This window comes from Peromyscus leucopus, unplaced genomic scaffold (genome assembly GCF_004664715.2).
Source record: "Peromyscus leucopus breed LL Stock unplaced genomic scaffold, UCI_PerLeu_2.1 scaffold_91, whole genome shotgun sequence".
Taxonomy (NCBI): domain Eukaryota; kingdom Metazoa; phylum Chordata; class Mammalia; order Rodentia; family Cricetidae; genus Peromyscus; species Peromyscus leucopus.
In genome coordinates this window covers 3240-75328 of record NW_023505849.1, presented here as the reverse complement: position 1 = coordinate 75328, position 72089 = coordinate 3240, and the positions used below count along the sequence as shown (strand labels likewise).

At 43.6% G+C, this 72089-nt stretch overlaps 1 long non-coding RNA gene and 1 pseudogene across 1 annotated transcript; both read right to left on the bottom strand.

Annotated features, from left to right (window-relative positions):
- Positions 1 to 15198: 15198 nt before the first annotated feature.
- LOC119087282 lies at positions 15199 to 21792 on the bottom strand. The gene is made up of 3 exons (XR_005090705.1): positions 21633 to 21792; positions 15492 to 15494; positions 15199 to 15210 (listed from the first exon to the last, which is right to left on the bottom strand). It is a non-coding gene; the product is annotated as an uncharacterized LOC119087282 (long non-coding RNA).
- Positions 21793 to 52433: 30641 nt separating this feature from the next.
- Positions 52434 to 62381, bottom strand: LOC119087283 (annotated as a pseudogene).
- Between the last annotated feature and the right edge of the window lie 9708 nt (positions 62382 to 72089).

Here is a 72089-nt window from a genome sequence, read left to right as displayed (position 1 = left end):
AAGTGCAAATGCTGAACCCTTCTATTTCTGCTTCCATGGGGTTCATTTCAATCAGTAGAGCCAAAGGGGCATGGCCATCCTGATGCTCACTCCAGGTGGTAGCCACAAAGGCCTATCCAAAGCCTGGGGAATTCCAGGGACAGGTTCTCAGAGCCATCTCTCAAACCACCAAGCAGAGAGTCTGAGGCCCAGCCACCAAGCTACTAGAGATGGGAGCGGAGCAAATGTGAGAGGGTGGCCAGCCTCCTAAACAAGAGCACAAGGGGGTCAGAAGAGAGCACTCCTCAAAGAGCAAAGGCTCTGAAGAAAATTAGTAAATGAGTCAGAACCTTTCCCCCGTACCAAGAGCAGTCTGGAGCTGGCAGAAGACGATTGAGTAAAAATGCTCTTATAAGGAAACTCACTTAAGGGAAGTTGTCGGAAACTCTTCACCCAGAAGACGGGTCCAACAGTCCAACCTGGAAGATCCTGAGTGAGGAGCCAGTCTGGGGTTACTGAAGGTCACACCAGAGCTCCATCCTAAGGGGAACCTTATCTCTGGAGCAACAGAAAAAGAAACTTGAAAAGTGCCTTTTGAACTCAAAGACACAGAATTTGCTTCCAGGTCCCCAACCTCCCACAGGACTTGAAAGGACAATAATTAGTCCAGAAAGAAGCAAAATGAGGAAGCGGTACACTTTTACGATTTCTGTTAATTCCTACCAAGTGACATCAGCATTTCTGTCTGAGCCAGCGAGGATGAGAGCAGTGTAAATGCAGAGTCATCTCAGGGGGGGAAGGAACAGGGGGCGACTGGGGAACGCATCAGAAAAACTCGGAAAATTAATTCACTTTGTAGTGAATCACTTCCACAGCTTCCAACAGCAGCAGTGCCAAAAATAACATGAAAAAGTGGGAAAGGAAGCGTAAGCACTCCAGCCCTGATCAAATGAGCCCTAGAAACTTCTAAAAAAGTGCTCACGGAAACAAGTGAACTCAACGCTTCTGAACACAAACAAAAGCAATCCAGCCACTTCTGAGCAATGAGAGAAAAGAGTCAATATGAAATAAAGAACAACGTCCTACACACACACACACACACACACACACACACACACACACACACACAGCACTATAAACGGTAACTGGAATGCACGGGTCAACATCTGCATTATTATTCACTGGTTAACATCTGTATTATTACCTTCTGGAAGAGAGGCATAGAGTCAGTTCCATGGTCTCCGTTTCACTCTTCACCCACAGAGGAAGCAGCTGGTGGGAAAATCACTTACATGTTTCCAAGCTGCCTCGTTTTCGATTCAAGAACAGACTGGAAATAGGTCTGAGTTCCCAAGGTAAAAGCCAACCCTTGGCTCTTACTCAGGTCAGAACCAGAAGGAGAAAACCAAGCAAACCGAACTTGACCAACCAAGCAACCTACAGAAGTAAGATGAAAACACTCACCAGGGCCACCCTGGCCCTGTGGCTGAACATAGAGGCCACACAACCTGCTCGGAAAGGTTATTATGGAGATTCCATTATAGCCGCTCAGCAGAAGGCTTACATGTGCCTTCTCTCAACACGGGGGAAGGCTAAATTAGAGATAGAGTGATAATTAATAGGATCCTTGGCAGCAGAAGCCAGCTTCTTTAGCAAACCTGTAATGTTGCCTGCTTAAAATGACAGGGAACCTAGCCAGGAAGGAGGGAGGTGCTAACGATGATAATCATAAAAGGTAAAGCCACTTTACATCAACAGGTTACTGGGCTCCCATTCAAAAGTGTGTCCTTATCTATGGATTCAGGGAATGGTAAAAAACAAATAAATGTAATGTCTCATACAAGGGGACAACGAGAGATCAATAATACTTTCAAGGAAAAAAAACACAAGGTAAATGATGAGAATAGATAGGTTTCCCCTCCGCAAAGCCTCCAGGCCCGGAAAATATCATCCATTTCCTACTAGATCATGAAAACAGAGATCAATATGTACAAGACACCACACTACAAGAGAAAATGATTGCAAGAAATAATACACTTTGATTCAGACCTCCTTTGAAAATACCAAGTGCTGAAATACCTTAACAGCAGCCACAGACACTGCTCTGACAAAAAAAACAACGCCCTGTGGCGGCAAACTCTCTAGGAAGAAAAAGGTACACAGCTCTGAGGTTGTTTGACAAAACAACTGAAGAACTCTGGCAAGGAAAAGGAGGAGCAGCCCACGATCCCATTGAAACCTTCAACCCAAAGAACAAGAAAGACCGTCATTGTAGCAAACTGATTACCAAAACACTATCTAGACAATATTTCCAGAAGGCCAGTGCCCATGATGTACTCCCCAGAGAAGGCCAAAGCAATGTACCTCAACCATCTTCAGATGCCAGAGACACGGAGAGACAAGTAGTCAACCTTCTGCCGTGGACTGATGTCTGTGGAGATAAACAGGGCAACAGGAACATAGTTTCATAGTGAGTTAATGCTGCCAAAACTCTTCATAAAGCCAACTTGGTCGTGCAGGCGTTTTTCATTCACTCACGAAGATTCTGGCTTGCCACAGGCCTGTCGAGAACTCTCTGACAGCTCTCCAACACTGACTGAACATTATTACAAACTAAGGGCTTTAATGATGCTTAAGACACAGCCCAGGATCTTTATTGATAATGGGCTCCAGCAGGCTTTAACATTTCCTGTGGGAGTGAAAGATCCATGACTGATAAAGACTAGGAGCAAAGCTCTGGAAACCTGAACGGTTGGTGCTTTTCTTCATGTGTGACAATGACGTCCCTTTGAACTGTCCATCTCTCTCCTCTTCACTATGCAGAATAAGAAGGTTTGTGCATCTATGCTAAGTCAGGAGACTTGCTTGGGGAACCCACTAAGTACATGGCTCACATAAACGCATCAACTGGGAGGGTTATAGCTTCTTTCCTCTCTGTTAGATCATTACAACCTTTTATTGGAAATATTTAACTCAATACTTTACAATGACTAATGCTCTTAACACCCACATGTCAAGGCAGAAGTTATGCTCATTACAAACTTATGATGTTTAAGAAGTCTGGCATGTCAAAGATAAACAGTCCAAAAGAGAACAGACTGGCTACACTTTATGAAGCAACAAGAAAAGCAATTAACAAGTTGAGGGGGAGGGGACTAAGAGAAACAGTGAAAACATCCAGATGTTAGGAAGGCATGTTCAGTGGAGGAACACGATGCTGGGGTGTGTCAGTAAGAAGACTGAGCTATCAGGAAGCATCACCAAGGAAGAGCTTTGATGACGAGGGAAACCTACAACTTAGCCACCAGGCCCTTGAGAATGATTAAGGCACACATCCTATCTTCTGTGGGAGCCATCACAACCTATTCCTTCTCCTTCAGAAGCAGCTTGGAAAACAAAAGGCTTTTTATCCAGGTATACGGCGAGCACTTTAATACGCAGATCTTATTTATCTTGGATTCAAACATTCAGCCACACCCTGAGTCCTTGGCCTTTACTTCATCAGAAACCTAGTCCTCTTTCCATTCCAAAAACAATGAGTTGTCACCCTTGCTCACACCTGCCACTCCTCTGAACCACAACATAGCAGCACCCACCAGAGCGTGACGGAGAAAGGTGAGCACCCACGTTGGACAGTCCTACCTTTAAATCTTTGATGTCATCTTTTATTTGAGTGGCCTAACATATCCAAGGAAAAGAAGACAGGCAAACCTCCATTTCTTCATCATGGGAGCCGGTCGATCTCATGGAAGAATTATAGTATAAAAACATTTTAAACATCTCACACCATATCTGTTGGATAGCAAATGACTTGATGTGTTTAAAATTCACCTAGGTACAGATTATTCATTCCTGATAGTTTAATTTCTAACACTGAAAAGTCTAGGAGAAAATTACACAGGTAATCTTCCTTACCCAGGACTAAGGCATGTGTGCATGCACGTGTACACACACACACACACACAAACACACACACACACACACACACACACAAAACACACACACATGTACTTTTTATAGTACTATAGTGCTCAAACACACAGGAAAACAAGCCAAACTACAGCCTAAGACACAGGCCATAATAAGGGTTTTAAAATGCTAGATGTGGCTGCTGTTGCTAATTACTGGTGGCCTTTTGTGTTTTCTTGTTTTAGTAAATTGTGTGTCTGAAACTAGTTCCTCTTTCATTCCTTCTAGAAGAATCCCAAGCACTGATAACAAGTACTCAGGTATTGTTTACAACAGTGACAGCTGATAACTATAATATGCTGGTTTCCAGTACAGGAGGAAATCAAAAACCCTTGCTGTAAGCTCCAGGCCCTGAGTGAGCAGACCTGGGTACTTCAAAACTATCTACAGCAGCATTTCTGCACCATCTGCTCTTACTGGATTCTTCAGGAAAGAACCTCATAGTTTCTCTGTCTTTTTTGCCCAAGACTTGACTCTCATATTCCATCTCCTAAATAACAAAACAAAAGGAACTATAACCCAAGTCAAAAGTACCATGCCTGAACAGTGAGGCCCAGAGAATACCAACAACTTGGGCAGTGATGGGTCATGTTTAAGAACAGATAAAGAGGCAAAATGGAAGACTAAGTTCCTTCATTAGCAATGGCTGATGTGCAACCCACCACATCGACATCCAAGCTGTAGGAGGATAGCTAGAAGACCATTTTCAGCAAAGTCACTTTTCATTATTTATGGGTTCCCCGTTTTCAAATTCAGTTGGTAATTAAAATCTGTAACCCAAATATCAACATTTGTAGCAAGAAATCCAAGTAGCCCAATGCACACACTCCCCACTGAGGTCAAATGAGGTTAGGACCTTTCATCCTACTTCCACACTGCAGACAAGCATCCTTCCACAGCCTGCCAGTGCGCTTTTGTGTTTTGTGTTGGTGACCCCACTACTTAAACAGTTCCTGGCACAGGCTGAGGCTGGGTCACTGCCTTTGTACCACCACATGTTTAAGGGACTGTCAGGAGTGGAGAAAACTCAGAGGTAAAGTGAGCATCCTCAGCCATGAGATACAGTATCACTGGTCAGTTCAGTGTTAACTAATCAGTAATATCCACAAAAACATAGTGCCTTTAAAAGAAACCACACAGAAGACTGTTACACATTGATTGGTTAACAAAAAAACTGTGAGACCAGGGCTGTCAGGAAACTACTCATTATTGCCCTGGGAATAATTCAATATCCACAAATTTGATGGTTTTAGTGATTTTACAGAGCATAACCACCAAAAATATGCATGTTGGCTGTAGTTTATTGCCCCTCTTAGCACCAAGAGCAACAGCAATCCCCTGTCTACTCATTTACTGTACTGAGGGTTGTGGATACCGGGCACTTACATGCCATCACTGCTGTCCCAAGACGGAAATTCTATCAATGGTCTTATTATACAGGAGAGAAAATTTAGGCTCAGGAAACATAACAAGGGGGAATAGCTAAAAGAGTAAAGTCTGAAACCACTTCCTGCCCATTTCCCAGAAGAGCCCTTTGAACACACACAGGAAAGAAAGGAAGGAAGGGAGGGAGGAGGGAGGAAGGAGGAAAGAAAAGAAAAAACAGGAAAGAAACTTCTTCAATTCTTATTTAGGGCTTTCTTGTATTTCTTGTATTTTTAGTTTTTAGTTTCTTGAAACAGATTCTTGTGTATCCCAGCTACACTGAGGATGACCTTGGCCTTCTGATCCTCCAGCCTTGGGAGAACTGGGATTACAGGAGTATGCCACACAGCTGGCTTTAGCTGGTGCTGGGGACAGCACCGTGTTGTGTGTGATATATGCTACGCAAGCACTCTAGATGCCAAGCTACATCCCTGGCACATTGTAGTTATCCTTTCTCCCAAAAAGATTTGGTGGCCACTCAGTGTCCTGGGTGCTTGACATGGCCAACAAATGGACAAATTCCCTGTTCTCCTGGGGATTCCGTGACAGTAAAATAAGTGTTACCACTGGCCTACTTATAAATACAGGAGTTTGATTAGCTTTTAAATAAGGCTTTCAAGTACAATGGCAGCTGAAGGTGCCCTCAGTGAATACCATTTTGTTGCTGGAGGGCTTCTCTCCAGGTTCCCCAAGCCCCGCAGTCCCACAATCCACTTATAAAATAATCACTCAGACGCTATATCACTTATAAACTGTATGGCCGTGGGCAGCTTCTTGCTAACTGTTTCTTTATCTTATATTAACCCATTTTTATAAATCTATACCTTGCCACGTGGCTGGTGGCTTACCGGCGTCTCTACATGCTCTTCTCCTGGCGGTGGCTGCAGTCTCTCTCCTCCTTCTTCCTGTTTCCCCAATTCTCTCTCTCTTTGTCCCGCCTATACTTCCTGCCTGGTCACTGGCCATCAGTTTTTTAACATAGAGTGATATCCACAGCACCATTTAAGTGTAACTATTTCTAGAGTAGCTAATGTAACCACCATTCAGTTCATTTCTTCTGGAAAGACCTCCTCTGACCCTTGATGGAGTCATTACCCAGCAAGCCCACTTCCACTGGCCAAGGGCAACAATGTTCATTCAGTTTGACTCTCTTGCTCATCATTATTTCCTGACTCCATGTGGCTTTAATGCCTGTGAAATATACCCTCACCTGGAAGAGCAAAATAAATATACTAAGGATGCTACAGATAACTCCCAAGCCAAGACTCAGAAAAATCAGACCAAGAGGCAGATCTCTTAATAGATGCCAAATAAATAAATAAATCTACTCTGACAATTTTCCCATCATAGCTGTCTGGCTCTTTGCCTCAAGCTGTGCCCCTAGCTCTTCATGGATTCATCCATTCCTGTCATTAAAGTTCAGGGCTCAGAGAAACCCATCAGGCATGATGGGTCTAAGCAGCACTCTTCAAGCTCCATCCTCTCTGACCCCAATAAACCTGCTCGTACATCTTTGCTTCAACAACATGGAAAGAAGAAAATGTCACGTTGTTTATTTCCTTGTACTCCTCAGGATAGATGCTCTTTCCCTCAGAAACAAAGTAGCGCTAGTTGGAATGACACAGCCAGGCTTCAAGAACCCTGAAAAAACACTGTGTTTGCACAGATGGATTCTGGTAGAAGAAGGTGCGTGCGTGCGTGCGTGCGTGTGTGTGTGTGTGTGTGTGTGTGTGTGCAATTAACTGGTTGGTAAATCTGTTCCCATTCCTATGTACTCACAGCAAATAGCTGAAGGAAGAAGTGTGAAAGACTCTTCAATTCATTCAGGACTAGTCTGGGCTCAAATTTTTGCTGTTATATGCATACACATTTGAAGATCAACCATATATACAGTCCGAGTGTTTAAGCCATAGAAAATCCAGTTGTGACTTAGGTGTGTCAGAGCAATGGGAAAATCAACAGCTCCTTCAGAGGAACATTTCTATGACTTTCCATTTCTTCCATTGCCATGCAAGACCCTCAATTTTCCCTGCAAAGACACCAGTAGGGCACAGACAGCACAGGCTGCCATAGTGGGCAAGGATGACCATTAACCAGCACAGAGTGAGCAACAGTAGCTGTTACATCCGGCACCACAGCTCACATACAACGCCGTCTTTTGTTCTGTTTTAGCTTGATTTGGTTTGGTTTGCTGAGATGGCAGGATCTTGCTATGTTGCCCAAGTGGCTAGAATTCAAGATTTTCCTGCCTCAACCTCCAGAGTTCTGGGTACACAGGTGTGTGCATCATCACGTGTTGAAACCTTTCTCTAGCCATCCCCTCATTCTTTCTCAAAACTAAAGAGGTGAGCACGCTGGTACCCAGGAATGTGGCTGAACACTAACTGATGAAGGCCTTTACATATACCTAGTGTGGAATGCAACTGTTCCCCCAAGAAAGACAGTTACTACTCGGGTTAACTCCTTCCGGTTTTCCAAACACTGGGCTAACCACCACTTTCAGAGAAGAAAAGTTGCAATGGCCAAGAAATGCAATCACAGTGGTGTAGGAGGAGAGCGTTTCAAACGCAGTTTCTAACCTTCTAAGGTACACGGGAAGATAGAAAGTCTCCTCGAGTTTGGGCCTACGGGGTCTTCTGATTGATACTGGAAGAATGTGGCTACATAAAGAGGATGATAGTGCAACATGGATCACCCGAAGCAGGAAGTCACACGGACAAAACTGGATGGGAACAGTTAGCAATCACAGGAGCCCGGACAGACACAGCAGTGGCACTGAGCTGCCACGATATTGCACAACTCCAATTAGTGCCTCTTCTTCTGTGTTCTCTCCACCAGCCATGCTCTGTCATTATGATGAAAGGAAACAGGCTGATAAAGACTGTGCTGGCCACACAGGGTAACGCCTTGCGTGTAAACAGCTCGTGCAGCCTTAAATTCTCCCTCTGAGGCATCACACCATTCCCCACTATTGACCCGGATCAACTCTCAGCAATCCCAATGCTGATTACCAACTGGGCAACTATTTCCAGCCTTTGCTACGGACCGACTTCTCATCCTGCTGTCCTTTAAGTTATTTGCCCCTCACTATGGTATCAAAACCAACTCATTTGGTCATAAAACCCATGGATGACATGTAGTTTGAGGTGTAACTGGGAGGGATCCACAGCAGGATGATTAGCGCAAAATGACTATATCCAGATTTCTTACACGGTTATACTCTATGTTATGTCGAGATCTTTATTTGTGTACGAACAGTGCTGCGTGGGGGGGGTTCTGTCGTATGTATGCAGTAACAGCAACGTACACACTAAGTCAGATCAGAGTTCACAGTGTCATTGGCGCTCGATGCAATTCCACTTATTCTCTGTGGTGTTATAGGAGCTGGGGGGATTCCCATGGCCTGAAGCCTTACTAAGTAGGCTGAGCTCTCTACTCAAGCAAGTGGCCCCCGGCACTCACCTATTTCCATCACCGGAGCCCCTGTTACCTACCTTCTTACATGGGTTCTGGGGACCAACTCAGTCTCCACAAACTGCACATCAACATCTTTACTGACTGATTGTGTATCCCCAGCCCCTCCAAACCTCGTTTCAAATCACATAATGACCCTCTAACTCACCACTTGGGATGTACCCATTTCATGCTTCGCTTTCTGAGATCCCCCACTAAAGCTCGTGGCCCCGGGCAATGCGCTCAGCTCGAGCCGGGGCGCGAGTGCAGTCTCCAGTAATCAATTCCACCTCTCCTTCTAAATTTAGACTTCCTGAGTTGGGGAGAGAACTCTTAACCAGCTTATGGTTGAAGAGATGAGGGGTCTCTTTCTCACTGGAGAGTTCATTGGGCACAACAGGCAAAAACACATAACCCCATAACATTTGGTCTAAGTGGATTAAACAACAGGCAGGGTTGCATTTCTGGTAAACCAGAGTCTGAACTTCTTATGAACCTTAATTGTCTGGCCCTGACCTTCCCTTCTCACAGTCCCCACCCTACCCTCACCACAAGCAGGGTATGAGCCAGTGTGTGTGAGGTATGTACATATACCCATAGAGGAAGAGTCTTGTTATGTCAGGGAGGCCTGTAGTAATTCAGTGTGCCGTGAGTGATATACGTTTGGCGGGGCCCTAGTCAATTCCGCCCCTTCTTGTTTGGTAAGTCTCTACTCTTCTATTTACATCACTGTCATGCCATTATTCACTCTATAATGTCTTAAGTATTCTTAAACTTTCTTACATATTGTGCATGCTCATTTTCATCCGGTGTTTGATTCTCGTCTACACTTGCTGTTTCTGTTCACATACTATATTCCACTACTCTCGAGCTGCCACGGCCAACCACCTTACTGTTTTCAACCTCTAGATCTCTCCAGTCACAGTGAATTCTAGCTCGTTCTTTTCGCTCTATTTCCCTCGATATCTGGAAGCGAACTCTCCTCCAGTGACAGATGGACGCTGTAAGCACTCGACACGTCCTGATATTCGTATAGTGGCAAAACCTGCCAAATCCTATTGATCCCTGCGTCTTTGTAGGTCATTTTAACACGATACTCTTCTTTATTTAAGCCTAAAACAGCCAGTGCTTCCGCTCCTTGATATCTCTCGTCACTACTGACAGCGCGCAACCGTATATTCATATACAGTATATTTCTTATCCCTCATCTTGGACGATTCAAGGTCAATTGAGCACCAAATCATCTACCACCTCTTTCATGGTAAGATTTTCTTAACATATCTCCACCACACACCACATCACAGAACCATCACATGACCACACCCAACAGCACACACACCACAGACACTTCTACCTTCCAGCAACAGTTAACTTACAAACCTGATAGAAATATGACTTCTCAGACCCTATCCTGGGCTACTAGATCAGAAGGAGCCAATGTCCAAAACAGCAATGCACACGCCTGATTCACCTAATCGAGGCCTTAGGCTGGTTCTTAAACTAGTGTCGTCTTGGGAGCCTTCGGTTCGAAGGACTGTGCACAAGCGCCACCAATACCAGCATAGCAATATACTATGGGAGAGCACAGCAAGAACGAGTGATCCAGTGGAAAAAGTGAGAATGCACCATACAGAGGAACAGGAATGAGAGAGGACATGAGGAAAAAAGAACCCTCGTCTAAGGTCAGAACAGCAACCAGAGGGTTACCGTGTGGGGTGGTTGGGGGGCAGGGGGTGGGCGTAGACAGTGGCGAGGGAGCGGCCGCCGAACCACCGGGTACGAGCATTCCAGGAGAGCTGTGCTCAGCGGATGGTACACCCTGAATCGATGAAAGCAATTACTGACCACACCACTGTTCAAATACAGTTCCATAGAGGCTCCCATGCCTCTAACTGTTAAAGTACATTATCTCTCTAGCATTCGCCACTGCTACTGTCAGAGACTGCACAACCACCCCTGACCCGGACATGTCCTCAAGGAAGCAAAATCATGTGATTACTGACTGTATTTTGTCATATCTAGCCATAAATATAATAAGTCATTGATAAAAAAAAAAAAAACAACAACCACCATCCTGTATTATTTGTTGTTTGAGCGAGACGAGCAGTAATCTTCTACTCTACGCACTCTCCTTTTAGCAGACTAACTCCAGTGAATGACTATTAAGCCGTACCAAAGGGAATCTTTCGGTCCTTAGGTGTTCACTTAAGTCAGGCAACATCGCTTGAAGCCCTGCAATTCCTTAATGCACAAGGAACATAAAGGGACGCAGACATTTAGCATCAGACTCATACACACGGGGACAAGCACGATAAGGGACTCTGAACTGGCCGAAGAGATCTGATTCACAAGTGAATAGAAACCACTGGTCAGAGAGAAACGCTGCAAGAGAGCGAATGCTGTTCTGCCACGTGAGAACGTTAGCTAGCAAATGCTGGCAGTTATAGTGGAGCCAAGAGAGACAAAAAGGGGCTACCAAGGCAAAGAGTCTCAAAGGCCATGAGTCGCCCCCACTTACGATTTATCACTGAAACGATCCACCACCACCACACCACACCACCACCACACAAAAAAACTACATACTTACATATCTATGTCAGTTCAGGTATCCGTTTAATTGGTATGTTTCAGAATGACTTTAGCTGTGATGACAAGCAAGCGCCCATCAGCCTCTCATCGATCTTCTACTCAATACAGGATGGAAACAACTTCAACCTTGCCAATGCTGCAATCAGTTTTGGAACCTCCATTCCTTATAACTCCCATCATTCTGCGGCCACTATTACTCACCAGCATTTACCCAGTCACAATATCATTAGTGAAATGCAGCTCACCATGCGAATGAGTGATCGCGTGCAAACCGGGTGTTCCAAAAGTCTCTGCGAGTACTGATTGTCCCAGGACCACTTCCACATAAGGGCACCAGCCTCTCCAAAAGTTACTATCACATGGAATCTCTCGCGCAAGATGACAGAGACCGCTCTTCTATCTGCTCCGGATGCGCCAGACTGACTACAATAAATAATTTTGTAGACCTAGTGCGATCTCACTCTAACGCATAATTGTACAAACCGCTGCATTTGAAAAATCAGCCACTAGAGTCCTTGTTATTACTAGATGCACATCGCTGCAAACAGTTACCCCTAACTTGCATTTTGCAAACAACAGGAGCTCTGCCCTGGTCCTACGTCACTAAACGTACGTTATACTCTCAGCTCATTCTCAGCACCAAAAAAGCGCGATAAGAATTGGCTTGACAAAGGAAGTAGTCTACATAACCAATGCTCAAACTATAATTTGTTACGGTGGCCAACGCTAAGCCAGTGCTCAGACAAATACCACTGGGGAAAACTCACTGCACACTGAAATACTCACTTCACTCTGCAGAACACCCGAACATAAAAATGCACCCGAGTCCTTTTTACTGAAAGTTAGCTGAGGCTTGACCCACAGAGCTATTCACCATCTGATGTGGATTCCAAATTACCTGTCGATTCCATGTTCTCCTCGCTCAGCTTTCAGGGAGAGACCTTCCGTCATACCAATAGAACGCCGGGGCCATATGACTGTCACTAGTCCATCTGGGAAGAACATTTTACACACTGATAACTGATCCCTCTGGCACCTGCAATTGTGACACATAGAGAAGCCATGTTAGCCGATTATCTCAGCATATGGACCAGAGTAAGACAGCACGCACCCTTCACATCCACTGACACTGTCACTTGCTAGAATGTGCCATTAATAGATTTAAGCCCCAGCCCTAATGCCTCAGAAATACAATCTTTTCTGTGCACAACTTGCTCTAGAAACAAGCCAAGCTTGCCTGATGAAATGATAGTCGTGCAAATATAAAGCTCTGTAGCACTTCCACATAGGACGGAAAGAATTTTCCAATGCTGTTCACTCCCGTCAGAATGAAAGTGAAGGAAAACCAATTTGTGGGTGTATTTTTGGGAAAATGACTTCAGCAAATGTTCGAATGCGGTACACTTTGCGAGGGACAGTTGCAGGGTAGGAGGCTAATCCCGACACAGGCACTTTTGCCTGACATTGTCTCAATGAGCCACTAGTTAATCGAATGAAGACCCCGGAGTGCCATTTCAGATGCTCCCCTGACTGCAAACTTCACTGGAGTTAGAGTGGAAAACATTATTGTCTGTCTCGGTCTGATTGCGTGCCTTTCCTGTTGTAAAGTCCATCTCCACAGGGCCCGAGGCATTGAATGAAAGAACACAGCTATCGATCCAAGAATGTGTTTGAAGTGAAAAAAAACAAAACTGTTTTCCAAAGGCCAGGCCGCATCTGTGACAGTCAAGGCTGGCGAGAGGCTGGGCGGAAGCGTGGGAAGTGAGCTATCTTCTTTTCGATCTGCACCAACACCCACTTCACTGCACATCAAGAGGCATGACCCACTGCGGAGACTCATGTCTGGGAGTCAGGAGGATGGGCCATTTGTGAAATTTATGGTCGAATCCTCATTTACTCAGACCTTACTTTACAACCAAAAAAGTAACCCCAAGCCCCACCCAAAGCCCACTCCTAGGCCAGCCAGGGTCCCGATGGGACATCAGCAGAGTCACACAGGGGACAACCACACAAAGCCGGACAATTCTGAAGGAAATCAAAGATAACAAAAAGCAGCAAGACCATCTCCACTCTTAGTCCAGGGTTAATTTTACAAAGATGAGCGTGAAACGTGACTCATCAATACTAATTAAAAACTCAAAACCAGCTATGAATACTCACAACAAAGATGCTGCGTCTATTCTTTCTCCACTTTTCACATCTTACCTTCAGTAAGTCTTACCATCAAAACTGATGTTAGCTGCTTTTTATACATTACGCCTTTTATTTTTGCAGAAATTTGCAAAGCAGTTGTTTTCCTCGAGAGGGAACTCAAGTTCAGAGAGGTTGGGTAACCTGTTTAAAGTCACAGAGCCGGTGAGTGGTAGCACCAAGACGTGTACCTTTATGCCAGGCATTCTTTGTAGCGTCAGGTCTTCCATCAGAAACACTTACTTCACCATCCCTCCCTGGCCTTCCGACCTCACACAGCCTGCTTCTCTCTCAGTCACACTCCGCTGCAGTTACCAAAATCGCCTTGTTTGTTTCTTGGTTCATTATTAACTTAGAGGTCCCTACTCCAAATGGAAGCACCGTGCTAGTAAAACACTCTGGCTATCTAATTTTCATTTCATTCCTGCAGCCAGCAGGAGCCAGACACAGTAGAAATGCTTAATACAGTAACTGTTGTAAGAAGGAAAAACAAAACATGTCCAGTCCTTCTGACCTCAGAGCTGTGTTCCTTCTGCTTACATGACTGAGTGACTGACATGGGCAGGGATGGGGGAGCTGAGAGAGGGCCCTCATGAAGTTGAGGTGTGACCTTCAGCCCATGACTCTGCTTCTCACCAATTACCCTTATTCCTCCCCAGAGCTCTGCTGTTCAGCCCACCCTGACTCAGCTTCCAGCTGGGATAGAAAAAACACCAATAAGGTCACATCTGTCGTGCCTGTGCATCTGGACCACAGCGCGCAGCACCTGAGAAGCACCAGGAAGTGACCGTGGAAGCGGGGAGGCTCATCACTGGAACCTCAAGATAAGAGTCTCATGTGAACACCTCAAGAGGTCACCCCTTCATCCTCCACAGTATGCTTGACCCAACACAGGAGAAAACAATGGGGCCAAGAGACATGGAACCCCTATTTAAGAAGCAACCCGGAGAAGTGGGTTTAGCAGTAAGAAGCTAAAGCAGGCCTTGGGAAATGCTGGTACCGGAAACCAGGAGGGGACTTTCCAGTGGAAGAGAGCTCGACCCTCCAGTCAACAGAGGTGCAGACTCCGTGTCATGTCATGGTGTAACTCCATTCCTCCAGTCACAGTATTTAGACACAGAAACCCCTCCAGATAAACTGTCAAGTCATCATTCTAAGACCAAAAGCTTGCAATGACCACAGTGACTGTCTCTGCCTGCCTTCTTGATCATTCCCTCCAAATCATCCCCTTGGAGAGTGCTTAAACATATTTTTATGATTTATTTCGATTTAGACAAACCTAACAGGACAGCAATTTTATACTTGCTACTCACACAAGCACACACACAAAAAACAAACCAAACTTCCTTGCTGTCCTTGACAGATGACCAAAAAAGAACAGTAACTCGGGATTTTTTTTCCTGTTATTTATCCTAATACTGCCAGTTCTGAAACAAGCAGTTGAGAGAGAAGTTTAGTAACTTTGAATCGTCCCGAGATACATTTTTTTCTGGTCCTATTCCTGACAGCAAGCGCATGTGACCTGTTCTAAAAAAAGGGTATTTTCCACTTCTTGCACAACTGAGGCAGATCTAAACATCAGCTCGTGCAAACTGCACTGCAGAACTCAAAGGGAATTAAACATTCGCACACTTAAAGAAACTCTATAATAGCGGCACTTGGGAAGAGGAAATCTCCAATAACAGGCAAAACCAACACTTAGAATCCCACTTTAATCAAGTGTTCCGTCTAATCATATCGCAAAGCTCATCTGCATAATGAGGCTGGAACATCTGCCAGGTTGAGGCACCTCAGTCTTTGTCTAGTCTGCTTCTGAGCCTGTAAGAGCTGAGTTATTGTTAAGAGGGAGACAAGGCTACAGTGTAATTCTACCAAAAAAGAAAGACCTGCTATCAGTTACCAAATGTCTATGTTAAGCATATATACATCTTTTTGCCATTGTTTTAAAACGTATACCAGTCTCAAGAAGATAAGGTCTATTGGTCTCATCTTAGAGGTATGTTAATTGGGATTTCATGACATGAGGCATCATGAAGCCAGATGCACTGGGTAAGTGGCCAAGACATGGTCACAGCACTAATGTGGCTCCCTAAACCTTCCAGCTCGAGTTCAGTGTCTGCTATCATTGAGGAGGAAGCCCTCCATGCCATCTCATGCCTTCTCAGCTGTTTGAGTATTGCTTCACTTTGAAGTCAAATTCAAATTCCCATCATTCCCTCACAGAACCACTGCCCCCTACCACACCACTTCTGGTTCCTCTAATAAATAAACCCCATTGCTGATGCCCACAGCAAGACCACACTCTGCTTGTGTGGTCACTGATGGGATGTGTCTGCCCCTCACCACTAGGAGTTTCAGTTGGCAGCTTTGGAGTCTGCATAATCATGTACAGGACAGGGCACACTAGTTGACAGAACCTGGGGGTCCAACTAGACCACCTCTGTTTAAATCTGGGCCCTATCTAGTACTTGATATGCCTCAGTTTCCCTCTCTGCAAAAAAAGTGAAAAATAAAAATAAGATGCCAAGGCTTAAGAGAGAATTAACTGTTGTGCTCAGAAGAGTGCCTGGAAAAGTTAGGACTAGATCATTTCACATCCGAATTAGTACCTTTGTTTCTAGTTAGCACCTCCTTGGGTTTTGCAAAGACCCAATTTCTTTTTTGGTTGTGAGCCTTAGTCTTCAACAGCTGAGCCCATCTCATAAGCCGGAGATTAAGTATATCTTTATTCATGTAAAACACTCTGAACAGGGCACATGGTACATACTAACCGCCTGTTAGCCATCATTACAGCTATTAATTTCGTGTACTCAGACTTGAAAATACATGCTGATTATAGATTTTTATGTGTGTGCTGATTGCCACACTTGCCAGTTTTTATCTGGCAGAAATAAACCATTATCAGATGGTTCAAAAATATAAAATGCAAAAATAAATTTCTGAACACTTTGTTAGAAGGAAAGCAAAAAAGAATTTGCGAGATTGAGGAAGTTTTATTACATAACAAGACTTGTCTTGGAGAAGTGAGCCACAATCTACTAAATACAAACACATTCCAGCATGTCGGAGCTCACTAAGAAAAAGGAAAAACAAGAGCCCCATGTACTCACTTGTGGTGAGTGATGACTGGGTGCCAGCACCATCCCGGAAGTTAGTGTCACCCTTAATTGTCTTAGTCTCTGGGAAGAAGCTCCTATTTGCTAGCTGAGGAAACTAAGTTACAGATCACCAAGCCTGCCAAGATCACCCAGCTAGTGACAGGAAAATACAATGACAAAGCAAGGCTTCCAGGCTTTATGCTAATGGTCCCCTGCAGATCTGAAAGATTAGGGAACACAAAAACAAACAAACAAACAAGAAAATGTCCAGAAACAAACATTCAGGGGCTGGGGGGCAGGGAGATGGAGATGGAGATATTGACTTAGCAGTTTTGTTTTGCCAAGCATGGATTATTATTTCCTAAAATAAAAGGGCATTTTTAGCAAGAAAACCGAAGGGGAACCTCAGCAAAAGCCAGTGGGCTTGTGACGTATGGGGAAGAGAACAGTCTAGGATTCTCATCTCACCACAAGTGTAAGCAAACTCCACGCACCTCTCTTTGAATCCACACTTGGCACCGCTGCAGTGTCCCATCTTGCCATGATTAACTTAACACTGGCTTACATCCCCACTTCTAATCTGCAGGAAATTTAATACTGTCTGAAACAGTACTAAAATTTGCAGGAGCAAACTGGGACCAAATGAAGCCGGTTCTAAGTCTGCTGAAGGAGCAGCAGCAATTACGAAGCTGTAGGCTTCTGCAGAACAAACCCATCAGAAGGCCGTGGGCCGTGCCACTGTGGTCTGCAATGCTGCTTTCCGGACCAAAAGACCTACAGGCTCTGCCCACACTTGTCCCCAGGAGCTCAAGACATTTCTCTGGTGTGACTTGCCAGTGTGTAAATCTGGGTCTACTGTGATTGTTTCTTCTGGGACCCATTGTGGAGAAGTTATTCCAGGAAAGCATCATTCATCATGAGAACCTCTGCTCCTACTGTGTCTCCTCCTACAACACTTCACCAGTCAGTAAAATCAAGCAAGATGAGCTTCATGGAATCTAAGTTCCGCAACCTATTTGATATACTTTAATATCCGGGCTGAGCCCCAGTGAAGAATATGGAAATCATCTTGTGAAGAAAGCCTACTGGGAATTTATTTCAAAAACACAATAGTGAATACAGAAACAAAAATTAAACACTGTATCTTTGTGGCATACTAAAAGGAAAAAGCCACATGTTCAACAAAGATGTACTGCCAGACATTATTCTGTACATTGGACAGCCTTTAGTATAAGAATCATCTGTCTCGAAACATCCAGAGCGCCGAAGCTGAGTGACTGTTCTGGGTTTGGGGGACTCCAGAGTCAACAAGCCATGAAGAGAAATCCTTGCCACATTGGAGCCCTGAGATCTGATATGTGTGTGTGTGTGTGTGTGTGTGTGTGTGTGTGTGTGTGTGTGTGTACATTCATGTAAAGACTGGAGATCAATTTCAGGTGCCTTCCTCAGTCACTCTTCGTCTTATTTTTTGAGAGAGAGTCTCTCACTTTTATCCGTCACTTTTCAATTCAGACAGACTGGCTTGCGAGCAAGCTCATCTCCGCCTCCCTCGTGCTGGGATGGCAACTGCCAACCACCATCCCTGGCCATCTTCATGGGTGTTCTTGAAATAGAACTCAGGTCCACATATGTGTGTGGCAAGCACTTTACTGACTGAATCATGGTCTCGGCCCTAATCGGTGTGGTGGGGGGGGGACAGTTTAACAAGAATACTGTGACTGCTAAGTTACAAATCTAAAAGCGGCCGCCAAGGAGGAACAAGTTAAGAGACTGCTGCAATAACCCAGGCGGGGATTGACATTGGCTTGGTCAAAGTTGCCGCAGAGAAACAGATAAGAAGTAGGTGAATTCAGCCGGCGGTGGTGGCGCACACCTTTAATCCCAGCACTCGGGAGGCAGAGCAGGCGGATCTCTGTGAGGTCGAGGCCAGCCTGGTCTACCAAGTGAGTTCCAGGAAAGGCGCAAAGCTACACAGAGAACCTGTCTCGAAAAAACAAAAAAAACAAAAAACAAAAAAAAAAAAAAAAAAAAAAGAGAAGTAGGTGAATTCTAGAACAATCTAGAGCAAGGGTTCTCAACCTTTCTAGTGCTTCATCCCTTTAAAACTGTTCATCATGTCATGGTGAACCCCACCATAAACTATTTTCATGGTCACTTCATAGCTGTAATTTTGCTGTTGCTATAAACCATAATGTAATTTTGATATGATGGATATCTGATAGGCATGCCCTGTGAAAGGGTCATTCGACCCCAAAGGCATCAAGACCCACAGGTTAAGAACCACTGATCTAAGGCCCTCTGATTAGGTGAGACAGTCGATTGGCTTGATCTGTTTGGGAGGCATCTAGGCAGTGGTACCAGGTCCTGGGCTCGTTGCATAAGTTAGCTGTTTGAAACCTGGGCTTATGCAGGGATGCTTGGCTCAGTCTGGGAGGAGGGACTGGACCTGCCTGGACTGAATCTATCAGGTCAATCCCAGTCCTCAGGGGAGACCTTGATCTGGAGGGGATGGGAATGGGGGGTGGGCTGGGGGGAAGGGGAGGGGGCAGGAAGGGGGAGAACAAGGGAATCTGTGGCTATTATGTAGAACTGAATAGTATTGTAAAATAAAATAAAAATAAATAAATAAATAATAAAAAAGAACCACTGATGTAAACAACACCATGGACATGGCCTTCTTACAAAAGTCTGCAACTTCCATTACCGCTCTTTCCCAACCAGGACTTATGGGTGCCCCAGGGAAGACTTCGCACTAAAAACCACAAGGAGCCCCTGAACCACGTGAGGCCCACTTAGAGTCACACAACATTATGTAAGTGACAATACCATTAGGACGACTGTCAGAAACAGGGTAAGGAAATGTCACCCACTCCAGATACTTACCCACAGATTTCACGTAACTGGTTTATTTCAAAGAGCACATGTCCCTCCGTCCTACCTAGCACCTGCCTCTAGTACCAAGGTGTGAAGCTGTTTATGCCCACATACCCATATTTTTCCTTGCCCTAGCTAGCTACAGAGGACTGTGTGCCATTCTTGCTGACTGTGACAGAGAACAGAACCAAATCCTTCCACGTAAGTGTCAGAGCACTCACTGGTTTTCTCCAGAGGAGAGTCTCCTCGCTCCCTCAAACCCATTTAATGTATCACCACCTTCAAAATATTCTAAACAATCCCGTTCATTCATTTCTTTCAGGAACACCACACACACACACACACACACACACACACACACACACTCCCTCATTCTGGCCATGTAAGCATTTGCTTATAGAAGCAAAAGCAGGGCACTGCTCAGTAAAACACTGGTCCCTTCAGCCACATGCATAAAGCCATAATGAGCACACCCAACAATACCCCTTACACAATATCACCCAGAGAACCCAATACACACAATCTATGTCCACATACAAAATAGCCATTATGAGAAGAAGCCACCAGTGAAGGGCTGAGGTTATGCATCTCAGTGCCTAACACATTTCCTTCCACTCTGCCACAAGCATGTCCAAAAAGCCTGCTTTAGCAAGGGCAGCCAGGGACATCTGCTCTTCCCAGAGTTTATTCCCCTAACTGGATTCAAGGTCCTTCCCCAGCCCTGAAGTAACCTGGCTCCATTTTTCCAGCAGAGTTCAGACTCAGCCTCCTTCTGTCCAAAAGCAAGGATTCCACCCCTCACTCCCTCCCTGGTCCTTCACTCACCTGAAAACGAGAGCCTCTGCCCCTCTGCCAGGGGAATCTCACTCATCTAGGCCCTAGTGACAACTGAGGTACAAGGATGATGTTTCCAATCTCAGCCTTATCTCATCTCACAAGTGAAAGGGTGGAAATAAAGCCTTCTTTGACTATCACAATTCCAGTGACCATCCCCCTCTCTGTAATCATCACAAATAAGAAGTACTACAGATCCAGAGTGACCAAAGACAGTGAAAAGGGAATAACCCATTCTTCCGGGTAAATAGCAATGGACGGTGATGCAAAGGATAAGGGTGCTGCAGATGTACAGAGTTGGGAGGCACCAGACCAGAGGGTATTTTCACTCCAGTCCCAAAGTTTCTGAAGTGCCTGAGGAATTAAACATGTGTAGCAGCCACAAAGAGATCATTCCCAGCCACCACAGACCTCTGAACTAGCTTGCCTGCCTGCCTTCCTTCCTTCCTTCCTCCCTTCCTTCCTTCCTCCCCACTCCTCTGTCCCTCCCTCCTCCCTTCCTTCTTTCTGCATTCACTAGGAGAACTCTATTCCTGAGAGCTTGCCCAACCTGGGGAGACACGCCCACCCACTGCCACCCCCCCCCCGACTCTGGTGTCGTCCCCCCCCCCCCCCCCCCCCGGTGGCAGGTGGCAGATAAAGCCCAGGTGAAGTTCACCTAGGGGCCACCCGGAGCAGTCTCTCCCAGAGAGGCTGAACTCCAAGGAGAGACTCCAGGCCAGTTCATTGCTTCCCTGGAGCATCAGAACTCCAAGGAGAGACTCCAGGCCAGTTCATTGCTTCCCTGGAGCATCAGATCTCCATCCACCCGCGCTCTCCCGCTCTGAGCCCTCAGCCTGCTAGGATCTTCAGAAAAACTCCTCTTGATAGCACCAGGTCACCGTCCCAGTCCGGTGCTCCTCCTACCCCACCTTGGCCGGGTACCGCCCCAGCCCCCATTCAGCTCAGCAGCTGGCATGTGCAGTCAAGGGTCCAAGCGCCTGGATGAGCCATCCCAAGAGACCCATGATGTCCCTGAAGTGTCTCTGTCAGACACCCTGGGATGCGAGAAAGTCATCTGAGAGCAGGACCCCAAATGCCAGGGCCAGGTCGCCCTGTACCCCAAGGCAAGGCACGGGGTCCTTGTCCGAGAGCTAGTCAGACTGGCTATTCTCGCTCCAGGGTAGCAAGCGCGGGGCCCCTAGGCCTCCCACCGCGCCCCCTCCAGCTGTCACCACTCACCTGCTCTTCAGAGGTTGACTTTTGAGTTCGTAATAGGTTTTGGGTTCTTCGTGAAATCCTCCCCGACTTCGAAATCCGCCACGATCCCAGATTCTGACTGCATGGCTCCCGCTTGCCCGCCTTCCTCTGCTTGGAACTTGGAGCAGAATCACGGCACCTGACAAAGATTGAGGGGACTTGGGTCCCCAAGCCGCGTGCCCCGCGCAGTGCCCCGCTAAGCCCGCTAGCCCGCCGGCCGCCCCGGCGCGGTGAGTTTACACTCACATCAGGGCGGGAGGGGCCGAGCCGATGCATCCTGGGATTTGTAGTACCTCGAGGTTCGAGCATACCAGATGTTCAGGAGAGCCGCTTCCGCAAAGACTACAACTCCCAGAAGGCCAAACCGGGGAGCGGCAACGTGGTGGATACCGATAATGCAAGTCCTGTTTGGATTCCTTGTCAATGTCAGCAGCTCCTCTCCGTGTCTCTCCCGTTTGCCTCAAGGGTACAGACCTGACTGTTTAATATTAATAAGAACGGACTCAGCCTGATCTCCTACTGTCCCTCCCAGCTCAGACATCTGTGAGAGCACGCCGAGTGTTCATGTAAAAAATAAAACTAAAGGTTTGGCACTAGAAAGTTTCAGAGTTAAGCCCATTTTAAAATGAAAGGGCTTTCTATTCGCCCCCAAGTTCCCTGGGCCTGCAGCGACCACATCAGCTTGTCCTCGATTGGAACAGAGTGTTGGAAAACTTCACTCTTGTAATGAAAACATTATTGGAGAAAGTTGTTCTTGTGCGTTCCTTTTTCGGGAACTAACTCAGTCTGGGCTCTCACAATGCTCTTCATCAGTTGAAAGTCTCCTTTCCTTTTATCCAATTAGTCACCTCTAATCTAAAGCAGCACTAGAAGGATTCAGTTAATTTTAAAAGGCACCAAGTTACCAAACAGCTTCGCCACCATCTGCTTTCAATTTCTCAGCGGGCTGGAGTTCAAATGAGAATTGTCCTAACATTTCAGACAAGACAGTGCAGCTTCAAGGCACTGAGCTAGGCAATGTATTAAATGACTGCCACTTTTGCTAGTTTGTACTTCCAGACCTGTCTTCTGATTAGTTCCGGTAGGACTGTTCGTTTCCTATAAAACAACAAGTGCTTTTGAGACATCAGTGTTAAGGGTGGGCATTTTAAGATTCTAGAAACCCCTATTTCTTCTAAAAAATCCTGTGCAATCTCAGGCATCTCAGTTTGATTCCTAGAAACCTCAATTTCCTCATCTATAAAAGAAAAGATTAGGAAAACCTGTTTGAGATGGGGTTGCAAGGTCAAAAGTCAGAAAAATTGACTGGCAACCTGATAAACTGCTGGGCAGGCAAGATGGCTCAGTAAGTAAATGTGCTTGTTCACAAGCATGACAACCTGAGACTGATGCCCAGGACCCACGCGTGAAGTGGGGGTAACCATTAACCCCTGAAAGCTGTCTTCTGACAGCCGCATGCAGGTGCCCACGCACATGCACACATGGAAGCACACACAATTAATTAATTAGTTAATTAATTAATTAATTGAAACACTGCTCAAAGATCATTAATTTTGGCTGTTTCTTTGCCCATCTTAAGACATTCTTTTCAAACTAGCATCTCTTTGTGTATTTTCACTCTCAGAAGTAGTAAATTAAATGATTTTCCTAAGAAGGCTACAGTGATGGCTGGGCACCTCCCAGGTGTCATCCACTCTCATCTCTTGCCTCACAACAAAGTATTTTTTTTAAAATTTCATATCAGAAAGACACCAATAGGAGTGGGTATTGAGAACTGAGGATTTGGGACAAGTGCACACTGCATTGAGGTAGCAATTACCAAAAATTTTGTAACTGAATATAGTTTCCAAAACACTTCTTTTGGTCCTTCCCAATAACAATAACATGACAGGATATCTGAAATCACCCTTAAAGGTTTCAAGATGTTCTTTGATATATGAACTACTAGAAATTAGATTTCAGGAATGATGTAATGGATGGGAAAGTAAACCAAGAAGGGAGCATGTGTTTAGACTCCTAATCTCATCCAGGTCCTCCATTATCAGTGCTGGAATTTGGGAGAGGAAACTGATGGGCTTGGAGCAATTCCAGGCATCTGATGGGGTGTGAACCGTAGATGCTAAACATTGTGCATGACAGCAAGCTTTCTGGCCAAATGTCATTGGTGCCCACATTGAGAAACACTGGGCCTCTACATTGTCTGAATCTCTTGCCCACTGGAGTGTCTCTAACCTGAAGAAAGCTATGCACCTCTTTCGTAAGATACACAAATAGAAGCACATTGTGTCTAATTGTGGTCTATTGGTCATTGGAAGGCTGTTGCAGACTTGTATCAGAATTGAGGTTTAGAACTATAATGGGGCCTGGAATATAGTGTAGTTGGTAGAACCTTTGGCTGTCATGTATGAGGTCTTAAGTTCATTCTTCAGCACTGCATAAAAACAGTGTGGTGGTGCACACCTATAGTCTTAGCTCTTGGGAGAGGTGGATTCAAGAAGTTGAAGATCATCATATTGGCTACATCGGCTGAAAAGTTTTAGACCTCCTGAAGGCCTCTCCACTGTCGCAACAACCAAATCAGAGCAAATCAGGCAAAGTCCAGGTTTAATGGGTGAAGCATTCCTGGGCGATTCCCCAGCCTCTCAGAAGGAGACAGGGACACAAAGACTGGAAAAAAACCACAAGTCTTTTTTTCAGGGATGCCAACTTATATATCCCCTGTGGAGTCTATCTGAGCCTCTCTGGGGGAGGAGCTGTGTTTAGCGGGCTCTGAGGAACGGGACAGGTTTGGGGAGGAGCTGTGTGAGGTGGAGCTCCCACCCAAACATTCCAGACTCTTTGGGTATAGGGATGCCAGGGTGCCAGAGTGCCAGGGTGCCAGGGGTTGAGGGGGAGCTCCCATCCAAACAATTGGACGTCTAAAAAACTATAAACAGTCCGTTATGTCATTCATTATATAGTGATAATTTATTTTGAATCCCTGGTACTAGGTTTCTCTGCCGATGCAATAAGCCAGATCAAGCTGAATTAAAAGACTAGGTTTAATCTGAGCAAAGCATTCCTGGGTAATCTCAGGAGAAGGGAGGAGGAGAAATCATGTGGCAGGTCTATGGACTGTAGTCTTAAATGCCCAGTAGGCTCAATCTTGAGCAGCTCCTCTGTTCGGTGGGCTTTCTGAAATGGGCAGCGTTTGGAGTGAGGGTGCTGAGATGGAGCTTCCAATTGGAACATCCCAACCTTCTTGGGTATATGGATGCCAGTTCAAGTCTGACTATTTCCTTTTGGCATAAGATGACTTGGGGAGGGGGAGTCAGGAGTCAGTAGGCTCACCCTCAGTCGAGGTGTGGGTGAAGAAGCATTCCATTAACTGCCATCCTGGAGCCTCAGGGATCTATTTCTTGAGGAAGCAGAGAAGAAAAGTTGCTAGGAGAAAAAAAAAATAGGTTGTTAACACTGGCCCAATGAATGGAACTAGCAATGGGAGAGTGGAGACTGTCAGTAAGAATGGAATGGAGATGTGCCCTGGTTGTACTGACGAAGATGAATGAGCAAGACAAAGAGCAGATAGGCCCTTCATCGGGACAATTTGGAAAAATGGAGGATGGAGAGTTCTAGTTGCTGGACAGACCATCTATCCTGGGTAGGCGTCTTCTTGAGCCTGGAGAGATGGTACCAGCATTGAACATCCCAGGAGCTTAGGTGCAGGTGGCATGCCAAATTGGGGGATGATATGTTCCAGTTCCTGAGACATCACACCTGCTGTTTCCCTGGAGACAAGGAGTGCCTCTGTCCATCCTGTAAAGGTGTCAACAAAAGTTAAGAGATAATGGAGCTTTTTATGAGTGGGCATGTGGATGAACTCAATCTGCCAAGGTGCCTGGCTGCTGTTCATGTCCTTGGAGCTAGTGCAAGGGCTCTGGCATATCTGGAGGGCCCCCTGTGAGTTGGCCTTGGCATAAGTATGACAGGAAGGAGTGAACCTGTAAAATACAGGCTTGAAGATGGGTGGGATAAAGAGGAGATCTAGAGAGTGATATTAGTTTCCACCAGGCCAGATTTCTCATACAGTAGCATAACTCTTTCCCTAAGAACCTGCAAGTGCATGTAAAACAACTAGAACAGATTTATACCTTGGCGTCATAGCAAAGGCTATGTCTTTGGGTTAAAAAGCATGAATATTGTTGTCTAGTGCCTGTTTCAGCCCATGTAACATACCTTTAAGTCTATACCTAGAAGATAACCAGAGGAAATTTACTGAACAAAAGAGGTTGAGCCAGTGAAGGAAATGGAGGGAAGGAGACTGAGGACCAGGGGAGAGGAACAGAGTTGAACATGTCTGCAGGCTTTCCATACCCTCTTTAATGCTAACCTGTTTCAGAGGAGGAGTAGTTGGCATTTCAGCAGAGTTTTGCCATATGTGGCTGGAGACAATATAGTAATGCTGACAAAGCCTCCATGCAGTCCTAAAAGCTGGGGCCAGTAAAATCCACAGAAATATAAGAACTTCTAAAAAACTATTGGTAGTTAGTGCTCTATCGGTTTAACAAAAACTGTATTTATCAACACTAAAATTCTGAAGCCCATTTATCCTTTACTACAAAGCCTATGAACAAGGCAAACTCGTCTGTATTTTTATCAGGAAACTTAACTAATAAACTAATGAGCTACCAGGGTGGTGGTAGCCTTGAGGGGGCAGCTATTAAATGGTAGATCTATTAGTACCCTAGTCATGAAACACCATCAGATAGGAGAAGTATAAATTTCACCTGAATATACAAAACTAAGACAGCTTTATGGCTACCTAGGCAACTCTCACAGTTTTCTCCATGGTTGCTGGGGACAGAGGTCCCAAGCAGTGTCAATCTTCAGCTGCCAATAACATAAATTTGACAGACTTTCCTTGATAAAGTGGGGCAATCAATTCCCCAGTGTCCTGTTTGTCCACAGTCTGGACGGGTTCCCCCCCACCCACTGATGGCTGGCATTGTTACATTTAAAGCAAGCTCCAGGAGGAAGCTCTTCTGTGGCCATCCATCTTCCTTGAAGGAGATGGGATGCTGCCAGGAGCTGGCATGTCTCCATTCATGAGAAGCTTTTTTTTATTAAATGCCATGTTTCAGGTCTCTGAAAGTGTTTGAGGATCAGGTATATCTGTTAGGTATAAGCAGTTTAGTATCTCTAGAAGGCAAAACCTAGTTTCACAGTGTAAACAATTTAGTGTTTCTAAAGTCAATATCAAGGGATTACTCTTATGTTAAAAAAAATCTGGCTGCCAACAAGATACATCTCAGTACAGGAATACATGGAGGTGTAGCTTTGATACCTCAGTAAAACCAGCATTGTTTCAATCCTATCTTTTACAAAACCTTGTTTCTAGGACAGGACAGGATTATCATACAGAAAATCTATCCTAGTCCAAAATGTTTTGGAGACCTGTTGTCTCTTGGTGGACCCACTCCATTTGGTCACCTTTATTTAAGATTGGTAGTGAAAGTCATATGACCTCCTCTTTTCCATCCTAAGTCAAAATGGTAGCTGCCCATGTGTTGTACTTAATTAAGGTGTGGCAGACCGACCATATGTTGTTCCTCAGAGCAGTCCCAATTTGTAGTTACAAGTTTTAAGCTAACCTTTGTTACAGATATTTTAGCCATACCCAATTCCTTAGCTTTCTTTTTTTTAAGGTAGAACAGCATAAAATAACTTTCTCTGTCATCACATCAGAATTCAGCAAATCCCAGAGGCAAATTCTGAGCCCAGGCAGCTAGCTGTTACCAAGACACATGAACGTGTAAACTTAGGCATCCAAGACCAGTCAGAAACAAATATACAGCAGCCACACTTCATCCATACACACAAAAACAGACGGGACTTTTTTAATGGAAAGAGAAACAAAACTTTTTCGAGGGAAACTATGTCAGTGACACACTTCGGCAGGTCCTGCCAGGAAGAGAAAACAGCCAGGAACAGCAGAGTTAGTGCATCGGGAAAAACTTGGACAGTGACATGAGCAAAAGGTCATGTTGGAGGGGAGGCATGAGAAGCAGGTAGCAGGTGAAGGGTCGAGAGGGCAGAGACACAAACAGCCAACAGGGAAGGGGCAGTTAACCCTGGATGAGGGACTCAGACCCAACATATGGTGCAAGATAGCCCCATTTGGATAAATTTAGGTAGGACACACCCCAAGGTTGTCTGGGGATAGAACTTAGACCCGCAAGTACCCATTCACAAGCCAAAGGGTAAAGAATCACATCCGGTTCTACAAACCTAAGACTGGCGAGTGGTATGAGGATTGCCTCTGCCTCTGTGAAGAACATTTCCCACATAGGGGGAACTCCAAGTGACAGGGACTGTCACCGCTCTTGGGAACAGGCTAGAGTTACCTGCACTGCAGTACCCATTACCTGGAAGCCCTTAACCAGAAAGGGTCAAAAGACTCGAAGAGATCCTGGATCCCGGTATAGGCTTTTGGTTTTGAAATGGGTGACTTACCGAGCCAAGAGCTGATCTGGTGTGGCAGAGGTGGGGTGGACAAGATGAGGAATGGCTTCCCATGTTGCCTGGGGACCAGCAGGGAATGCACCCACGTGGCCAGAGGCTGGCAGGGAGGCCCTACTCTACTCAGGCTGACACCAGATGATAAGTATTTTGAATCCCCAATAAAGGTTTTCTGAAGATGCAGTAAGCCAGATCAAGCCAAATTAAAAGTAAAGGACCAGGTTTAATCTGAGCAAAGCTTTCCTGGTGACCTCAGAAGAAGGGAGGGGGAGAAATCATGTGGCAGGTCTATGGACAGGAACTTAAATAACCTGTAGGCACAGTCTTGAGCAGCTCCAGGGGAGGAGCCGCACTTGGCCAGGTTTCTGAAAGGGCAGAGTTTGGGAAGGAGTAGGGGAATGCTGAGGCGAACATACAGGACAGTGAGTGACAACTCAGACCTAAAGGATCATCCTTAAAGTGAAAGAAAAAATGAAAAAAAAAATCCAAGACTTCAGAATTCTTCTTCACTGAAGTACAGTTTTCCTAGAGAGATCTCTGGGATGCAGCCCTGAGCTCCAACTGTCTTAACACTACACATACTAGCTGCTATTGCCCCCTCTTCGCACTGTTTCTTTGGCTCATTCTACTCTCTGTTCAGAAAACCCTCACAGGGGTTCTCTGTTACAGTGCCACCTGCCACCCTGTGGGAGTGGGTATGTAACTTTGTCTTCACTAAAATAACTTTTGATTTATTACTTGACTGATTGCATATGTATATATAATGTATTTTGATTCGGATCAACCCCCATTTCCCTCCCTTACCCCCTCCCTCTGGGAACCCCTCTTCATCCCAACACAGCTCCCATCTACTTTCCACATCTACTTTCTTAAGTAGCTCACAGTGTTTAATTATGGTTGTTTGCATGTGCATGGATGTGAGGTGATTTCCTGGATCTTTAGCAGACTTATCAGTGCCTGCCCCTGATGCTATTCATGTTTTAGCCATAGTGATGCCTTTAGGAATTGACACAGGGACCCTAACATGGACTGTAAACCCTCCTTGGGCATTTTCTGCTAAGGTAATGGTTTTGGTCATTCCGATGTATTAACCACTGAGCCATCTCTCCAGACCCAATAGTTACACCGTCTTAAATAAATAAATATCATGAAACAAATGGGGAAGAAAAACTTGTCATTAGTTTGTGGAGATATAGTAGAACATGTGACTTACACTTCAATTCTTTAAAAAATAGAGAAAAAAAGAATATATCCCCTAAACATACTGTGTGGAATGCATTTGGACGTTCACTAAAAAAAACCTCATGGGCCAAAACTGAATAATGTTATTAGGTCTGATGATGGCAGTATGCTTTTGTTGTTGATTTGTTTGATTCTTGTTGAGGATGGAACCCAGGACTCCCTCGTAATAGGCAAGGGTTCTACCACTAGATCACACCCCCACCACACTCTATTTTTTAACTTCCTTATCTCAGAGATACACATGAACTACTCATAAGTGAGAGTTTTTTTAAAAACTGTTTCCTTCCTTTCTGATCACAAAAGGCCTGGGGAAAGGGACAACGAGAAATGAATGGTGACGTGTTGAAGTTAGGTGATAGGATAGAAGAATTTATCACACACACACACACACACACACACACACACACACAGCACACCACACACAAAACGCCGTACAAGCACACGCACAAGCACATTCCCGTCTTGCCCAGTTCTTTGTTGGTTCTGGGGATTGAACTCAGGGCCCTCTGCTTGCATCGAAAGCACTTTACCAAGTGAGCATTCTGCCAAGTCACCACAACCAAATATTTTAAGGAAGACAGGAGACTCTGTCATAATGATTTTCCAATTTCTTCTGCTTTATTAGTATTGGGGGAAGTACACACCAATACACAAAGGGCACATGCAGAGGTCAGAGGACGTTCCCTGCAGTCACTTATATCCCACTCTTAGTTAAGTGCCAGGATCAAGCTTCATGTGACAAACACTTTTAGGGGCTAAACCATCTCTATAGCCATTCATAATGATTTTTACGTGACTTAAATTTTGATAAAACTAAATTGCAAAGTATATAACTCCAAATGAAAATAACATGGGCACACAAGAAGGCTGTGGAAACAGATTTGTACATGCTGCATTTAAGGAAAAGAGCCAGTGGAAAGCTTCAGCAGAAAGAGGCTTATGGGAAAAATGTAAAGTCTCTCTAGACCTTCAGGAATGTAGCAGAGCCCAATACATCAATCTGCCTGTAGGAGCAACTGGAAAACTTGTGCCATGACAGAACTGGTCTAGGGAGCCACCACCCAGGCCATCATTGGACAGTAAACATCGGTTTTGCACCCCAAACACTAGACATTGTCATACTATGGGATGATCCTTCTGATGCACTGTGAATATGTATTGCTCTCATAGGTTGATAATAAAGCTGTTTGGGCCTATGGCAAGGCAGGATAAGGTTAGGGGTGCAGTTAAACTGAGGACTCCAATGAAGAAGGGTGGAGTCAGAAGAGCGCAAGGGGCCGGAGAAGAAGCAAGATGCCAGGGAACCAGTAAACCATGGACCACATGGCAATACATAGATGAATAGAAATGGGTTAATTTAAATGTAAGAGTTAGGTCATATAAGTGTGAGCCATCGGCCATGCATTCTGTAATTAACATAAGCCTCTGTGTGGTAATTTGCAAAGCAGTTGCTGGGTATTTGGGAGTTGCTGGCAGGCGCAGAAACTTCTGATTACACTGTCACAGTATCACATTTGGTGACAGAAAGTGGCCCAAACCACCAAAATCATTTCAGTTTTATAGCTTCGGAGGAGTAATGAAATCATTTTCCAATTATTGTATGCCAAATCCTTAGTAGCAATAAAACTCAACCATATACACAAACCCCCATAAATCTGACCAAACCCTACTCCTTTTTAAAGAGAATTTAATCTTTTGTTGTTGTTATTGTTTTATTTTTGTTTTTCAAGACAGGTTTTTCTGTGTGGCCCTGGCTATCCTGGAACATGCTCTGTAGACCAGGCTAGCCTCAAACTCACAGAGCTCTGCCTGACTCTGCCTCCCAAGTGCTGGAATTAAAGGCATGTGCCACCACTACCCACCAGAATTTAATCTTATTCTGCCTTTGAAAAAATATGTTCGTAGACACAGGAGGCGTAATCCAGTTGCCTAAGAAGAGTCCACACATAAACAACAATGTAAATAACAGAGCCAAGGGACATGGTTGCCAGGGATGGGGAGGGGTCAGCAGGCACGATTTCCATATCTCCGGCATATGGTATTCCTTCTGTTTGCCAAGGCAGGAGAGTCTGCCAAGATGCGGGTCATGCCCCAGGAAAATGAGCGAAGGTGCACAGTGTTCAGAGATAAGTGGGTGAAAAACATGGAGGTAAGTAAGTTCCAAGATGTTAGGTGTGCTCCATGGCTTGTTAGGATTATTTAATAATACATCCGTTGTATTTCCTTGAGAGTTTATCAAAGGTTTTAGATCTTATTTTTTTTTTAAAAAAAATATTAAGTGCACACTCACATCATCTGCATGTTCAAAGGTACTGAGGACAACCTTGTGATCATCTATCACAAAGAAGTCTGTGGGGATCCCGCTCTCCCAGCTTCCAGATACATTGTTCTCGGCAAATACAGTATGATGCAGTTTCCTGAGCCACTAGAGAGGGAGAGAGATTCTAGGAACAGGGAACAAGAGTTGTACTGTGCAGAGCAAGAGCAGAAAGTGTGACACCTTTCTCAAAGTGCTGTCATGAGTCAAGTCCACCAGCATCAATGGGGGGATATCAATCAAACTGCAGGTTGTCAAGCTGAGAGCCAGGATGGGACTGAGAATGTGTAATTAGAGCAAGCTTCCAGTGAGTTCTCTTGTTTTGTTTTGTGTTGAGACAGGGTCTCACCATGTAGTTCTGCCTGTCCTGGAATTCACTCTGTAGACCAGGCTGGCATCAAACTCACAGAGCTTCACCTGCCTCTGCCTTCTGAGTGCTGGAATCAGGTGCCTGCACCACCATACATGGCCTGATTTTTTTTTAAAACTTTTACATTTATTTATTTATTTGTGTGAGGATGAGGCACATGCTGTGGCTGCTGTGTGGAAGTAGACAACTTGTAGGAGCTGGTTTTTCTCCTTCCACCATGTGGGTTCTGGGGATCGAACTCAAGTCAGGTTGTCAGGCTTGGTGGCAAGCATCCTTGACCACTGAGCTAGCTCCCAATGAGTTCCTTTGTGTGAAACTTTGAGAAGCATTTTTAACACAATCTTTTATTCTTTGAAAATGTCATACAATGTATTTTGATCATAGTCAGCCTAATACCCTGCCAAATTCCTAAATATCTTTTCACCTCTCCACCTCTTCCCAACTTCACATCCTTTTTTTTTTTTTTTTTCAAATAAACTGCCGAAGTCCAATTTGTTCTGCCCATAAACTCATGGGTATGTGACCATCCACTGGAGTGTGGCTGACCTATCAGGTACCACACCATGAACGAAAACTGGCTCCCCTCCCCTAGAAGCATGAACTATCCAAAATTTCTCAGTAAGGGGTGGGAGCACCTGAGCCCCTCCTTTCTCCATGCCAGAATGTTCACTGGCTTAATCTCGGTGTGATAATAGCAACAAGTCAAACCGGAAGAAAAATGTGGTCCAAATGAAGGCACCAACATGAGCCTAGATGAAAGGCTAGTGGAAGATGATTTTTAAAAAGTGCATGTAACGTTATGTAGACTGAGCAGCTTATATTTAAGAATATATATGTGCATATATGTATATATATATATATCTGTGCATGTAACAGCAATTAATGAAAAAAGGTATGAATTGAAAAAGAGCAAGGCGGGGTATATGGGAGGGAGAAAAGGAAAGGAGGAAATGATGTAAATATATTATACTATAAAAGTGAAAGAAAAAAATTAAACCAACCATAACAAAAGAATAAAATGTAAAGTCTGAGTAACTTGGATCTGAACAGAGTCGACACGAGGAAGTTAGGAGAGGCTTTGCTGAGATCTGGGGTGCTTAAATGATTTCAGAACAGAGCCTCGAGGGCCTCAGGAGTTGCTGACTATATACAATCCTTTGGGGAGAGACAACAGGGCAGGGGGCTGAGCATGTTGTTTTGGGGAGGACTTTACCTTCTTTAAGGCAAGGAAGCGCCTTTGATGGCTTAGAAGCCAGAGTCAGGCAGCAACAGGCAGCTGCCCTCCCGGGCTCCCACGAGCAGGACTCAGATGTGGTTACTCCAAACCCAGTGCTCAACAGTCCTGAAAGTCAAGCTTGTCTGAGGTCACAGGACTTGAAGGAAGAAGGAAAACGCAGACATGTCATGAGGTAATACAATGAAAGAAGACAAATCCCAAAGGGAGTCTTTCTACTTCTCACCTCCCCCAAAACTACTAATCACTCCTGGGTAGGGTAGTTTTTGTTTGGTTGCTTGGTTTTCATTCGTTTTTGTGAGACAGGGCCGTATGTATCCCAGGCCCTTATGACCTTGAACGCCTGATCTTCCAGTTTCTATCTCCCAAGTGCTGAGATATAATGTATTTTTTAAGCATAATTTTTCATTGATTCTTTGGGAAATGTATATCATGCACCCCAGTCCCATTCATTTCCCAGGCCCTCCATATTTGCCTTTCACCCTTGCAGAGTCCCCTCCCCAAAATTAAAATAATAAAAAAACTACTAAAAGCAAAACAAAGCACTACTCCTTCATCTTTCCCACCTCCCCATCACCTCTTGATTCATCTTACTGGCATTGGGAGCTGCGGTATGTCACACAGTACACCATTTTGTCCAATCAGCTTTGCCTGTTCATTATAATGAGTTGCTGGTCTGGTTCGAGGCCTCTAGCTTTCAGTACACCATCAATGCTGAACCTTGCCAAAACTCCTCTCGGTATCTTGCTGCTGCCCCAAGTCATGGTGATCCTGTAGCTCTGGTACTCTAGGACCAGTCCTTCATGCAGGTCATACATGTAGATGTTGGGGTGGGCCAACTCAAAGCACTGGATAGGGGCCTGGGTGTTAGCTGAGTCGGTCAGTTCGTGCTTCCACTGGGACTAACACTGCAGGCAAGGGGCAGAGCCAGCTCTCCTGCACCCATGTCATCTGGGGGTCAGCTCTACTGCACTGGTGGTGAGGGTGGGCCAGCTCTTCCAGGGATGGGGTCATGTGAGCCTGCTCACCCATGCAGGGTAGGGAGGTGCCAGCTCTCCCCACTGCATCGGCCAGCAGCCAGCAGAGCCAGATCTCCCAGGACCAGCAAAAGGGAGGGGGTGGCTCAGCACAACCCTCAGATTTCAACAGGCATGGTTCACATGGTCCAATGGTAACATGGGCTGTGGATGTCAACAAAGACCTCAGCTGCAGCAGGACCACGGACCAGACATGGCCCTTGGCAGCAGCTCAGGTCAGGATATCACCATGGTCCCGGGCAGCAGTGTATCCGTATGACCTTTGTAGCAACATGGGCCACAGACATCAACACAGACCCCGGGTTGGGTAGCACCACTGATCCAAATACGGTCCTCAGCAGCAGCCCAGGTCAGATGTCACAATGGCCCCAGGTATTAGCGCAGGCCACTCAGAATGTCATGGCCCTTGGGCACCAACATGGTCTCAAATGAGGCCCAGACCCCAGGCACCTGCATAGCTCTCGGTGGTAACAGGAGCCCTGGACATCAACACAGTCCCTGGATGCTTACAGGGCCACGAACCCAGACATGACCCTCAGCATCAGCCTGGGCCTGGCCATCACCATGGCCCCGGGTGGCAGAATAGGCCATCCACATCAGCCTCTTCCTCACTGTCTTCGATTCTTCAGTAGGCCTCTCTCCACAGCACATGAAAGCTTCTTTATCTCGCCATTTCTCCACCATATAGTTGCTTGTTGTAATAGTGTCCAGTGGGTCTATGGGTATCTTCCGCCTGCCCAGGCCGAGCAGGGCTGGGTGGGCCTGGCCATGTAATATATTTTCATATATTCATTTTCTTGTTGGAAAAGTAATATTACTCAGTACTTAAAATTATAAAATGTAAGTAAAAGAAAAAAAATAATAATCTCATTGTTGAGAGCTGCCCATACTTAAATGTATGTCATCGAGTGTGTTCTTATAGATAGGTGTGAAGAATACTTGAAAGATCACAGAATATACTGCCTTGTCCCTAGCATTTCCCTTTTGTATAGTTATTATGGGTAATTTACATTAGCTACAAATTATTTTCATATTTTTAAAATATCTAATATTCATTATCATACAAATTTACTAAAATTCATTCTTCAAAACTCTGCCTTAATAGACCTTAGATGGCTTCCATGGTTATAGGTAAAGAAAATCTCATAAAGAAAAGAAACAAAACAAAACCAGAAAATCTCATGAATTATCTATCAATAATAATAACTTCCTAGACATTAAATTACTATGCCAAAAAACATCCATGTTTGTTAAACGTTTATCTCACTTCTGATTTTTGCCTGATTTCAGTTCTTTCCAGATTCCCATGAATATTACAGCAAATAGGCCAAGCTCTGAAACGCTGGCAGCCCATCTCCTCCTGTCCTGTCTTCTGGCCCCTCTCAAGCCTACTCAAATCATTCCTAGGGTTGCAATGGCTAAGTTCTTAGACCAGTGGTTCTCACATGACCCTTCACAGGTGTCTCCAAGACCATTGGAAAACCTAGACGCTTACACTACGATTCATAGCAGTAGCAGAGTCACAGTGATGAAGTAACAATGGAAATAATTTTATAGTAGGGGTCACCACAACCCGAGGAACTGTATTGAAGGGTCACAGCAATAGGTAGGGTCGAGAAGCACTGTCTTAGTGCTAACCTGTCTCTGCCCTTTCCTTTCTCTGGCTCTTTTGTTCAATACCATTATTTAGATATTAAAACTCAGCTCAACCATTATAGGAAGCCTTGCCTGCCTCTATCCACACTCAGGACATTCCCCAGATCACTTCAGCAGTCCCATTCCCAAATTCAACAACAATCGACTGTTGATGCACTGTGTTCTCAATTATCTGCTTACCTTTCCACACGTTCCCACCACCCGCAGTACACACGTATCTAAAACACTCCAACCTCTGCCCAGTCTGTGAACTTTTAGAGGGCTGGGACTATGTCTGTGGCTGATTTTGAATAGTGAGTGAATGAACTGACCATGAGTAAAAAGACTATGACACAATGTCTGAGACAGACAACTTAAAAGGAAAGAAGGGAGTTTACTTTGACTTGAGATTTCGGAGGCTCCATCTGTGGTCACGTGACCTCATCAGTCTGAGCCTGTAGAACCACGGTGTGTTATGACAGAGCAAATGGCGGAGTCAGTCTCTCATCTTATGGTGGCTTCAGAGCGAGCTAAAAAAAAAAAGGGAATGGAATCCCCAAACCCCTTCAAGAACACTCCCTCAGTGGTTTAAATTCTAGGCCCATTTGATAATAAAGGCTGGCCACCAGGCCTCTGATACATGGATCTTAAGGGATCCTTATCCAAGCCTCATTGGCTGCATTTGTCCCTTTCTGTCATGATAACAGCACTGCAGAGGAAAGGGTCACGTGTCCCTAGTTGTCCGTCATCATCGTCACGTACACGTCCATCACACAAATATGGATGGGACAAAGAAGTGACTTTTCCATCGTTAGAACTCACTCCCAGTCTGCACTGATTTATCAGGGTAGAAATTAGCCTGTGTCCCCAGGGCACAGCGCAGATGAGGAGGCTGCAGCCTCTTCATTAAAGCAAGAGACGACGTGTTAGCACATGCTGCCGGGTGATTTGAAGAAACGCACTGGAAAATAACTGGATGGAGCCTGTTTAGCACTTATTAAAGGAACTAAAATCAGAAGCAGAAATACACCAAGATGCCCGCACACTTCCTGTCGTGAAGGCCTGCAGAGACAATCCTCAGGAGATATGATGTTCCTGTCTGTGCTAACACAGAAAACTGTCAGGAGGTTTCAAAAGCTAAGGATGCATTTGCTAGGTCACAGATGAAAATCAATTTATTCTTCTTTCCCTCTAGAATCCATCGTAAGAATGGGTGCTCAGTGTCCTGCTGTAATCTTTGAGAATAGGATGCTAAAGTAGCAGGATCCAGGGGCCAAAGGTCAAGAACATTGAAAAATAGAGTGCTTCCTACCTACGGATAAGTGAGGAAGGAAGTTAGCCAGGGGCTTTTACTGCTTAAGAGCTGAAATAGCCTGGATACTGGCCTGTGAATGATATACTAGCTAATACCTGTAAGATACACAGAATACTTCTCAGTACTTCGAATAGCATTGCACAAGATTACTGTAAATGAAATACATTTTTTATTCACTTAACACATATCTGTCCAGTATTTACGTGATGCTAGCCACTTTCTGAGAAAGACTTGTTGATGGATTCGGCTAACAGATCCGGTTTGTTCCATTTGGTCAAATACAAAGAGACTTTTAAACAGACATCAATAGTCTGACCTCTTTTTTTTTTCTGCATCACAAGGGCACATCAGCTGTGCTTGAACCCTGGCTCTGCTTGCATGACCTTGAGCAAGATATAGAAATCACTTTGATCCTGACTTCTCTTCTTCTGTTGTTGTTATTTTAATTTGTGAAACAGGATTGATGGACCTGCATTGATTGTTGAGAAGAACAAATAAGTTATAATATTAAGTGAAGCAACACTTCATCCGATTTTACATATTACCATTGGTGGTGTTTGAATGAGAATGGTTCCCATAGGTTCCTATGTTTGAATGGTTGGTCACCAGTTGGTGGAACTGTTTGGGAAGGGTTAGGAGGTGTGGCCTTGTTGGAAGGTATGCCACTGGGGGTGAGCTTTTTGAGGTTTCAGAAACCTACACCAGGCCACTCTCTCCTCCTGCTATCTGTAGATAAGTTGTAAGTTCTCATCAACTGCTCCAGCACCATGCTAGTCTGCCTGCTGCTGCCATACTCGCTGCCATACTCCCAGCCATGATGATCATGGACTAACTCTCTGATGTGAGAAGCAAGCCTGAAAGAAATGCTTTCTTGGTGTCTCTTCACGCAGTAGAAAAGTACTATATGCCATCCATGATTATAGGGTTGTTATTCTAATTTTTGACATATTTTAAGTTCTACGTGAAGAAAAGACTCTGCCAACGATGCATGTCAACTCTTCTTTCACTTCAGGGAAACTATTGCACATGTGTTAATGGTATATGTAGATTAAGTCACAAACTGCTATGATTGAGGTTGGTGATGGGAAAAAAAAAAGAAATTTCACTTTCAAAGTCTCACGTTTTCATGTTGTTGTTGTTTTGAGAAAGGGCATCATGTTGCACAGGCTGACCCCAAACATCATATGTAGCTGTGACTAGCCTTGAATTCCTGACCCTCTACCAATTAGTGCTGGAATAATGTGATCAAGACCATGCTGGGCTATTTCGAAGTAACATTGGATACAAGCTTTATTTCACTAAAAATCTACATGTACCTTTTAAAATCAGGGAGGAAACAATGATATTTGAGGATCCTCATTAGTCCTTGATATATGACCTTCGTGGTGGAATTGTCTCCTATGCCTCAAAGAGCCATAAAAAACTACATAGAATAAGAAGGCTGGGCATTAGCTGCATATTTATCTCCAAGTTCATCAAAATCTACAGCTTTTTAAAAAATAAAAACATACACACACACACACACACGTATATATATATACGTGTGTGTGTGTGTGTGTGTGTGTGTGTGTGTGTACCACATATGTGCTTGCTGCTCAGGGAAGCCAGAAGACAACATCCAGTTCCCTGAATTGGAGTTACAGATAGTTACAAGTCACCATGCGGACCCTGGGAAACTGAACCTGAGTCCTCTGCAAGCTCAGCAAGTGCTTTTAACTGCTGAGGCATCGCCCTAGCCCCACATTCTACAGCATTTTTGTGTCGACGATATCAAGTGCTGCTTAAAGAAAGAATGAATAATGAAAGAAGGGAATGAGAGAAGAAATACATAAATTTTTAAATATTTTTTAAAAATTAAAAGAGTAAGGAAGGGAGGACGAAGGGATGGAGGGAAAGAAGGAAGGGAAAAAGAAAATCTGGGTAAATTCCTAATAGAAGTTAAAGGTGCGAGAGACACAGAAATGGAAAACAAAACAAAGCAAAAATCGGGACGCTGCCTGGGGTTGGTTCAGCTGCTGTTCTTTCCCCCTTCCCCAATGGCGAACTACTGCCCAGGCCCCTTTCCAGCGTCAGTCAACAGAATCTAACATCCTCTGGTTAGAGAAGCAAGCTGCTGACCCAAGCTGGATCAGTAAACTTCCTATCCCTGTAAGCGGAATCTCCTGTGGAGGAACCCTAGGAGGAAGCCAATGGAGCAGAGTCAGCCCACAGTGCCCCGCTGTAGAACAGACCCAGAGGTTCCTGCTGAGACATCAGTCAAGGACCCTGCTTCCCGCTCTCCCCCACAGGGAGCTATCCAACTGTGCCTTCTGGACTCTGAGCTACACAATATTCTTTCCAATTAATTCCCATTCTTGCTTAACTTCATGAAAGTCAATGTTTGTTGCCTGAACACCAACAACAAAATCTTAGGGCATTTAGAGGTGTATCCATGGATACAGTGGACATCTAAGGCCCACCCCTTGACATCTTGTACAAAGCACAGTTGCACACACACAGGTTCAATAGTTGTCAAACATCTGACTCAGCTCTCAGGGCCTTTGTGAGAGTAGGAAGATCCCACACCCATCTCTCCTCAATACAATACACAATTCCTAACAAGCAGAAGTGCTGTCTTGTGAATCTGAATGCCCCACTCCTAAACCAGGACCACACCATAAGTGTTCAGCAATTGGTACTTGTTAATGTTACATCTCTGTTGTTTCCTTGGTTTAAAAAAAAGTTACCTAAGACATGCAGTTAAATTTTTAAAAGTTGCAAAATATTGTCTACTCTGTGATCCTTCTTCATAATTTAAAACACTTGTAGAGGGGAAATAATAGCCCGATGAGGCATCTACAACTGTTGTTTTGCTAAATGGAGATGTTGTAAAACTGCCTTAACTATGAACGCTTTTGCCCATACATTAGCACTGCTCTCAACTTTGACCAGAGAAACTTCTTGTGGAGTGGGCAACAGTTAGTGCAGTGACTCATAATTGCTCAAAGTGTGAGATGAAGCGACCATAAAGTTCTCATCTATGAGTGGACCATCTATATCAACCCCACTCAGCTCAGAGAACACCTCAGAAGAGGCATGGTAACCGTGTAGGAGCTGGAGGATGGGCAGGAGTGCTGTGGCATGCTGCCTTCTGGATATAATGTGGCCACTGCACTCATGAACACACAGCTCTTAGCATTACCCACACCAAAGACCTGTAAGCAAACAGAACCAGTCAATAGTCTAACAGACAGCATGAACTGGAATGTGGGAGTGGATGGGGTGGAGGCATTTGGAGCTGGGGAGAGAAAGAGGAGAGTTGAGGGTAGATATGATATGATCAGGATACATTATATACATCTATTAAAATTTCAATAAATAAAAAATCAAAAATAAATGGATAATAATTAAAATGCACTATAGTATTTATAATTATATGAAAAATGATCCAGAGCTCAGTGCTCCTGGAGCTACTTTTTTCAAAGTTGCTATCTGATAGACGAGACATTGCAAGATTTTAAGAAATGTTTCAATGTATCTGGAATTTTTCACAGTTTAAATGTGCCATTTACAGGCTGGAGAGATGGCTCAGAGGTTAAGAACACTGACTGTTCTTCCAGAGATCCTAAGTTCAATTCCCAGCAACCACATGGTGGCTCACAACCATTTATAATGAGATCTGGTGCCCTCTTCTGGCCTGCAGGCAACATGCAGGCAGAACACTGTATACATAATAAATTAAATTTATTAAAATAATAAAAAAATAAAATGTGTCATTTATGGCAGATACCAAGTTCTGAAGAGGAGAAAGGTGTACTCAGATTCTGCTGGTAGAAACAGGAAACTCCTCTGTGTTGATGCAGAGCCGGATGACTGTAAGTAACAGCTGGGAAGTAAATGCCTCAAAAAACTAAGAGAAAAGAATTGAATGCTTTTATCATAAAAAGAACAATCAGCGTTTGAGGAAGTAGATACTTTAACCTGACTTAAACAATATACAGTGTAATGTAAATATTTATCAAGATAGCAATGGTACCCATAAACATATAGAAATTTTGTGGTCTTGTGTATCAATTAAAAATAAATTTAATTAATAAAAAATAAAAAGAAAATAATGACCTTTCTTTCTTTCCTTCTTTATTTTTTTCTTTCTTTTTTTATTTTTAGATAGAGTCTCACTACATAACCCTGGATGGCCTGGAACCCTCTATGTAGTCCAGACTAGCCTGAAATTCACAGGACTTTGCCTCTGCCTCCAGAGTGCTGTGTGTGCTACCATACCTAACTAAAATAAATAATTTTTAAATGCTTAATATCTCAGATTACTAGAGAAGTACAAGTTAAAAGCAAATGAGCTAGCTTCTCACCTCAATAAGAAAGATTGTCAGCAAAAAGACTAAAGATAGCAAGTGGTGTGGACATGGAGAAAATTTGACAGTGTCATCAGGAATGTCATCATGACATAGCATGGAGGGTCTTCTAAAAATTTTAAATTAACTACTTTAAAAATTCTCACTTCTGAGCTGGGCGGTGGTGATGCACGCTTTAATACCCGCACCCAGGAGGCAGATCCAGGCGGATCTCTGAGTTTGAGGTCAGCCTGATCTACAGAGCAAGATCCAGGACAGCCAACCAAAACTACACAGAGAAACCCTGTCTTGAAAAACCAAAAAAAAAAAAAACCAAAAAAACTCACTGGGTCGATATATATCCAAAGTAATGGAAAACAGTGTAAGTTAAAAACTTTACTCTCATGTTTATTGTAGCACTATTCATAAGAGTCAAGATTTAGAAGCGATTTGTGTCTATCCCCAGATCAACAGATAAGTAAAAATGTACATTTAAGCTGGGCATGCCTGTAATCCTATCAGTCGGGAATATCATAAGCTCAAGGCTAGCCTGGGCTACATAGTAAGACACTCCTCTAAAAAAAAAAAAGCCAAGTTTGGGAGGTATAGCTCAGTGGTATAGCACTTGCCTAACACACATAGGTTCTGGGTTTGGGCACAATACCACAAAATAATGTGCCATATATACACAATGGGACACCATTGAACCTGAAAAAGAAAATGGAATCCTGTCATTCAGGATTTCATGTCAGCCTAGATAAGCCTGGATGCACTGTGCCAAGTGAAATAAGTCAGGCATGAAAAAAAAATGTTATATGGCCTAAATACTTAAATGAGGAATGATAAAAGTCTGACTTTTATGGAAAAGAGAGTGAATAGTTGGTCATCGGAGTCTGAGGGCTGGAACAAGGGTAGATAAGAGATGTGGATCAAAGGGTTAGCCGTCTTTCTTCGACCCCTCCTTACCACATTTTATTTTCTAGTCCTCTCTTATAAATAATGCCTCTTTTAAATCCACACCCTTACTCAAAATTCTTGCATTTATACCCCCTGGGTTCAAGGATAAGACTACTCTGAAGAGAGACCAGTGTCTTAATTCTAAAATCACGTAGGGAAAAAACCCATGATTAACACTAAGTGCACCATGTCACTGATGATGGTAATGGAAGAAGTCAAGTAGTATTGTTGGACCCCAAAATTTAGGGTCTCAAGTAGGTGCCCAAGAACCCAGACTCCAGTCCAGTTGATGCAACAGCATGAGGAATTTATTATTAAAGCTTCTATATAGAAGGGCAAACTCTGCTCCTAAGAGCAAGAGCCACATCTTACTGCAGCTCCATAAGGACTATAAAGGAAAAACCCAAAACCACAAGATTACAATTCCCATACAATTTCATTTCACAAGATCATGGTCTGGTTACAGAGTGATCACAGAAGGGGGTACAGTTACGTCAACAGGTACTTTCTTCCTGAAACCTCAAGGGGGAAGGGGTATCAGGCTGGAGTGGAGTTTACACACAGGTCACAGTGGTCCTTCCTGGAATACCTGCAACTATCCAGTCACAGTTGAGCATATCTCTTAACAGAAATCTCTTTACATTGTTATATGGTTGCAGGGGAGATTGAACAATGACTAAGTCAGGTTGCCCTTGGAACTAGATTTTTTAGTTTCTCATTTCCTGGTGCTTGAAGTTTCTCTTTCCTGAGGCTTGGGGTGTAAGCCTGAAGGGCTAGGGTCTTTCAGTATAAACATGGTCATTGTGGTCCAGTCCTGTGTGCATTCAGGGAAAAGGAATTAACATGGGTTCAGAAGGCACCGCAGTAGTACCCAAGTCTACACACCAAGAATACCTAACAGAGAAAGATGGACCATGGCCTCCATATTCCAGACCCAGTGAGACAGTAAGTATGGAGAAATGGAAGACATTTTCTGTGTCTTCTAAATCAGGCCCAACCTATGGCTATGTGGCTGGAATGATTCCTCCTAACTATGACAGGAAGGACAACATTTCTACAAAGGGTTACTTCAGCAGACAGATGTGTGAAATGCAGCAAGTTATGTTACAAACAGGAAATTCATTCACAGATGTGTAATGCCAGGCTCCACCAACATCCAGGGATATTTTCAACCTGACATCCAGTCAGCTTTGATTTGTTTATCAGTAAAGTGATAGCTCTTGCAATGACTGGTTTAAAAATAAACACAATGTGGGTGAACTCCTTGAATCAAGACTTAGACAAGGGAACAAGGGTATACAGGCATGAATAGGATCCTGGAAGGAGTTATATCAGGGTTTTTAGATGGCGAAGCCAAGTTCACTTTACTAGCTGGCATCCAGCAATTGCAAAACATTAGACAATGGCCTGTCTTGTTGAAATCTACCTTGGTGCCATGAAGCAAAAACTCTCTGTCAGGAACCAGGAACAACTATAAGTGGGTCATCAATGTGAGAGCTACCTTCTGATTTTTCAATTGCTTTGAGTATTTCCATTGACACACAATGATATACTCACTATGAGTGACTTCTTGCAATGTAATAAAGTCATTATATAAAATGGCCAAAAAAGAAAAAGAAAAGAAAAGAAAAAGAAGGAGAATCCATCACAACAATGGGGCCATTTGCAAACATTCTATTTGAATACTATTTAAAATGTTCTTGAGATACATGGACACAAAAATGAACCCTTGTCAATTCCAGTTAATCTAGATAATTTCACAGTTAGCCACCCCTAATCATTCCCTCCAGGATATGATCACACTGACAATCAAGATTTTCTGAACTATACTCAAAAAAAAATTTTTTTCCGAGTCATCTGGGGTAGCTAGAAAACATAAGCTGTGATACTATAGAGATCTACAAGTTTTAAAAATATTCTTTTTCCTGTTCAAGCCTGCTCTCTTGAATTTCACTGTTCAAGTTCCCAGCTCCAGCTCCTCTTGGAGTTTTCTTATCTTTGGAGAGACCGCAGCACTGCACAGGCAACAATGCCTGTTTACGGCAGGAGTCGGCGGTTATGCTCTTGACCTTCTCCCAGATTACTCACTGCAACAGTCAGTTGCTCTTAGAGTATTGGTGGGTGAGGGCGTTGCTGTCATCATCTGTGTTGTTGCAGCTTCTTAGCTCTTGCAAGAGCTCGTTTCCACTCCCGCTATCAGGTTACTTCGTTTGGCGGCTCATAGGATGCTTTGCCAGGGTTTCAGGCCTGTGGGGGCGTGGGTTCTCGCTTTGTGGGGGGGGGTGGTGCGTCGGGTTGGGTGTTGTTGGTGGTTAGTTTTGGGGCAAGGGACTTTCAGTGGGTGGCAACAGACAGAGGGTTGTCCTAATAAGAAGTCGGAACTGAATGATTATTGAGGCAGAAGGGACATGTCTCGCTGTCTTGTGCGGGAGCGAGCGGTCTTTTAGTGGGTTGGCCGTCCTTTCCGGCTTGGGTGGGCATCCTCCTCGGATAAGTTTCACGTCCTTCTCTCTTTATCGTCTTCGAGTCCTCGGCAACTGTGAGCGTAGTGATATGGTTCAGCTTGGGGAAGAGATGGCTCAGGTGGGCGTAGATGATTCTCGCGGACTCTGGTAACTACTATCCTCTCTTTCCTTTTAGGTTGGTACGTAATTGGGTGGGCTGCTGAGTTTCCCTTGATTTTTCTCATTCTCCCTCTTCTTCAGTTTTTAGTTCTTTTCTCTGTCTGGTGTAGTTGCCAGGTAATCTCCTAGATTGAAGTTCTGTGCTTGGCGACGATTTTGGGTCATTGAGAGAGATGATGCTTGTCGGTGAAGGTTCGATTAGTGGGTAATGAAGACAAACACAGAAATAACTGTGCAGAAGTCAACACAGAAGAGCCGTAGAGACACGATTCTGACTTTGAGTATCGTGGTAGGCAGATTCTATTTGGTGGGGAGAGTTGCAATTAGGAGGTGTTTGGGTAGCAACTCGGTGAGAGGTCAAGAACAGCCTAACTAAGCGCGTTAGGATCACGGAGCTGACCTCGCTCGTGTAGTCATGTCGGCGGGAGAGGCCGTTCTCTGTGGTGCGCGGCGTGGGCGCTCTGACCTGCAAGTGTGGTCTTTCCGAGCAAGACCCACTTCCTAACAACTGATTTGACTGTCAGCATGGCAGGATGATGCTTAAGTGGAGACAAAGATTTTGGAAAATAAGAATAGATTTGTGCCGAGGAGGGAACTTCTTGTAGCGTAAGCTTTTGTGGGTCATCCATATTTTTTGTGTTATTCTTTCTTTTTTTTTTTTTTTTTGTTATTCTGTTGGGGTGGATTCTCGTGGCAGCACGCTACAGCGCGGGTTTATTCTCTGGTGTAGGCTTTTGGAATTAGGTCCTGGAAGTCTATCTTTCTATTGTGGTTTAGCGTTTAGTCACAGGCTGGTCCTCTTATATCTCTCTTACAAGATCTCGTTTCGCTGCTCTTGCTTCTCGCGCAGACGAGCTGGTATTTTTTAAGCGTGGGTGACGCCTAGGACTCGTGACCCGTCAACGCCCTCGGCTGTTCTCCGTTGGCTTTTGTTATCTTATAATGTGAGAGAACATTTCGGTTACTTATCCTATGTTTTGCCACGTTTTCTGTGGTTTTACTGGTCTTCTGGCGTGTTGCGTTTCTCCTTTTCTTGTATGTTGGTTGCATCATATCTATGCTCTCCTCATTGTCTCGTTTGAGAATTTCTCACCTGCGTCTGGTTTTTTCCTTTCTGCATAGGCCACTGCAGTACTTTAATTTCAACAATCAGAGCACCACTATCGTCACCACTCTTACTTTCCTTTAGAAGACACCCAGCGCCCACACCTTTCCCTACTGTGCTCCGGGACACTCTCTCCGTTTTGGGTCAATGTCTCTAATGAAGCTTGAGCGCATAGGCTCCAAATGTGGACACTAAGTTAACAGATGGCGGCCTCATAATATTCTTTTAATGATACATGGACGATTCTAGACGAGTAGAACGCTGCTGGATGGAGGCACTCAGCTACTGAGAGCCTCTTTTGCATCATGCCCGATGTCACGTGGCTGCGAGGAATAAGGGTGGTTCCAGAAGGCTGGAAGGTGGAAATTCTCTCGCTCTATGGTTGGACACGCGCGAGGAGCAGTGAAACTAAGGGCAGTGGAAGCTCAGATGCGAAGCTGGCTGCTTGTGCGGTCCTAAATATACAGGGCGGTCAGTATTAGGCGAGATGTGCGAACGAGATGATCTACGGACGACGCCCGGTCGGACATAGACGGATTTTGCTCAGATTCGAATGGGAAAGGACAACAGCCGGCAAAAGCCAGCACTTTGGCTACGTGCTCATCATGAAACATGAACAACTCTAAAGATTTTACAAGTGTGTTGTGAGAGAGAGAGGTGTAGTGTTGTACGGCTTGCAAAGCACGAGAGGTTATAAAGTTGTGGGGAGGACGCACAGCTTAGACTTACGGAAGAGAATATTGTTGTTTAAAAAAGATTCAAAGTCATTGTTGGATAGAGCAGGTAGGAAGAGTAATATTCTCAGAAGCAATAAGGCTCAGATAACAGGACGTATGGAGAAGTCTCACACACACCAAAGTCTGGAAGATTAGAGTGTGTTTTTGGCGAATCTCGTTTTCACTGTTGGACAAGAAAGACATTTTACTGTTGTAAAGGGCCTGGGTGAACTTCAGAGGGCCTAATGATATCTACATTGCTGCGAGTAGGTACATTTTATCTATTGGTTTATAATTATACTGTAGCTCTAGTGTATGCTAAAATGATTCTACATGTATGGTGAAGTAGCCTAGTACTTTAACAGGTATTGCTGTGAGTTTCAGTCCGGCACCTGGTGGCACCATCCAGTACCTGCTGTTTTATCTTTTGACGAGCCGGTAAGGTGCGGCCTTTTTCCTGGGCCCGCCATCTACACAACCCTGCTGTCTCCCTAAGCAGTGAGCACCCGAGCCCCCGACTTACTTTGAACTGAAACCCCCACTTGGTGAAGCCGGGTGCAGATTTTTTTTTTTCCGTGGGGTGACTCGCCGCGGGTGCTGAAAATGTGTCAAGCGCAAAGCCATCAAAATATAATAGGATAAAAACGGTGAGGAGCAGGAGGTCCAGCGGATTCAGATGATGAGTTGCTCGCGGTGGCTCAGGCTAGCTGCGCTTACCTAAGTGGTAGATTTCCCTAGGAAAGGACGCAAAGCTAGCACCGAGGACGCCGCCAAAAAACACACGACTCGTGGTACTCCTCTTGTAAACAAGACCAGATTAACAGAAACACACAAAGAATACAGCTGATCCTGGAGTTAACAGTCATACTCGATATTCTAAGGAGGGAGTTTCTGTTACGTGGTTGGTAATTAAGTAGGCTCTCTCAGGTTTTGATCTGTCCTTACAAAAACACCTTGGTCTACAGAAATTAAGTCGGTTTACTCTCTGTTGTTCGCTCACTAATCGTCAGTGAGATGTCGTTCTTTTTGTGTTCCTAGTTTGAGTTGGTTAAACTCTTTTCTCACAAGGTACTGAATTTTATACAAATTAGATAAGATATTATATAATAAATATAATATATATATACTGTACCTTATACTACACTATATGTCCCGTATATACAAGGCTATTTTATGTCATGACTATCACATTTTGTGGAGTGACGACTAGCTATGGAGTACTTAGCGCTAATTCTACTATAAACAGGGGCTGTCATCCGTGAGCTGCCTCGTACGGATGTTTTTTGTGGGTGTGTGAAGGAGGTCTCTATCAGTTTTAGGTGAGAGCGTGTTGGATTGTTTAACCAGCTAGTATTGTTTATGATCAGCACACGACTCCCTGGGAATAGTCCCGGGTGTCTGGAGTGGTATCGACATGGCCACGATGATCAACATCCAAGGACAACAGCGTTTGAAGTCAACCCTGTGCTGGGGGAGATGTATTCGTGCACTATTTCTAGGGAGTTGGCACTCTCGTTTGGCTCTCTGGGGGCATGCGGGCAGCGCGGGTCCGCCGGGTTTAATCGTCTGAGCCGTGGGATGGCGCTGTGGATGATTGCTACAAGGGCCAGGAAGTTATGAGATTATGCATGGGATTCCTTTCATTTCTTCTAGCTCCTGCCTCCATAGAGAGTGTAGCCGCAGTCGGCCTGCGACGTTACCCATAGCAGGAAGTAGTATGAGAAACGTATGCCCAAATTCCCAAAATATGTTTATGAATGTTTAATTTTTTATTTAACAGCAGGTTGTTAGTACAGAATAAAATCTCTCCTTGCTCTAAAAAGACAACGAAACAGAGGGGAACTGAGGTTATCCTCCCATGAAATATAGGATAAATACTTTAAATTGATATATGCAGTGTTTTAGTTTAGTGTGCGTGCAAATCGTGGGTGGACGAGTCTAATTTTTTGGCGTTATGCTGTGAGTTTATGACCTTAACGCTAGGCTCGCTTGACGTTTAGGTATTAGGTTTGTGTACATGCTGCATTTTGAAATATGTTCAAATAAAGTGTGAAGCGCTTTCTTTAAGGAACATTATAAAGATTGAGAGTAATATTAATATCTGAATCCATTTATAGAGTGTATATTCTCAGCGCATGATATAGCTCAGCACTTCTTCGTATATAGGTTTTTCATCAGTATACTAGACATGCTTTCTAAGTTACATGTGAAGGTAATTCTCCAAACACTTCAAAGACCAAAGAATTTTTAAAACATTTAAAATGTTTAATAGAAGAACCTGTATCGTGGAGACACAAGGTGAGACTAGTTGTCCACATGCGTTATCTAGGAAGCACTGTCAAATATTACTCTTCAACAGAGGAGTTACTTGGGCCAATATGGGAAAGAAACTCTATATCAGTTTAATATTCCTTGCAAATACTAAGCCATTTCGGGCGAAGCACTGCTCTTCAGCCTGGAGAGATGGTGTTGATGAAATGCTTGATTTTTATAGCACTGGACAGTAAGAACGCACTCATAGAAAATGACGCTGAGAGATTTGTGGCGAGTGGGGTTAGATGGTTCTTTTGTTCAGTCGTTTCTCGGTGCTTTGCGTCAAAAAAGGAGACCGCCAGACTGCTTCATTTATACTGGCAAGGACATAGGGGAGAAGACTCAGACTCGCTACTAAGCCGGGAGAATGGATGACACAGTGCGGCGAATTCGTGGGTTGCAGAGGTAATTTTTGGAGATGCACTGTTCCAGGCCTAGCTCAGATGTCGTCTGTCTTCCTGATTTGCGAAGTTGCTGCAATTCCCTACTCTCCTATATATATCTTTAGGCATAGTATAGTAGGCTTTTTCCTCGTATAAGGCAATCTTTAAATGTATTGGACAGGCTACCAATAGTTTATGAATTATAGTTTTCCTTAGTCATCGATAAAAGATAAATTAGATATGAAACCTTAGACTCAAATATATGGATAGATGATAAAACTATTTTCTCTTAATTTTGGCAAATATCAATAGAATTTACGCATTATTGTTAAATCAACTGTAATTTTGCGGTGCTTGGAACAACTGTTTTGTAAAGTGGATGTAATTTAGTTATGGCGGGTAAGGTGTAAGTTAAACGGTTCGTGTTGTGGTATTTAGATCAAGAAAACACGCGGATAGTTGGCTGTGGGAATACTCTTTCTGTATGTCTGTTCAAGCAGTCGTTGGTTGTTTTCTGGGGCTGCATTGTTGAGTTAAAATAGAAGCCTCTTGCCCTGGCAGTGTCTATTCTTTTATTTATTATTGCAGGGGAATTTAATACTCGTTCAGACGACGAGTATATGTAGTGGCAGGCTTAGAAACGAAAGGGAAAGCTGGGGTGCGACTTGAGCACTTGCTTGACGCTCGCGGCCTCAGGCAGATACTGCCCACAGAATGTCAGAACAAGGTGAGCCTAGAATGAACTCTCGCAGAGAGCCACGAAAGTTCCGACATGGCAAAGTAGATTTATGCGAGAAATTGTTAATGGGAGATGTATGAGTTAGCTAGCAAGAAGACGTGAGGGCACATTATGTGCATACGATAAGTTATATGAAATTATTTTCATCATTAGCGCTGTGTTTTTTATTTGTGAGGGCAGTGTTCAGACAGGGATAGGGTTTTCTGTGGCTGTAGTATCAGGTGGCGCTATTTGACTTTGCATTGCCGATCCAACGGGGCGTTCCCAAGTTCTGTGAGGAGTCCTGAAGGGCGCGGAGGGATTGTAGAATAAGAACAATTTCATTATCTAACCTGCGTACGGTTTTTCACATTTTCATCTGCAATTTATTTCTCAGGTATAGATCTTGACTTCTTACTGGTGACATCACTCACAATACCTATGAATCAGAGTAGTCTTTGATACTTGGCTTGACGACTGGTTAGTAAATTATCTTCTAAGTCACACAGTTTAATAGATGAAGTTACGATATTTAACAGATAATATGGGCTATGGTCCTGTGCTCCAAGGATTACTCCCCGTAGTTAGGACGTTTGGTGAGTTACGTGAATCTCTCTCAGAGTGGCAGGTGTCTAGGTGATACTCGAACACTATGCGCGCTGCACATTGTATGCAGATTATGACAGAGTAACATGTGACAAGCCTTGAGAACTTCTTACTCGTGAGCCCTGTCTCTCCACTAAATCTCACTTGCCAAAGATTACAGAAAAGCATCATATACATATCTCTACTGCTTGAGTATCCTATAAACCAGTCTGCCTAATGAGTGGTCGTGAAATTCGTGTCTAGGGCTACAAGTTATACGACAAAAGCCCGGATACACACCTTGCGCTCATGTACCATACTCATAACATACTGACTCACATGTTATTCTGTCTATTGTGTTTTTCTGTCACTGACAGTTGATGTGAGTGTCTAGCAGAAAGTACTGTAATAAAGCAATGGTCGCGCTAATGTCACTCACAGGATCTCTACTCTGTGCATAAAAGTCTCTAATCCATTAATAGATTTAATTTATAAAACATCCTCATGGCTCGGTGTAGTCTCACTCTCATGAACCGTTTCAATGCTATGTGTGGAACGTGGACCAGCTTAGAAATCGACAATGAAGCAAGCTGTGTGTCTGTCGCAATCCACACCAGTTGGGTTGAGCTGTGCTCTGGGACTGTCTGCTCTATCTCCGGTGGAGATCATATTCTACTCTCAGCGATAAGTCCCCCTGGAAGCGGTGGGGTAGTGAGGTTGGACGGATCTGACGGGCTTAACAGGGTTATGAAACTGAGACTTGTGGGGGGGTTTTCCACCTGCATGTGGGTCAGGCACGACGACGGCTACTGAACGTCAAGTTATCTTTCCATAAAGACACTGGTTCCAGGATAAGAAGCCTCATCTATATGGGAATGGATTGACTTAACATAAGAGTATAGTGCTATTGTGTTTACCACTCGAATGGGATGGACGAGGTCTGCGAATAACTTTTAATAGGAATTGGGCACATGCTTGACTTCTCTGACGTGGAGATGTACTTTCTCTGTTATCCATTGGAGAAGCGGAAGGATGGGGTATGAATTCCGTTTGGAGCGTTTATTTCACCTCTCTATCGTCGACTTTAGCCCCTTGTTTCGCGCATTAAGCCCAAGCATGCCGCATCTGTAAGTTAATAGTCGGCATGTGTCGACTCATTTACTGTAGATAAGAGGGGTCTTTGTGTTTCTAGATGATCGATGTGCCATATATGATGTCACAGTGACTAACGAACACACAGTGTAACTCTGCGTCGGGATACATAAAACGTCACTCTTACACTTGGCTGTTAGTGGAGATGTCGCCTGGCCACACAAGAGCCTATCCGACTGTACGTGATGGTGGCACATGTAATATGTTGAGAAAGAAAATACCATAATTACTACCAACGAGGAGATATGTAATTATCACTCGTCGACGGAGTTAGTCACTCGCTTATTCTTGTAGTACTCGATGTGTATAGCTACATCATTTCCACGTCTGCTGAGGCGTGTTTTGCTTCTATTGGATGGTGAACCATTTTTGGTGGTTCGTGTATTTGACTAAAGCACGGTTTTAGCTAGTTGTCATTTCCTCTGTGCAGAAGTTAGCCTGGGAACGACGTATCTGTTGCTCTAAGCGATGAATGGTGCGTTCAGCGAGATACGGCCACTCTTTCGTCTAGACTTCATCATGGAGACTTGACCGTTTGGCCTTTTATCACAGACGTGTACACAAGATTTCGGCTCTCTGGCTTAGGGCCGCTTCATTCCGTGTTCGGGCAGAGAGCATTCTGGTCTCGAGAGTTTGTTTATTTTCCAAGGACTCTCAGACACTTATGCAAGTGTCAATCTCACTTGGGTACACGCTTGGTCTATGATGTGTTCGTTGTTTGCTCAAAATTATTCTAACATGCTTAATCACCTCATGGCATCTTCGGTGTTCGTCGTGGGTGTGTCCCAGATATTTATAGCTGGCTTTGTGAGAGCTCTCTGGTCTGTAACAACTGGAGTGTGGTTGATCTTCACAGGAAAGACTGATGAGTGTTGTTGAGAGAAAGTCCAGGAGTTCTCAGCGAGGCATCGTCGTCACTCAGCCGCTGCCATATTCAACGTTCTATTCATGAGGTGTCGCATGCTGCATCTTTGGATCTTGACTACGTTGGCATGACAGCCGCATAGGAAGATGATTATTTCAGTCAATCTTTCTATGTACATGCACAAAGATGTATAAGCATTCTACTTCGAATCGATAGCAAGCAGGGGTCAGAACTAGGTGGGAAAGGTGCATAAGAGGGTGACGAGAGAGAGACATTAGCGGTAGACATATAGTTAGTGTTAGGAGGAGGGGCAGTGATGTGACAGGATAATCAAACTTCTATCAGGTGTCTCTTTTTTCTCTGGAGGAGATGAAAGATTATGGAGAATTTATATAATGTAATGAGAGTGCATTAACGCATCGGTGTGTATGATGTTTGTATATGTCTGAGTGCTATGAAGACACCATTAATGATATAGACTTATGCAGGACTTCTTAGTACGGGACATCACCTCTACATCTGACCAGGGGAATGGTGGTGTGAGGCTAGTTTCAGAGGTTTATTTTATTATCATCATGGTGGGGAACATTAACAGCATGCAGTGCATATTTTGTTGTGCTGTGGGAGTGCTTAGTGGGATCTGAGCAATGCTTCCATCTTCGAGGGTGGAGGAGGGAAGTTTTATCTGAAACACGTGTGCTTCTGACTAGCGGGTGTGGGAGCATAGGTAACTCTTGGAAAGTTCCCCTGCATCGCCCCTCTACGGGCGACACGACGTCAGGAACCAATCTCACGTGTGCTGCAGAGCAAGCCGCCTAGTGTGAGTTCTCACTTGTATAACATGCCCTATCATCTGCTAAAGTTGCGCACTGTTCTGCCATCTTGAAAATTATATGGGGCAAATTACATTTATACTACCATATTTTTTCGAATTCACTGATTTGTCACCAGCTTGTCCCACATACCACATAGTGTTCTAGAGCGTTGCTCAGGACGGGCATGGGACACGGAATGAGGGTAGGAGGAAAGCTATGGACCTACCAAGTGGCATCCCCGACCTGATTGGCATTAACTTGAAGCATGGTTTTTCTGCAGGATGATGTCCTACTGATGGGAAAAAAAAGGGTATTTTCATATCACATGTACATTTAAATATTCACAGCAAAAATGTCTTTCCTTCTCCATAAGCATACATAGCTTGTACATGTGTGTGTGCATGTGTCACTGCATGTGTATGTTATGCTGTGCATACATACATACATGTATCAGAAGAAATTACAGAACACCTATATTTACAAATAAGACTGTCTTAGAAAAAGGCTGGTGCTCAATGGGCGGGTGTGGTGCCATGCCCTTTAATATCCAGCATGAGAGGCAGAGGCAGGCATTGAGTTCAAGGCCAGCCTGGTCTACAAAGTGAGTTCCAGGACATCAAAGACTAAACAGAGAAACCCTATCTTGAAAAAAAGAAAAAGAAAAAAAGAGAAAAGAAAAAGGCTGCTCATTGTGCAAACTCACACACAGGGTACAGTCTGGACTTTTAGCTTCCAGCCCAATGACATCTATAGATAAGGCATTTTCTATTCTGCAAAGTCAAAGCAAACATTGTCCTTGGAGCCTGAATTCATTCTGAAAAGAATCTAGAGGGGAGACATGAGCCAAGCTGAAACAATCCCAGTGGCCAAGATGGAATCCTTTGGACAGCAGAACGAATAACCACAGCATCAGATTATAACCCAAAGAACACAGAGCTATTTATTCATCAGTACTGACGAGCATCATTTATGTGATAGAATGCATAAACAGATGGGAGTGAGGCGGTACATTTCCTCACTTGAATCATCACAAGTAATACTTACAGAAAATCTCTGTTTCTTACCTAACACCTCTCAAGTATTTTTTTTTTTTTACTTTGGAGGCTATTTTATTGAAGGCTTGGTAGAGCCAGCCTCTAAAACTATCACTCAGAAGGCTGATGAAAGAGTACTGTAAGCTCCAGGCTAGCCTGAGCTACATAGTTTTCTGGTCAGGTTGTGCTACATCCTAAATTTCATGTCAGACTGAACTACATAGCAAGAGAGTATGTCTTGAAAAAACAACAAAAATACTCAGGATGTGTGATGTTTGAGGGCTTTTGTGACTATGTAAATGTGAGGACATAGGCGAAAGCTCTCAAGTGTGAGGGCCTGCATGGGAGATGGGTAAGTTATATTAAGGTGTGTGCATGTGTGTGCACATGTGGGCACATGTGTGCTGGATATTATAAATATATTTTATAGAAAAACTGACATGTTGAGTCTTCTCACAGTAATCCCTAAGGCAAAATGTTACTTGATTTGTCGATTTCTTCCTGAAAATCACTTGTCAGATGAATGCTTTAATTTTTAAATATTATTATATATAGAGAGGTACACACATACATATATATGGTTCTGTATAGTCTCATAAATAGGGTCAAATTAATACAGCTAAGGCTAACAGTAGACAATATTAGGGATTAGCCATTTAAAAAAAAGAATAAGAGGCATGTATTAAATTTCCTTGTGTTTCATGGTTAGATGGTATCTTTGGGAGCTGGGTTTCTGCCAGTTTCCCTCTTATTTTTAGTATTTAGACGAAGGGCCCAGTGTGCCACCACTTTTCCCACAAATTTCTGAATCATCCCCTCAAGGCAACACATTATTAACACAACCAACTTTTTGTTGCAATGGAGTTAGAAATCTACTCCAAATATTCTGAAGTGGCTCCGATAGGAGGGAAGTATTTGAACTTCCAGTGTGGTTTGAATGTGCACATGATGGGATGTGGTCCAACAAGCCCCTGAGATGTTCATTAGTGCTAATGAAGGATGTGGCCAAGGGACCTAATGCACAACAACTTTTCAAGTGGTTGGAGCATTTGGAGGTGGGGCCAGTCAGCATCTCAGTAATGAGTACTCAGCATTTGTCATTTGGAGAGTTCTTTTCATTTTGAGTTTCACCCAGCTACCTGTGAAAGCAGAATTAATTTCTATCGATAAATGGACACAATGAACATTACGTGTGTTGATGTGATTGACCAGCTAGGGGAAAGATTTTTTTTCTTTTTCAGTTTTTAAAATCAGTCTTAGTGTGTGGGTATGGGTGTGATGGGGTGTGACTGCATGAGCATGTGTCACAGTGTGTTCTGTGGAGGTCACAGGGCAATTTTTTGGAGTGATCATCTCCTCCCTTGTTGAGGTAGAGCCTCTTTGTTTCTGCCTATGCATGCTCCAGGCTAGCTAGCCCATGAGCCTTCAGAAGATTCTCCTGTCCCACCTCCAAGTTGTATCACAGAAATGTTGGGATTACAGATGTGTGCTACCACATCTGGCTTTTAGTGTAGATTCTGAGCACCAAACTTAGCTTACAGCAAGTTCTTAATTCAATGAACCATGTGACTGACCTTCAGGGTTTTGGTTGCTGTTATTTATTAGGGTTTTTTTTCTCCTCCCCGATTCCTTCCACCCCCTCCTCCCCCTCCCTCCCCTTCTTCTCCTCCTCCTCCTCCTCTTCTTCTTCTTCAACTTCTCCTTCTTGTCCTCTGTCTTTGCCTTTGTCTTTCGTCTTCCTCTTCCTCTTCTCCTTCTCTCCTCTCCTCCTTCTTCTTCTTCTTTTTCTCTTCTTCAACTTCTCCTTCTTGTCCTCCATCGTTGTCTTTGTCTTTATCTCCCTCCTCCTCCTCCTCCTCCTCCTCCTCCTCCTCCTCCTCCTTCTCCTCTTCTTCTTCTTCTTCTTCTTCTTTTCTTCTCTCTTTGACAGTCTTACTATGTAGCACAGACTAGCATTAAATCCAAGATCTTTTTGTACCATCTTCTCATGTGGCTGGGATTACAGTGTGTGCCACCCTGCTCACCAGGGAGACATTAAATCCTTTCCTTGTTTTTATATTCAAAAGGTAGTCTTGTTCTAAAAAAGAATCAACATGTGGTGCCATTTAATAATCAATTGCAGAGTCATTTCTACTTTGATTTAGAAAGCTGATGACAAGCATGGCCCTTCTGCCAAGTTTTTGGATCACCAGAGCTGGGATTTGGTGAGACCACTCCTGGAAACATGAAACTGGACCAGCTGCAATGATGATCAGACACAAAAGCACAGATGAAGCCAAGTGTCCATGTTCTGATACGGCCCCATGACTCATGGTGCATCCTCAGATAACTTCTCTGGGATAATTTCCTTATCAGTTCAGCTGGTAACAAATTTTTACTATGGCATAGCTTTAGAAAGGGACTTTAAATCATCTTTGTGCTATTAATGACTCAGATATTCAGATATGGAAGTAGGGAAGCATACAGCTTACAATGTATTGAGTGAGAGGACGGAAAGCCTTCAGTATTTTATAAGTTTTCAGGTGGAGTTGCCATTCACTCTCCTGTGTTTTGACAGCCCTCTTGATGGCACTAACCTTTAACAGGAATCAACTTAACAGATGTATTCTTAAGGCTGATGCTTATCCCAGTTGGAATCAATGATGTTTTTCTTTAACTATTACATGGCCAGAGTTACCACAGAGCAAGGGATTGCTGTGGTTATCTAGAACATAACTTGACCCAGCAGTCATGACAATGCAATTAACAGAACGGCACAATACCAGGTAGGTCTATGGTGATGTAATGAGGTTAATAACACTCTATAGAAGAAGGAGTCAGGATAGAGTCATTCCACACACTTTTTCCTGCTCCCAAGCTCTCCAGAGGTACAAGAACATGCACGCAGTAGAAGGTTAACTAAAGATCGGACTCCAGTAGTGTAGTTTGCACTATGTGGCCACTATGCTGGGGTGGGACTCTCAGTGATGCAGCTGTTTTAATGTCACCCACACTCCTATAAGAAAGCCCACTAAACTTGTTGTTTCGCCAAGCTGGACTTGGCTACCCTTTCTTTGGCTTGTCACTGGTGCCCTATGTGGGAAGAATACATGGTTGCTCACATCTCCCTTACAAAGGAACACAACAAATGACTTTTATTAATCTAAGTAATCATGCAGTGGGGGCAGGGAGGAGAGTCTAGACGTGGTGTCACAAATAAATTTACACCCTGATTTGTGGGAAAATATTAACTAGAGCCCGAAACTGTACTCTCCAACCTAGGAAGCATGCCTGTTTCTCTCAAAGGATACTAGGTGAAGTGACTGATCTTTAATGACCATTTGGTACAAATGCCTTAAGTGAATGAGATGGTTTATCTGGAGGATAAGGAAGGGATTATGTCACATACATCAGCTGAGTTGGTAAGGCTAAATAAAACTCTCCCATAATCACCTAAAGGTCAAGAATTATATTCATATATATATACAACACACATATATATTCACATATATACATATATATGTATATATATTCATATATGTATATATATATGTAGTTTTCTTGGTGTTCACTGCATGAGAACAAATACTTAGTTGGCTAATGTTTTTGTCAATTCAGCAGCTAATTGTAGCTCTTAACATAATTAAATCACTGATTAAAACAGGTTTATCTGAGCCATGGAAGAAAAAAAAAGTATATTGCATCATCACTCTAACACCTCAAGGGCCGTGTGTGAATTAGGTCTCTTGGCCACATCTTTCTCAATAGCACTAGAGTCTTGTGTATGTGCATACTCTTATGTGTGCAATTGCATGAATGTGAACATGTATATGGAGGTCAGAGGACAGCATTGAGCATTGTTCTTCAGGAGTTGTCCACCTTGTTGAGGGTCTTTTTAATTAAAAAATTTTAAATTGTTTGTTTATGTATGTGGGTATTTTGCCTGCAAGCATGTCTGTCTATCATGTGTATTCCTAGTACTTACGAAAGCCAGAAGAGGGCATCAGATCCTCTGGACTGGAGTTGAAGATGGTTTTGAGCCTCCATGTATACTAAGCATTGAACCAGGAGTCCTCTGAAAAAGCAGCCAGTGCATTTAACCATTGAGCCATCTCTCTGACCTCCACCTTGTGTTTTGCAACAGTCTCTCACTGGTCTGAAGTTCACTGTGTACTCTAGAATGGCTGGCCATCGAGCTCCAAGAATCCTCCTGTCTCCACCTTCCTACCTTCCTAGAGCTGGGATTTGAAGATGTATCCTCTCCCTACACTGAGTTTTGAAACCCTGATGCCTTCATTCTGATTCTTTCCATTAATCTCACTGCTCAGTTCAGGTTAACAGTATCTTCACCCTCTCCTTCTGATCTATATTTGCCCATAGGCCACATGAGACTGTTAGGAGCAGATGACCAACTGCACCAGCCTGTCTGCTACTGCCTGAGGTCTGGCCTAGGCACTCTCTGGGTCTTCTGTAATACTATGGTCATACCTTCCCCACCATAGGCCAGTCTGAAACCTTCTTCAACTCTTTCCATCTCCCTACGTGGAATGTGTCTGTCCTGGAAAACAGAGCCATAGACCTCCAACAGCAGGGAGCATGATTGACAAAGATCCCCAGTTGCAGGGTTCCGCAATGTGCCACTGTGCTTGGGACAAAGCCAGGCTTCCCAGTGAGCATTGTCACAACTGAGGCAGGCTCGCTCCTGGAAGCACAGGGCTCAAAGTGGCCTTGCTCATCTTTTATCTGGATTTCACTCAGACCTTCTCCCTGCTCACTGGCGATGAGCTTGTAATGAGGTCTGATGGCTCTTGAAACCTCTTCATTTCTCCTCACAGCATTTCTCCTAATAAACATATGCTCATTAACTCATATCTAAGCTTTTCAAAGGACTCAAACAACATGGGGAACATGGGCCTCCAAGCTAAGTAAGGTGAGTTGCATGAAGAGAGGCCAACCCATCAGGGCTCTAGGAACTGGAGGAAGTCACTGTCTAGTTATCTGACCCTCAGAGACTTCCTTGGAGAATTTTAATATGCTGTCATTCCTTGCCTTTGTATCCTTGATGGACATTATGAATTGTAGGAAGCATGGCTGTGCTGAATTAGCAGTATCTTCCACAGCAGAGGCCATTAGGGTAGAGCAGATGATTTGCCATCCTTCTTCAAACCTGTCAGCAGGAACTAAGTGTGAAAGTGTTGTGATGAAGCTGAGGATGCAGCTCAGTTTCTAGAGTGCTTGCCTAGACACACAAGGCCTTGTGCTCCATCCTCAGCACTGCATACACAAACAAGCAAACCAACAAAAGACAAAAACAGCCATAGAGGAGCATACCTGTAGTCCCAGTTCTGGGAGATGAAAGCAGGAGGATCAGACATTCAAGATCTTCTTCAGTCTTACCGTGAGTCTATCACCGCCTGACCACCAGCCTGGGCTATATGAGACCCTGCCTCAACAAAACAAAGCAAATCTAGGAGAAAGGATCATGATGGTGTTAGGAAATTCACTGATTCCTAGGACTCCTCTGTCCCAAGGCAAGCTGTATGTTCTGTGGAACAATGTTGCTTGCTCTCCTGACTAGTCAACCAGTCCAGCATCTTCTCTCCTGCCACATGTCACCCTCACTACTAATCAGATGTGTTTATCACTTCTAACTTTTTACTAGATAAAAATTTTAATGACTTGTTAAGGAGATACAGGTACATGACTTCCCAAGTCTATCAGGCAGTTCACGAAGGATTCTCAAGACTACCTCATTCTTCATCTACCCCTCTGAAGTAGCCTGCCTTCAACTCTCCATTTCCCTCCTCTAGGTATCGTATCTTATGCAGGTGGATGAGCCTTGGCTCAGTTGTTTCAGAGGTGCCCCCTGACTCCACTGCCAACTGCGTACGGCTTCATCTCACCATCATATTCCCACCATTTTCCTTTTTCTCAGCATCCCAGCATAGATTTGACTTCACTGAGTCCGTGTTGGCATTACTATAGGGATGAAAACATGGCTCTGCTCAACAGAATCATGCCTCCTTTGGTTTATAAACACACAGCTCTGATGAAGTTACTAGACAATTTATATATTACTATTACATTATAAGTATACTGATTTTCTTGGTTTCTGGAGCCTCGATGTTTAGCCCATCCACCCTTCTGATGCTGTCTAGGCTAACTATTCCCGAGCGGTTTGAGCTGCATTCTTAGGCTCGTCACTCTGCTACCAGTTTTGAGATAACGCTTTCTATCTTCCAACATCCCATATCCCCTGCCCTCTTAGTCTTCTCTTTCAGCCTGATGACCCTTGCTTGGGACACTCTCTGGCCACTACCATTATTCCTTGCTTCACTTCCAGTTGCTTCTAAAGATAGACTAGGGGAGGCATGGACTCAATGAGTACTAGCCTACGAGAAAATGCGTTTGGTCCATCTTTCCATTTATTGAGGTAGTGTGTCAGTCAGCTTCCCACCACTGTAAATAAAGCCCGGGATAATGCAGTTATAAAGAGAAACTCTCTGCTTTGGAGAGTTTAGTCCATGATTACCTGGTCCCACTACTTCTGGGCCTGTGATGAGGCAAACAGCACCTCAGGCAGCATGTGGTGGAGCCAAGCCACTCATTTTAGGACCAAGAAACAAGTGAAAAAGAAAGAAAAGTCTGGGGTTTTGTTATGCTAATCATATACACAATCCCAATGGCCTAAAAATGCCCCATTAAATGCTACTCCTGTAACGATTCACATGCATGGTCCCAATGGCCTAAAGATTCCCCATGAAGTGCTACCTGTCTAAATCCTCTGCTGTGTCCCAGAAATAACACAAGGGCCTTAGGACCATTCCAGACTCAGACCTCAGATGGAAGCTACATAGTTCTATGGAGAAAATAGATTCTCCTCATTATTTACAATTTTTTTTCTAGATTCTAAAGTTACTGTTGAGAAATCTAATGTTATTTTCTTTCCTGTTCTTTGTTTTTCCTTTATGAAAGCTTTTAGGAGCCTTTTCTTGTTGCTTGAGCTTGAAATTCACCACACTCCACCTCAGTATGGTCTGGACTTGATTCTGAGACAGACACAGACAATTGTACAAGAAGTTTGGTGGAAAACAGTTCTTACTTATTGTTTATTTATTCCTTGGTAATCTCATACATGAACACAATGTATTTAGGTAGTATTCACCTCATTCACAGCATGCTGGTTAAGTCACTTCCTAAACAGTTTTCTGCTGCCCCTTCTTGATTTGTGGATGTACAGGATCTCACTGACCCTGGCTATGTTAGCCCTGATAAGTGACTCCAACTCCTCATCCATCTGGATTACAAGCTACAAGTGGTGTGGAGTGATGTGCTTTACTTTGAGATCTTGGGAAGCATTACCCGCCAACTCCAGCACCTCAGCTGGGAGGTACTCAGTAATTGTGGCCCCTGTTCACAGCAGCAGTGGTACCCATCTGTCCATGGCTTGTGGTGTGAGTCTTCAAGTATCTATGGATGTAGCCCATAGGAAAACTGTAGCCCAGCTTTCTGTGAGTGAGACACCACCAGTAGCCTTTGGCCTTCCCACCGTCCTGCCCAGTTTTGCTCCAGCCATGGGCTTGGCCATGTGACACCTCACCCAAAGGTTACAATTCTTAAACATTAACACTTGTAACAGGTTTTAAAAAACCATGCGGCACCCCACTACAACTAACGTCTGATACAGGTCTTACTTTAACCTCTGTACTTATGCTTCCTTCGTTCTGAGTAGCTATGTCCTTTAATTGGAGATTGTGTGGTGTGTGTTGTGTGTGTGTGTGTGTGTGTGTGTGTGTGTTTCTTTATTTCCTCTCCTTCTTCTCCTTGTTTTGTACAGATTAGGTCTTGCTTCCCCCAGGATTGAGCTACTCTTACTTCTTCTATAGGCTATCTTCATTTTGGCTTACATTTTGAGCTATTTCCTCAACTTCGTTTTCCAATATGCCTGCCACGGTTACCCAGTGACACGGTAAGCCCTAAAGACACTAGTGGGGTGCCAACCACATCTACTTTTCTGATCAATCATATTGCTCATCCTGTGCTGTCGTTCTGCAAGATATTGGAGGAAGACTATACAATAAAAATGTTATGGTCTATCTGACATGTGATCCCCAAGAACCATCAGGGACAGATGTCAGCTCATTAGTGCTTCTCTTAAAATCACTCACTTTAAGTATAGTTAGATGACCCAGTTAACTCAAACTGAAAGCAGGCAAGGTCATAAGTTTAACAAGACTCTCAAGACCTCGGGCTAATGGAATGCATTATAAGTAGAGAAATCTAGAAACAGATGATAAAAGTTGAATGCTCTCAGAGACCATAAGATCTGGCTCATTACAAGATGCATCAGCTGAGTATTTAATCGATCCTGACTTAGTCATTGTGTTTCAGGGAAGTGCTAACTTCTCCCATTTTAGGAACCCCTGGAGTACATCTCTGCTCGTGCCTACAAGAACATGAGTCCACCAGCAGCAGAAAGTCTCTTTTCCTCTCCAGTGTTTGGTCTTACCCTCTTTTCCTTCTTCCTCTCTTTTTTCCAGATCACACAGTGTAGCCTAGACTGGCCTTGTACTTACTATGTAGTCCAGTGCTGGGATTATAAGTGTACCATACCATCCGAGCCAAGTCTTATTTTTTAACCCAGCACTAGACTCTTCCCAGATGAATGAGGTAGGAATTTCTATTCTCTCCATAGCACCAAGTCCTTTCAATACATCTATGTATTTCCAAGGTTGATCTTCAAGTGTATTCAAGAGAGGACCCCCACAACTCTGCAGCTTTGGTTCTCCTCTCTTCCTGACCCCAAGGACAGCTTCAGAATGCTGGGACAATTGGTGGCTTGACCAATTTGCAACTGACAATCGCTTCCCAGTTTGTACCGTTCAAAAGATGAGTGATAATGAGGAGCCTCCTAATTACTGGTGCTTCAGCCTTGTCACATTACGACTTTTCCACGAGACATAGCTAATTGCTTCTGTCAAGGAGAGAAATTTAGAAAGACCCAGAAAAGAAGAAGACACTTAATTCAGTTAAGAATATATTTTTTAATTATTTCTGTTCATGGAGACTCTTACATTTAAACCTTCTGCCTCTCTATTCATGTGTTGGAAGGAGAGGTCTTTGTCCTTCCTTGTCTTGACTACTATTCCATCTCTCTCCAGACCCAATATTCACCATTAATCTAGGGAGAGCCCCATGACCTAATTACCTTCCTCTAGGCCCTACTGCTTAAGATTTCCTCCATGGTGACACCAGTCTAGGGCCAAGCTTCCAAGACATAAACCTTTGGGAACACACTCAAGTCATAGCAACCCGTGGCATATGCTGATGTTACAGTTAAGTGTAAAGCCCAGATCTCTGAATTTTAGGAACCTGTCACTGAGGACCACTGTAGATTGTGTTTCTATACCGATTCACTGCCAGCAAAAGTGTCCAAAGCATGTTAGCTTAAAGCAACGATGATTCCTTACTCCTCGTCAACTCTTGAATTGACCAAGCTTAACTGATACCATCCAAGGTGGCCCCTCCTGCTCTGCCTTTTTGCCACCAGCCAGCAATCAGTCTAACTGAGCTGCCTCCCAGCACACCACCTCTATCAAGCCTCTATCTGCATAGTATTAATGTCTCATTGGTTAAGCAAGTCACATAATTAAGCATACTCAATGTGTGTGGGAGAACCTTGTAACAGAAGGAGTACCAGAGCCATGGATGGAGTTAGCACTTAACTCCAAGTCTGACTAAAGTCATCATGTTGCCTCATAGCCACTTCATGTTGCTATTTTTTTAATGATTTGTTCATTTTTATTTTCTGTGCATTGGTGTTTTGCCTGCATGTATGTCTGTGTGAGGGTGTCAGATCCCCTAGAACTGGAGTTACAGACAGTTGTGAGCTGCCACATGGGTCTGGGAATTGAACCCGGGTCCTCTGGAAGAGAAGCTAGTGCTCTTAAACTGCTGAGCCATCTCTCTAGCCCCTCGTGTTGCTATTTTTATTTTGGGCATCACGATTCTCAAAATTAGAAATAAAATTTTACCACAGCTGTCTCTAATCATTTTCTAATTCCTTACCCAAGATATTTCACCCTGTGCCCCTCTTTTTTCATATACATTCCCAGCTAGTTCATACAGGACAGTCTGCTAGCTTAGAAGGTCTGGACTGTGAGCTAGCACCCAGGACTAAGTGTTTGACAGGCTGGAGACCTTCATTTGGGGATCTAGAGGGGAACACCCAGGGCATCAGAAGTCTCTGGGCCATGCCTACTGACCAGGAGCCTTGTTCCCCTGCCCAAGGAGCTACACGGATCTTTGTTTCATGAGTGCCGCACCATGAACAATCTTATCGAAGCTAAGGTCCTTGCCTTCTCCCTACCTCGCCCCTCCATTATGGGTCAGTCCTTTCCTGACTATCCTTTCATAGTTCACTCCTTTCTCAACTCTTCAAGTTGCCAGTTGTCCAAGCTGATATTAAAAAAAGCCTACTTCCTGACTTATACCCATTTTTCACTCTTTGCTCATTCTTCCACAAAAACCCCACTTCTGCAAGCCTGAGCTAAATAGCTCCCCCTAAATAAGAATGCCTACATTCCCCCCTTTGATTTCCTTTCCTTTCCTGTCTTTAAATTTTATTTTAGCTTAACGTTTCAGATGGGTCTCTCTTGCTATGTAGTACATGCTGGTCTTGAAGTTATGATCCTCTTGCCTCAACCTCCCAAGTGAGGGTTAAACAGTATGTCACTGTCCCAGTTCCCTGACTTAGGGTAAGCCCACTCTCCTTTGGATCTATTTCAAGTTCCTTGCTCTCCTGAAGGCCCTGTGCCCACAGGCTCTAGTTCTCCATTCTGTCTCTGACCTCCGGGAAGACATTACTAAGAAGATATTATCGTGCTTCACACTGCCCAGTGGCAGTCAAATCCTCATCTGCCTATTTATATTTAAATTAAATTAAACCAATTAAATTTAAATAGAAATGAGAAGTTCAGTTTCTCAGTCATATGGACACAAGTGGCCAAAGGCCACAGAGTGTGACTTAGTGACAATAACAAGCATTTCTTTTCCCCAAAAACTCTTCCTAAAATCTAGGTGGCTATTCTTTGGTAGCTAATTATTGCTTCTGATATTTGATTGACTTTTCAGTCACCAATTCTTAGTCCCCTTATTTCTTAAGCCTGATCCCAAGCCATACACTTTTTGTTGTAGAATCCTCTGAAGCTGGTCTTATCCTTGTGGCCTAGAGTTGATCAAAAGAATCCCAGGGTAGGTTTATTGGGAGGGTTTCTTGTATATGGTACATCCAAGTGATAATCAAGATCCGCTCTTGCACCACATACCTCTTTGCCTGGGCTAACAAGGAAATGAGGAAGTCTTTTCTAAATCAACAGCAGCCATCTTGTTTAAATCTATAGCAGCCATCTTGTACCATGAAGGAAGTGGGGTGACTGTCTTACAAGGCTACTCAGAATACTTAAATGTCTGAAAGAACCTACCTATTCCCAAAAAGCTTGATATGTCATTAAAATAAAATGACATTGTTTTATTGTTTAACAGTCTGCTGTTCAACTTTATTTATTATATAGCCTTTAAGCATTACTGACAATAAAAATCATATTGTTCATGTGGGGAGGACAAACTCACTTCTGAAGAGTCCTTTCTGGACACAGTCTGACTTTGTCTGGCACGTATGGTTACAGAGAATGTTCCCCTGGTGGTGATCTTGGCTGGTACAGTATGATCTTGGCATGTTAGCTAGAGCTGGATGCGTCAATCAAACTGGGTAAGAAGCCCTAAGTTTAGAATTCAGATTCATTCAGAAAGGACAGCACATGCTCATCCTGGCTTCTGAGCAGAGGAGAGTCACTTCATAGCTCTAGATGGCAAGTCCAGGGCATGTGACCTAGGAATTGGAGAAATCTAAAGTTAAGAGATTAGAATGCAGAAGAAAAGTGAGTTGTTCTAGAGTTGGATCCTTGCTCTGAGATAGAGCTTTGAAGTGTTGGGTTTGATTCTTCTGTATCTTACAGTTCTAGTGCATTCTTTCATTGTAGCCCAGTGGAGTTATAACTCTCCCAGTTCAGATTCTGGGGCACTAGCTGCCTGGTTGGTAAAATTTCCTCTATAGATGCCATTCATCTTTGAATGTTGAAAATACGTTAAGCAGGGATGTCTCCATGATATCCCCCTGACTCACTTCTAGCACATAGTAGGAAATGAGTAAACTTAGGTGTCTTAGTCGATTTTATTTCGGTGCATGGAAAAGCAGAGCGAGGGCTCCCAGGCTGGACCACAGCCTCGCGAGTTCCTCTCCTGAAACAGTCTAATCTTAGCCTCTGTGAAAGTGTGTCATCTTAGCAACAGCAGCACTTCCATCTATATTTGTACCTGAAAGTTACACTAGAAAGGTGAGAAGGGAAGAGATGCCGCTCTCTGTGTTTCAGCTCCAAGATACACCCGAGACCAATCAATTCAAAAATGAATCTGCTAGTGCGATGTCAGTGACAATTTGAAAGGAAGTCTTGAGTCTCATTGAAAGCTCTGCCCAGTCCTCTACTCACGCTTAGATCTGAGAATCATTCATCGTGCCTGGTGTGTGTGGTGTGATGAGTCTATATGTAGGTGAACGTGCATTTCCCTGAATGACTTATTATCAAAGATGTTAAAACTGAAGTAAGAGAATACTGAGGTCAATTGATTGGTTTCCATTTGCTTTGTTTTATAGCATCTGCCAATATTCTGGATCTTGACCCAATATGAATTCCCATTATATTCATCTATTGAATATTCATCATTAAATAACCAGTAGACAGCAAAGATCCAAAATAATGATGGGTATGTTATGTATATAGATGATATACACATTAACAATTTATAGTGTACCATTCGATAATTATCTCCTTCAATTGGCTCCTTGATTCTGGGAGATAAGACCTGCTTGTGCCTGTTGTTTGAGTTTCTTGGACTGGATCTAAAAGCAACTCACCGCAAATGTACAGTGAAGACCAGCAGAACGTGTCCCAGAGCCAAGAGCTTCCTTTTTCTAAATCCTAGCCTTGTCTCTCTGCTCTGCTTAGAGACAGAACCAGGTAAGGCTTTGGAACAATGGCATCAGAGGTAGGTTCCCTAGCCAGCTGTGTACCAGATACATGGCAGGATTGAAATTCACAGCTACTTAGAGATGTCACTCCTTTCTTCATAAATTGGAACAGGAATATGCCTATCCTACAATGTCAAGTCAAAAGTCTTATACAAGAGTATATCTCGGGGATGATCCTGTCATATGTGCTCAATGAATGGTAGGCCACAAAGGAGACTTTCATAGATCCAGTTAATACAAATTCAGGTGTGTATGGTGTAATATGCAAAAAAAAAAAAAAAAAAATAGAGGTAACCTTCTGCCTTCACTTCAGACTGGCTAGCAGGGATCAAGCCGGACTGGCGCTTTCATCAGCAAGGAACTTGCCACAGGGATCTAACCAGAAAGGTGACAATAGCCCATAAACACCAAGCTTCCAGACACTGGGCATCTGGAAATATCAGAAAACTGCTTAAAAGCTCACCTCCTAGTCCAGGCTGCTCTGTGCCAAGAATCCCATGATTGCCCTCTGTAGGGGGGAGCATTGAAGACAGGCCTATGCTGGTATGAACTTAAGGGGAACAGTCAGAGGATGGAGGACACTGGGTCACACCTCCTGTGGCTGATCGTGTAAGCATTTCCTGTCTCCAGCACAGGCAATTTTCTGAAGCACAGAGTTTAGCCAAACATTCAGATGCTAACAGATCAGTATAGGTAACTGAGGCACAGAGCCCTGGACTTCTGCAGGGGAAGAAGCAAACAAGCACTGAGAGAAGACATCAGGAGGGTCCCGGGATGCCCCAGAGACAGCCATTGGACCTGAAAACTTGGCCCTTTCTCATACTGTGAATATACTTACTACCTGTTGTTCTCATCAGTTTTTAGGAGATTCAAGTCACGTCAGTCAAAGGTCTCGACGACTGCTGAGCGACCCTACCCAGTGCTCATAAAGAACATTTCTATTTGCGGCACTGCATTTCTTTCTTAAAAGGAGTCCTCCAGCTGGGTGGTGGTGGCACACCTTTAATCTCAGCCCTCAGAGAGCAGAGGCAGGTGGATCTTGGTGAGTTCCAGGCCAGCCTGATCTACATAGCGAGGTCCAAGACAGCCAGAGCTGTTACACAGAGAAACCCTGTCTTGAAAAACAAAACAAAAAAGGAGTTCTTCAACTTCTACACATTTTTGGGCTCCTCAAACTGTGACAAGAGGAGAGAGAATGCCTGTATTCAAAGAGTGCCTGCTGTGACCCAATTGATTTGTATGACAAATAAACAAACTGAGGTCTGTGGGGAGGGAACTGACTCTCACTTGGCCTCACAACCAGCAACAGCCATGTGAATTTTAATGTTCAGCTCTCCTTTCCTCCCATCCCGGGCTCTTTCTAAAGAAACAGGTCACATTCCTGAGTAGTTCAGTGATTGGTGAAGTATGGGTCCCTAGAGCCAGGCTAGACCTCTGTCAGGTTCACTCCTCAGTAGCAAGAGTGGGGTGTTATAACTACACCTGTGGCACCTATTTCTGCAGGATAATGGATGTTCATAAAAAATATAATTAGTTTAAAAATGCTAAAATATTTAAAGAGAGAATAAAGTAATACTAAAAAAAATAAGAATGGAAAATACCATAACACAGAGCATGTAGATCATAGACAGTGCTTTGTTAACTTTAAATATTTTAAATGCTAATGATAAAAGAATGATAGCGGCAGAGAGTCACTGGATAGTAGAAAAAAAAAACTGCTGAATTAAATTAGTCTGTATACTTTAAGTATGTGTTGACCTCAGAATAGAAACTAGCATACGTGTTATGTTGGGGAAGAGGTTTTGCTTTTGTTTCCACAGAAGAAGAGATATGGATACCACAAGAGTGATAAAGACTAGATTCAAACCAGAGAGACCTCTTGATTAGGAGAGGTGATAGTTCATCTGCTGTGGGATGGTCTATATGTCAAATTACTCTGATTGGTCAATAAATAAAATACTGATTGGCCAGTGGCTAGGCAGGAAGTATAGGTGGGACTAACAGAGAGGAGAAAAGAAAGAACAGGAAGGCAAAAGGAGTCACTGCCAGCCGCCGCCATGACAAGCAGCATGTGAAGATGCCGGTAAGCCATGAGCCATGTGGCAAGGTATAGATTTATGGAGATGGATTAATTTAAGCTATAAGAACAGTTAGCAAGAAGCCTGCCACGGCCATACAGTTTGTAAGCAATATAATTCTCTGTGTTTACTTGGTTGGGTCTGAGCGGCTGTGGGACTGGCGGGTGACAGAGATTGTCCTGACTGTGGGCCAGGCAGGAAAACTCTAGTTACATTCATCAAACAGCATGGCCATTCAATCTAAACAAAATTATAAGACTAACAAAAGCCTTTCATTTGATCAGATATAACCTGCCTGAAAGAGAACTTCCCCAAAGTTAGGGTTGGGGCAGAGTTTTGTTTTTGTCTTTCCAGGAGAATGAAGGCATCCAACTAAGGAATCTGAAGACCACTGGACAAATAAGACACCTGAAGAAAAAGGATGAATCATTCAGAGAAAATATCCCAAGAAAAAGAGTAAATTGGCTTATCGGTATATCACATTTCCAACAGGATAAAATCTCATAAGTCTTTCCAAATGTTTGCTTCTGCTGTTCTCTACAGACCTATAATGCAAATGGTCTTTTTGTAGTCCAAGTTCAATTTACAAATTAAAGCTGACTTTGGAGTTGGAATGTGGCTCTCTAAACCCAAGCATGCTTGTTAAAGGAAAACCCAGAATCTCTGTCTTATGTCAGAAGAACCATCTGGTATGGGACAGAAGAAAAACCAAATTAGGGACTATTCTATTGCCACTAATATAATCCTTTGATTTTATTTTGATGCTTTAAAACTTTTCTTAAGGTATAAATATTATCTCAAAATTTGTAAGATTAATATATGTGTATTTAAACTTTCTGTTGTGATATTAATGGTCATATAAAGTACTAATTTTAGAAATAGGCTTCATCTAGCTTCCTGTACATGATTTTGGGCTTGAATCTGAAGCAGCTGGTAACTAGAAATTAAGCTTGTGTAGATTGTGGTCCTTTAACCTCTCTGAGATCTGCTGCATAAGACATTTAAAATGTTTTAAGTTTTCTGCAGTGAACTGTGACCATTCCTAATAACAACATTTGAAGTCTCCAAAAGAATAATGGGACCCCACAATGACAATTCTACCTGGATTGTGGTAATGCCACTAAGCTGACAAACACCATCTAAAGATCAGCTTTGGACTACAAATTGCTCAGGACAATTTCAAGGCAGTTAGCTCAGATGGTCCAGTCTCATAGACTACTCTAGCCATGACTTCAGATAAGGCCTGCACTTTCCCATCACACCAAGACTGGACAACAGCTATCTCTCCCAGGACTTGATCATTATCTCAATTTTTTCAGGGTCCCTTAAAGATGCCGTTGCCCCCAGACAACAGGAAATAATTTTAAGAACATGACGGCCACATTCCTAAGAGGTGGGGTGGGTGGTTTTTGGTCCTTTGGTAGATTATGGATATTTATTATTCTTTAGGGAGGTTAGTAACAAGTTGTTGTTGGTCATAGTCAGGGAGGAAACTGAGCAATGGATATTTGATTCTGGAATCTTGTTCTGAGGCAAAAAAAAAAAGGATGGGGATATAGGAATGATAAGATAAAAAGGTAGATTATTGAATCTACTTTTAAACTAAAAAAGCAACTACTAGTCTCAAATATCATACATTGGTATAAGTTTTTTGTATATTGATACAAATTTAAAGTTATTTTTATTATATTGGATATATGTTTCTACTCTTGTTTAAGGCATTTTTGTATATGATACAAATGAAAAGTTATTTTTGTTATACTATATGTATGTTTCTACTCTTGTTTAAGGCACTATACCTCTGCAGCTTATTTAACAATGTAATATATATTTCTAGTCCTTGAAAGTTATTATTACAAACTACTTAGGATAACTAAGAACTATAGGTTAGTAGTCAGTCATTTAACAATCAAATTTGTGGCCATGTTAGGTATGTTTTCAAGGCCAAACAGATATATTTTAGATATACAGATGGTCTTCAAACACTTTAGAGACCTACAGAATATGGCATTTTAAATGTTTGAATAACATTAGGCTTTTTAAGACAGTGAG